This window comes from Leptonychotes weddellii, chromosome 5, assembly GCF_054177405.1.
Source record: "Leptonychotes weddellii isolate Sample4059 chromosome 5, ASM5417740v2, whole genome shotgun sequence".
NCBI lineage: Eukaryota > Metazoa > Chordata > Mammalia > Carnivora > Phocidae > Leptonychotes > Leptonychotes weddellii.
Window position 1 is genome coordinate 14,976,011 of NC_138373.1, and position 56,173 is coordinate 15,032,183.

General features: G+C 47.4%; 3 protein-coding genes and 1 non-coding gene across 6 annotated transcripts in view; all 4 read right to left on the minus strand.

Annotated features, from left to right (window-relative positions):
- Positions 1-1,918, minus strand: part of PHKG2 (phosphorylase kinase catalytic subunit gamma 2) — an 11,025-nt gene extending 9,107 nt beyond the window's left edge. The window contains exons 1-2 of one of the 2 annotated variants that reach the window (XM_081819702.1): positions 1,779-1,918; positions 1,265-1,377 (exon numbers count right to left, since the gene is read on the minus strand). In XM_081819702.1, the coding sequence (XP_081675828.1) occupies positions 1,265-1,359 (95 nt within the window). In that variant the 5' untranslated portion in view covers positions 1,360-1,377; positions 1,779-1,918. Of the gene's footprint in view, positions 1-1,264; positions 1,378-1,705 lie in introns of both variants that reach the window. The other variant, XM_081819701.1, reaches the window with a different exon arrangement.
- Positions 1,919-5,663: 3,745 nt separating this feature from the next.
- On the minus strand, positions 5,664-9,027 carry TMEM265 (transmembrane protein 265). 2 transcript variants are annotated; one of them, XM_081819705.1, is made up of 3 exons: positions 8,608-9,027; positions 7,397-7,567; positions 5,664-6,157 (listed from the first exon to the last, which is right to left on the minus strand). In XM_081819705.1, the coding sequence occupies exons 2-3, from the start codon at positions 7,562-7,564 to the stop codon at positions 5,996-5,998; spliced, it is 330 nt and encodes a 109-aa protein (XP_081675831.1). In that variant the 5' UTR covers positions 7,565-7,567; positions 8,608-9,027; the 3' UTR covers positions 5,664-5,995. The 2 variants fall into 2 exon arrangements, with proteins under 2 accessions (XP_081675831.1, XP_081675833.1); XM_081819707.1 differs by lacking the exon at positions 8,608-9,027 and having other exon boundaries at positions 7,397-8,601.
- Positions 9,028-9,183: 156 nt separating this feature from the next.
- Positions 9,184-40,410, minus strand: SRCAP (Snf2 related CREBBP activator protein). The gene is made up of 34 exons (XM_081819698.1): positions 40,310-40,410; positions 39,676-39,749; positions 38,813-39,075; positions 37,380-37,631; positions 35,302-35,487; positions 34,913-35,053; positions 33,505-33,727; positions 33,112-33,389; positions 32,380-32,470; positions 32,150-32,239; positions 31,460-31,648; positions 31,043-31,374; positions 30,762-30,939; positions 30,075-30,211; positions 29,666-29,835; positions 29,358-29,550; positions 27,534-27,670; positions 27,258-27,444; positions 25,610-25,779; positions 24,952-25,217; positions 24,457-24,741; positions 23,800-23,964; positions 23,341-23,526; positions 22,856-23,122; positions 21,001-22,508; positions 17,665-17,930; positions 17,343-17,545; positions 15,317-15,486; positions 14,971-15,167; positions 14,761-14,875; positions 14,202-14,321; positions 12,616-12,810; positions 12,378-12,461; positions 9,184-12,265 (listed from the first exon to the last, which is right to left on the minus strand). Exons 3-34 carry the CDS (start codon positions 38,864-38,866, stop codon positions 9,581-9,583), a joined length of 9,720 nt encoding a protein of 3,239 aa, XP_081675824.1. The 5' UTR covers positions 38,867-39,075; positions 39,676-39,749; positions 40,310-40,410; the 3' UTR covers positions 9,184-9,580.
- Positions 32,561-32,689, minus strand: LOC115938524 (small nucleolar RNA SNORA30/SNORA37 family). Its single transcript, XR_004073609.1, has one exon. It is a non-coding gene; the product is annotated as a small nucleolar RNA SNORA30/SNORA37 family (small nucleolar RNA).
- Positions 40,411-56,173: the final 15,763 nt, after the last annotated feature.

The following is a 56,173-nucleotide window of genomic DNA, read 5'->3' on the forward strand; positions in this document are numbered from 1 at the left end:
TTTTTTTTTTTAAAGATTTTATTTATTTATTTGAGAGAGAGAGAATGAGAGACAGAGAGCATGAGAGGGAGGAGGGTCAGAGGGAGAAGCAGACTCCCTGCCGAGCAGGGAGCCTGATGCGGGACTCGATCCCGGGACTCCAGGATCATGACCTGAGCCGAAGGCAGTCGCTTAACCAACTGAGCCACCCAGGCACCCTAAAATCGAAATTCTTTATCATGGCATAAGGCCCTACATACTCTAACCTCTATTTACCTCTCCAACTTAATTTCCTCCACCTTGTCCCATGCTTACTACGTTCTAGTCACCATGATCATCTGCCTATTACTTGAATAGGCCCTTTCTTGCCTGTGCCTTTGCATGTGCTGTTCCCTCTGCCCCAAATATATCTTGTTCATTCCCATCCTTCAAGTCTCAGTCCCGTTAATTACTCTCATTCCCTCACCCCAGCAGATGATGACCTTTATCTTGTTTTTGTGTTTTATCATCTGTCTCTCTCTTTTTTTTTTTTTTAAAGATTTTATTTATTTGAGAGAGAATGAGAGACAGAGAACATGAGAGGGAGGAGAGTCAGAGGGAGAAGCAGACTCCCTGCCGAGCAGGGAGCCCGATGTGGGACTCGATCCCGGGACTCCAGGATCATGACCTGAGCCGAAGGCAGTCGCTTAACCAACTGAGCCACCCAGGCGCCCCTTATCATCTGTCTCTACCACTGGAATACAAACTCTAGGAGAACAGAAAACATGTGGGGCGTGTATCCCCAGTGCCTTGCACATTGCACCCAGCACACTGTATGTGCTTAGGAAACCTTGGATGAATAAGTGTGCCTGCCTCTGTCTCTACAGGTGAGGCCTTCCTTCCATTCTCTGCATGCTGAACTCCTACTCATCCTTCAAGACCCAAATATCACCCCTTGTGGAAAGCTGTGGCTTTCTGAGCCCCATGCCACAACCTGATACTACTTGAATGCTCATGTGTCTCTTTCAGTCACTTCACCTCCAAGGCATAAACATCTCTTCTACCCTCCCTGTGTTTAGCTTTGTGTCTGGCAGACCATAGTTGCTTTAACTATGTTTGTTGAACACATAAATGAGTGAATTTGGAAGAAATGGGGATTGACCCAGAGAAAGAGTTTAGTCACCAAATGTTCCTCCACTAACCACTGTTCGTTCCCATTTAGAACTATCCAGCCCTCAGATGGAACACTGTATTCTGGCTAGGGCCCGACCTCTCTGGACCTCTGTTTCCCTGGCTTAAGCCTCACCTGCCAATGACGTCCTTAGGGTCGTACTTCTGGTAAAACTCCTTGGCCGCGGCCCAGTCGGGCAGCTCATCCTCCGGCCCCACGTCCAGCGTCATTCTGAAGGTGGTGGGGGCCTGTGTGGAGGAAACGGAGGGCAGTGAGGGCAGTGAGGCCCACAGGCTCTGGGAGGACGCACATTGCGGCTCGCGGAGGCGCAGCCATTGCGGCTGGGGCGCCAGGATCCTCGGGGATGGGGACGGGGTGGGGGAAGGATCAGGGCTGGGGAGACCCTATGAAAGGGCCTAGGGGGCGTGAAGGGTGTCAGGGCAGGGAGGGGGCGGGGGAGGGGAAGGGAAAAGGTGCGGAGGAAGAAGGGAAGGGGCACACTGGCCGGTGGCTGTTGCTGCGCAGGCGCACTTGGGCGGGCGCTGGGAGGGGGCGCGGGGTCTCGCGCAGGCTCACCCGCGGGGGAGGAGAGAGAAGCCAGGGTCGACGCGACGCCGCTGTGTCGCGGGGTTCGCCTCTAGTTCCTTACCTTACACCCGGGCGGCGCCGGCAACGACCCCAGGCCCCGCCCCCATCCTGTCCGCCAATGGCCAGCGCCGCGTGAAGACTGAGGTTCAAAAACCCTTCCGATTGGAAATTGGTAGTCCAATAGGAAGCGGAGAGTCCCGAGGCTGGCGCGGGCGTTGGAGCTCGGAGTTACCTAAGGCTGAGACGCTGGGGCGGGACTTCAGAAGCAGCCAATTAGCGCAAGCATCTGCAGATGACGGCAGGGGCGGAGCTTGTTGACTAGTGGGCTTGGAGGCCAGGAACGGGACCCGGAAGTTAGGTTTACCCAGAAGCGCGGCTTCTAGGTATCTAGGACGCGGGACTCGCTGCGCCTCCGGTTCCCTGACTTGGGCATGGTTCCCTCATTCCCCTCCTAGCATCACTGTCCAAATCCGCTCTTTTTAAAATTGGCAGCCTGGTCCAAAGTGCGTGCTTTGAGGGGCCGCCTTCAGCTCTTAAAACGCTCGGAGCGCGCAGCTTGGACCGCAACTTGCCTGCTGGTGTGGACTTAGACGAACCACGGCCGGTCAACCAGAAGTGGCTTCTTAGTCCTCTGGCTGCTCCGATTCTTGAATACCTCCAAAGCCCTCGTGCTCACCATCTAGGGTTATATATTTTCCCAGTCTTCCACCACCGCCTCCCGTAAGCCTTGGGGAGTATCACGCTCTAAGCCTGCCGAGTTGTGAGATATTGCCAGAGGCGACTTACTTCATAAGCCTTTTCAGTGCACAGCTCAACCCTGGCATTCACCTACTCATTCAAATAAATATTTGCCGAGCGTCTAAACGCTAAACTATCAGCAGGGGGGTGAGGGGAGTCCTTACCCTTGTGGAAGTTATGTTCCAGCAAAAGAGGCACAGAATGAATTCATTTAACCTTCTAACAACTCTCTTAGAAATGTCACTTTGGGATCACAATCATAAAAGAAAAACGAATCCAACAGAGTATTTTGACTTTATACCATCAATCTAAAGACAAAATAATTGCAAAGAAACCTTTAACTTTACTTAGTAGGCTTATCGTTTGGTAGTATAATGGGATAATTATTCAGAAATTGAGCAATATATATATATTTATATTTATATATATTTGCAAATGAATAAACATTTGATGTATTTGGCAGCCAAGGTTATTACTGTGGGACTATGGAATTTGAGGTGGGGAGAGAAAGAACCTTATGACTGATTGAAACTGGAGATATGATTTTAAACAGAGATTTAAAATAGATTAGATATTTTCTAGCTCTAACTTCTGAAAGGGCCTAGAAGCAGGAACATCTCAGGAGAATGAGCACAGCTAGTCTAGATGCTGATTTCAAAGTAACAGTCCCCAGTTCAAGGAACCAGGACTCCTTGGGAGAAATGGCCAGTTTCCCAGGCTGGAGCAGAGAAAGTCTAAGATGAGCCTGGAATAATTTGTGCCAGAAAGCAAGTGAAGAAGTGTGGGGACTTATCAGGACACAAGAACCAGGTTGATGCAATTTCCACAGGTCAAAATCAGGAACAAAAAGAATAATGAGACTGAGAGGGACATGAGGGAGCCTTCTGATGTGCTAGAAATGTTCTATTCACCTAGGTGGTGATTATACAGTTGGGATCATACGAAACATTCACCAACCCACACGCTTTAGATCTGTGCACTTCATGTAAATTACACCTCAACCAAATATTTTAAGAAGGATGACAGTAATGGATAAAACAAATTGAACTAAAAAACAATCTGAGACCATATTGACACTAAAAATTGTAAATAAGAATTTAGGAACGAAGGGCCTTCCGCTTACTCTCAAATGGCTCTGCAATACCAGTATGTATATTCTAGATGTAAAACCAATGTGGTGAAATGTCAAAAATTATAAACTTAGGTGAAGAGCACACATGAGTTCATTGTACCATTCTCTTATTGTTCAGTAGGTTTGAAATTTTTTCAAAATTGAGTTTAAAAATAGTGAGACCCAGGTCGTCTGCGTGACTCAGTTGGTTAAGTGCCTGCCTTCGGCTCAGGTCATGATCCCGGGGTCCTGGGATCGAGTCCCACATCGGGCTCACTGCTCAGCGGGGAATCTGCTTCTCCCTCTGCCTGCTGTTCCCCCTGCTTGTGCTCTCTTTCCCTTTCTCTCTCTGACAAATATTTTTTAAAAAGTGAGACCTAAAAAAAAAAATAGCAAGACCTCATTTAATCACTTTGGGGGAATGGGATCTAGTCTCCTCTAGTAACCTAAAGCTGCTGATTATTGAAATACTAGCTTTAAAAAAAGGTTTCTGTAAAAAAAATTTCTCTAAAATGTGTTTCCCTGATGCCCAGGCAGGCAGCACTTTACACCAATTAAATCGGAATCTGTAGGGCTGAAGCCCAGGCCTAAGTACTTTTTATTTTTTTATTTTATTTATTTTTTTTAAAGACTTCATTTGACAGAGAGAAAGGGAACACAAGCAGGGGAAGTGGGAGAGGGAGAAACAGGCTTCCCGCTGAGCAGGGAGCCTGATGTGGGGCTCGATCCCAGGACTCTGGGATCATGACCTGAGCCAAAGGCAGATGCTTAACAACTGAGCCATCCAGGCGCCCCCATAAGTACCTTTTAAAGCTCCCCAAGTGGTTCTATGGTGAAACTGAGCTTGAGAACCAATGCCCTAGGTGTGGCTTCTAACCAGTGTTGTAACTCTAACCTCTGAGACCAGCAATGGATACTCTTCACTTTTCCTTCCTGGGGCACTTTGGAACATGGAAGACAACCATCTTCCCCTTTAATCTTCTCTCTTCAGAGTGCAACAAATATCTCGAATTCCTTTAGGTGCTCTGCTGTCTCTGAATTATGGAGAAGTAACCCAAAAATTCAATTCCCAGAGCACATGTACTCCAAGAGCTATGTACAAGAATGTCCATAGCAGCAAGATTCATAATATCCCCAAAATGGAATCATCCCAAAAGTCCACCAACAGAAAAGGGATGAATTGTTAATATATTCATATAATGGAATACTACAGAGTAATGACAACTACAGCTACACCAAATATTGATGAATCTCACCAACAATGTTAAGTAAAAGAAACCTGACATAAAAAGAATACATAGGATTCCATTTATATAAATGTTCAAATGCAGGCAAAACTAAACTCCATTGTTAGAAGTCAGAATGCTAGGTATCTGTGTGAAGAAAGGAAGGAGCAGTGATTGGGAGAGGTCTAAAGGAGGCTTTGGAGTGCTGTCAATGTTCAATTTCTTCACTGAATGGTGGTTTTCAGATGTTAGCTTTGTTAAAAGCTATGTTCTCATTTTGGACATTTTCCTGTATATCTGATATACTTCACAATTTAAAGTATGTTTAAAATATTACCGGGAGGCCCAAGATAAAGGATATGAAAATTCATTATAATCCTACAGAGCTTCATATCCAGGGCAGAAATTCACTGCAGCTGCCATCCAACCCTTTCATTCCTCTCTCAACTCTGGAACCAAAGCGTCTGGGTTCAATGTCAGCTCTGCCTCTTACTAGCTGTATGACCTTGGACGCCTGCTTCCTCAACTATAAAATGAAAACAGTGGGACCTCCTACTGAGTGGCTGTGAGGGCTGAAGGAGTTAGGTAATAGAAAGCGCCTAAGACCGCAGCCTGGGACACAGGAAGCACTCCATGAAGAGTAGCTGCTGCGGCTCCTCTTCCTATCTGGCCGCAGGGTCTCTCTGCTGATGTGCAAGGGAGAAGCTGGGGTCTTTCCAAGAAGGGAAACTTACAGGAGAAGGAAAAAAGAAAAATCCTCTTGGAGCTCCTAAGTAAGGGAAAACGCAGACTTTTGCCATCAGTCAGATGTCCAGTCTGGCTCTTGCCACGGGCCCGGGGAAAGTAGGGGAACAACAATTAGACAGGAACATTTCACCACTAAAAAAGATTTTTATTACAAAACAAATTCTAATAAAATCAGGCCTGGTCTTCAACCCCATCTCTTGGTCGCGGCCCCTAGGATGTAGTAGGCTGGGGGAAATAGGGGATGGTGGGCACTGAAAGAACAGAGCAGGCTGGCCTCCCTTCAACAGTTTCAGCTGCTGCCTCCTTTTAGAAAGGCCTAGAAGAGTTCTTCCAAAGACCTTTGAGAGAGGCACCATCCTTCCAACCAGGAAGGACCACTGCCGGCCTCAGACCCTAGCAATGCCGCACTGCAGGATCCAGGAGGTCTCGCTGACTCTCAGCAGAGGCCACCCAGGGTCACTCAGCCTGGGCGATGGCGTAGGAAAGCAGCCACAGAAGCAGGGGGCCCAGAATGAGGACAGCAAGCCAGACGGCAAAGCTGGCCAGGATGAAGTTCCGGGCCCGGGCCCCCCAGTGCACTGCCTCCTCGAACCGGCCTGCCTTATGCCGCTCTTCCGCCTGTGGGGGCAGGTTTTTGGTTAGGTTCTCCCCCTGCTTCTGCCCCAAAGTGCCCACTGCCCCACACCAATCCTCCATCCCTGTCATGGCTCAAAACCTGACACCCAACCCCCCTGCCCTCCCTTTCCAATGTCTATTTCTCATGCCTCATCTGCAAAGTAAGGTTCCCACTCAGCACTGTGTACTTTTCCGAGTAGCCACTGTTAGCTCACAAAATCACATATGGGAAAGTACTTTTCAATTCTTTTATCCCCCATCCTTTTCTACTCATCCCACGTTCATTCAGAATTTGGAATCCTTGGCAAGAAACCGAGTGCTATCTTGGAATATTTCCCTCCCGTCCAGCCAAACAACACCCCCTTCTCATTAGCCCAATGGGCCTCATCGCTTTGATTATTAAGGATTCTTTTTAAGATTTTGACCTGACAAAACTAGAAATTCTCATGCTGATAAGAATACAGTTTCTGATTGTTAAAATACAACCAGGGTTGAGAAAATTCCAGCATGCTATTTAAGTTAGCCTGTGTGGCCTTTCCAAAGGTACATGTGCAATCCCGGTGTTTGGAAATGGTGGAGTCCTCTCAAAAACCCCACAGCTTCTTCCCGACTGCTACAGATTGCTCTAATCACTGCTCAACTGCCTCGAGTCCTGCCACTTCCAATCCATCCTCCAGGTAGGCCCTGAAACACAGACCTGACCATGTCACTCTCCTCTGCAAAAACTCTTGAAAGTACTCCCCACTACTTTCAAGGTGAAGTTTAAACTTCAAGCACAGCATTGGGAGGCCCTTAGGAATCTGGACCCTCTGGCTTCATCTGTCACCATTCCTCACTGGTCCAGTCGTGCGGAACTAATAGTCCAGGCCTTTGTACACACTGCTCCCTTTACCTGGAATACCCTTTCAACCTTTAGTCACTAATCCTTTAAGGTTACTTTCCCGTCACCTACTCTACATACACACGTATGTAATCACACATACACATCCTCCCTAGCTTCCAGAATACCTTGTGTTTCCTCCATCACAATACTGATGAGCTACATTCCATTAATTACCCATTTTCACAGTTCTCTCTTTCATCAGACTGTGGGCCCTTTGAGGGCAGGAACCATGTCATTCTTATTTCTGACACCAGGCCCAGAGCCAAGCTGACAGGTACTTAGTAGCTGTGCGATCTATGTAGACAGATCATTGCCTAACTACACCCGCCCCCTGCTCCCATAGGCATTGCATTCCTCACCTTGATGGCAAACACAAGGGCCACGACTCCCAGGCAAGAGCAGCCACAGATAATGCTAGTAGCTGCCAAGTAGCGGAGGCGGAGCCAGCAGCAGCGGATGGGGGATGGAGAATGAGCAGCTCCCATGTTGCTCACCAAGGTGTCCACTGCCTTCTCCTCGTCCTCCATCACCTGTGGGCGATAGTCAAGGTAATTGTAAGCCCAACAACTGAGCCGTTGGCCTGGCTGGGTCAGACTCCACCCCTCTCTCTGATGTGTCCTCGTGACCTGGCCCAACTCTCAGGAATGCTGCCTTAACTGGGGAATTCCCCTCCTGACTCAGAGACCAAAGAGCGGAAATGTGCGGCCGGAATCCTTTTTTCTCAGCCTAAGATTCTGAGTCTTTAAAGGCAAGCCGGCACCAACACAGCATTATCTGTATTACTTAACTGTTTTGACAAGTAGGGAAAAACAAAACGACAGGTGCACACTGACAAGCAGGAGAAACACAATCTCAAAAGCTGCTAGGAATCAAGACTACACAAATCAGTGATTTTAAACTGTATTTCAAAGGGCCTTAAAATTCTCTGAAGTCCCTCAGAAGCTGCCCTTGAAGATTAAGGAGGGGTCACAAAATGGCACCCTAAGCCCTGGTACCCCACTTCAAGCAGAGCAGCCACTTCATGTGAAAACAGTGGATGAAAACACAGGGATGGGGGAAAAGAGGGAGAAAGGACCCATCTAAGCTCTCTTCATAGTTGAGGAAGCTGAACATCAGAAAAACCTTACCTCCCCAAATTGGGCCTCCTTCGCTATGCTGACTCCCTGCCACCTCTTCTCTCCATTTTAACCCAGGCCACACAATATATTCAGATTAACACTATGACCTCATAACCCACACAGAAACCTGCTTAATCATTCCTCATCTCTCTAACTTCTCAAGTCCTCTGAGCCATGGCATCAAACCACCTTTCCACCCTCATCTCCAACCATCCCCCTACATCGTACACAAAACGGAGCCATTTACAGTTCTCTGAACACAAGCAATAAAGGATAGAGTGAAAGGAGGCAAGATAAACAGAGCCCAAAGAATCTCTGCCACAAGGCTGCAGGAGAGTATGAGGAAAGAACTGATGAGGTAAACATAGATACAGTCATTAGGGGGAGAATGCAAGGAGAGGGTCCAGGGAGTTGAGACCAAAGAAAATGTAAAAACGAACAGGGGCTCTTACCTGGCTATAGGCCTCGAGGGACTGTGAGTTTCGGCTCCTGCCTCAGGTTTGATTTGGCTTGGGTGGAGATGGAGCTGACTCAGGTCTCCAAGCCAAGCCCAGGGGTGGGGTTGGGTGGCCAAAAAGGCCCCAGGAGCTCAGAAGGGGGTGTGGCTGACTCAAACTAGTTTGGCAAGATGGAGGAAAGCAAAGGGGTGGAGGGGAAGGAACAACTGGAGGTAGGATGCCTGCCTTCTGGAAAAGGAGTGAAAGCACCTGAGCAATGGGGGTAAAAGCAGGGAAAAGTCTGAGGCATCAGAGAGCTCTGAGGGAAAGCCCAGGAACTAAGGGAATAGGAGGAAAGAAAAAGTTATGAGTTGGAGTGACTTAAAACTGAAATTTTAAGGAAAGGCACCCTACCAGATCAGATTTGCCAAATCTTCCTCCTCTTGGGTGATTTCTGCCTCAAAGACACATAATTCTGGGTTAGAGATCAGGTACTAGGGTTTTGGCAAGAACAAGAGAGGAAAATGGTGCCCAAGTTCCCACCCAACCCTCCACCAGACCAGAAAATCAGAAGCCTCCTTACGCGGATGCTCATACAGAAACTAAGTTTATTATTTTTTCTTCTTAAAAAAAAAAGAAAAAAAAAAAAAAACTCATGGTAGAGAGAAGCCCCTCCCCCTTCCCCTAAGGGTGGGGGGCTGTGAAAGATAGCTGGGGAATCAAGTACAAGGGGGTGGGGACAGAGACTATCTTACCACCCTTAACACTGCCCAGCCATGTGGGGTGGAAGGGAAGGGGGTATGTGAAGAGCCCCATTTCCATGACAACCAGTTGCCTACCCCCTACTTTGGTGGAAAGAAGGGAGAAGGCCCCTATGTCTCCCTGGAGGCTTTCCCCCTCAAGACTTCAAGTAGTGGTTAACAGAGTCAGGCCTGGTTGTGGAGGAAGAGGGGCCATGGCAGAAAGCCTAGGTGGAGGAGCAGCCCACTCACGTCTTGGCCTTGCGGCCTCTGTGACTAATAGTAGGGCCAGCCAGGTGGGGAGGGGCACTGCTGCGCAGGATGCGCTGGTCCCCTTGGTTGGTGGCCCCACCAAGTCGGCGGGGGCCAGGCCGGCGACGTGGGGTCCCATCCCCTTCCTCCTCCTCACCTGAGGCTTCAGCCTCAGACTCCTCCACTGAACCCTCAGGTCCCAGGGGACTTGGGGGCTGTAGGCGGCCCCGCTTTGCCAGCCCAGGACCGCCAACTGGGGCCCCTGCCCGTTTGCGAGGCACCTTCTCAGTCTCTAGTGGGGGGACTAGAGACCCTGGACGCAGCCGGGTCGAGCGCAGTTTTGGAGCTAACGAGACCACGGGAGGTGTCAATTCTAACCCGCCTGGCCCGCTATCTGCTAAATCCAGGTCATCCTGAATTACAGCCACCACCATGGACCCTTCACTCTTTCGTCCCCGCATTCCCTCCGCTTCCAGCCGCAAGCGGGCCAGGCGGGTGAGGGGGCGGCTTCCGTCCTCATCAGAGGAACTACCCTCGCTCTCCCCCTGGCCCTGGGGTTGCCGCCGCCTCCCCAATCCACAGCTCTCAAGGACAGAAGAGCTGTCACGGTCCAAGACAGGCAGCTGGCTGGGCCGAGGTGATGGTGGATTCTTGGGAGGTCGGCCCCGCTTCCGCTTGGGTGGGGATGTTGACATGGTGAGATTGGTGACAGTGTTGGCGACAGTAGCAGTGGGACAGGCTAGGAGTGGTGGGAGTGGTGGCAGGGGAGGTGGTAGCGGGAGTGGCTGTGTCCGGCTCTCTAAGTTGCCATCCCCTGGAGAGGAAATGGTCCCAGGAATGGGCAAATCTCGTGCCTTAGGGGGCCGCCCACGCCTTCTTTTCTCCACAGGTGAGAGGATGATGGGCTCGGGTCTGTGAATTGGCTGGGGTCCAAGAGGCTGGGGCCCAGGACTAAGCTGGGGTCCCAGGACAGGCTCCGCAACAATAAGGGTCTCAGCCCCAGGGACTGGGTCAGCCCCATTGGTTTTTCCCTTAGAGGTGGATGAAGGTACCTCATCCACCCCTCGCCCAGCATCTGCTGGAGACCTGTTCTTCTTGGGGGGCCTCCCCCTCCGACGTTTCACAGCTGGAGGAGTGATGGCAAGCAGTGCCCCTTCTCCATTCTCTGGGCTGCCCCCACCAGTCACCCCCAGCTCAATGCGACGGTGAGCTATGAAGGGCTGCTGAGTTGGGGTGGGCAGTGTGGACGGGGGAGCAGCTTCACAGGGCCCACTGGTGGGAGGTGAGGATTCTGGCCCCGACATGCTGCGGGCAGATGGGCTTCCCGGGCTGGCACCAGTCTCAGAGACTCCAGGCAATAGGGTGCTGGCAGTTCCCCGCTGCTGTCGCCGTCGCCTCACCAATTCCTTCTCTTCAACCACAGTCACCAGCCGTCCTGGCAGCTTGCGGAGCACTTTGGGGCCTGGAGGCTGCCCTGGCCGACCAGCCCCCTGACCCCTAATTTCTACATCAGCACTGGTGCGACGCCGAGGGGGCCGGGCAGGTGAAGGACTCTCAGGCGAGGAGGTGGCGGAGGATGAGATTGATGGGGCTGCGACCTCTGCTGAAACAAGTTCCTGTGTCTTCTCTGGGCTGGAGATTGGGGTCTGGGCCTCCACCAGCTCTTCTGAGCTCTTGTCAGCTTCCAATGGCTCCGGAAGTAGCTCATCAGATGCTGAAGGTGGGAGATCCAGCCCATTGCTCTCACTCAGACACGAGGGCACCTCCTCACCATCAGGCAGCACTGTGAGGATGGTCCCCTCAGCAGGCTCTGGCACTTCCTGCTCTTGACCGTTGGGGACGCTGTCAGCCTCCAGGGTTGGGCTAGGTGCAGAAGAGGCGAGAGAAAGGTTCTTCTCTGATATAGGCAGGATCTCAACAGCAAGTGGCAACAGATCCTTAGGGGGCACAAGAGTAAGCGGGGAAGTCTCGGAACTGGCCATATCAGCCAGCTCCGGGGACTCGGTAGATGCCAATGCTTGTGCACACAGCTCTGTCTCAGGCCCCAAGCCAAAGGGGAGGTTGGTGACTGGGGGGGAGATGGGCACAGAAGGTAGACCAAGCAGGAGAGGGGAGGAAGGAGTTGAGAGAGAGGTTTGGGTGGGAGGTGGGGTATGAGCTGGTGGAGGGGTACAGGCAGGAGGAGGGGTACAGGCAGAAGAACAAGAGGGAGGAATCTGTGAAGGAGGAAGTGGGGGAGAAGGCAAGATATGAACAGGAAGCATGGTTACTGGATTTGGGGCTGAAATGGGGATCGGGGCAGGGATTGGAACAGGGATTGGGGCAGGAATTACGGCAGGAGCTGAAGCTGGAGTGGGTCGAGGCCTAGGTGCTGGCCGGGGAACTCTCTCCCTGGCAGGGCTGCAGCGTGGGGGTGTGGAAGTGCTACGGGTATGATGGGTGGATGTGACAGGAGTGTGGTTTGCCCCTTGAGTCTCAGCCCGGGCTCCACGAAGACGCTCACTGACGCGAGTCCCTGGCCTTTCAGGGGCCTTGGCCTTCTTACTGCGCCGGTGACTGCCTCCACCAGTCCCACAGGAAACCTCATCCCCAGCCCCTGGCCCCTCCTCCTCCTCTTGGGGTAGGCGGAACACCTCCTCCTTGGCTTGGTCCAGGTCCTTGCGGGCAGCTTCCACTTGTTCCTACCAACAAGAGAGCCCAAACAGTGGGTGGTCAGAGGGAAGCAAGCAGGGTGGGAAGTGGGTAGAAAGCAGCCACTTTTCACTTCTGTCCCCACTCCCTAGAAATACTCACTTCTGCCTGCTTGAGCTCCTCTCGGCTCACCTCCTCCAGTGAAGCTTCCAAGAATTTCATGGCATAGCGCTCAATGGGAGTCAGCTGTGGGAAGGAGCAGTGGTGATGAACGTAGTAGGGACTTGGTAACCAGGGCCCATCACCCTTATTTTCACCAGAGAAGATAAAGGAGGACCACAAGGTCCAGAGGAAGAAATTGTGAAGGGTGAAGTTGAGAACTACTGGGTACAACACTGACCTGTTCTACAAGGGCAGCGATTTCCTGCTCAGCTCGGGACATCTCTTCATCCTCAGCCCCAGGCCGGCTGGCCTCCTCTCCCTCACCAGCAGGAAACCCATCATTCTCATTGAATTCTGCAAGTTCAGCCACCTGTTCGGCCTTGGCCTGGGTGGCCGCACGGATATCCTCTTCATCCTCTGCCCGACACAGTGCCTGCAAAGATATGAGGAAGAATAACCAGGAGATTTAAAGAACTCCACATCCTGTGGTTTGATTCTGACAAAAATTTGAGGCCCCTTTTATATTGAACCAGGTATATAACTGAACTCAACTCTCTTCTGAGCCCTCAAAGTTATCAAAGCAATGCAGTATTCCACATAGGATGAACTATATTTCACTCGGAAGCCCACCAGTGTGAAAGTAACTATTTTTTTCTTGTTTTTTTTTTTTTTTTGAAGATTTTTATTTATTCATTTGACAGAGAGAGACACAGCGAGAGAGGGAACACAAGCAGGGGGAGGGGGAGAGGGAGAAGCAAGTCTCCCACAGAGCAGGGAGCCTGACGCGGGGCTCGATCCCAGGACCCTGGCATCATGACCTGAGTCGAAGGCAGACGCTTAATGACTGAGCCACCCAGGCACCCCGAAAGTAACTGTTTTAGAAACCTCTAGTTCTGCTTCCTTTTCCATTCAAGTCAGTCTTAGATCTCCTCAAAAGAGCAGTCCCAGAAAGCCTTAAATATAAAAAATCCCTAATTCTTTTTTTGCACTGAGATACCTCTTGACAACAGACTAACCACCTCTGATTTCCCCCTGTGATTAATATCCAGAAAGCTCACACCAAAGTCACCAAGGGATGCAACCTAGAGTGTGCTCAACAATGAGGGGACGGCACCTGGTAGGGAAAAACACCTCCACGGTACTGTACCCTATAGTTCCCAACATCTACTTATTTTTCCCCCCAAGATTTTATTTATGTATTTGCCTAACATCTACTTCTGAAAAAATACAAATGCCCAGCCTTTGCCCCTCAAAGTCACAATTTAGTAGATTCTCAGATCAGGTCCCAGTAATCAGTCCTTTAAAAAAAGCTCTCCAGGGGCACCTGGCTGGCTCAGTCAGTAGAGCATGCGACTCTTAATCTCAAGATTGTGAGTTCGTCAAGCCCCACATTGGGTGTGGAGCCTACTTAAAAAAATAAAAAGCCAAAAGGTTCCCCAACTGATTCTATGCACCCATCAGTGTTTGGAAAACAAGAGGTTACACCACATAAAAAGCACTTCTTACATCCACTATTCCATTTCATCCTGTTACTTCCTTCCCATTAGCAGTTCAGAAAAGTGAAAAGTAAGATTCCAGGCTCAGAAGATTAAGCAGACTTGCTTAACAAACACAGTAAGAAGTGCTGTTAGAATTCAAACCTGTAACTGAGAATTCCAAATCCTGTCTTTCTTCTATGAAATCTTATGAACGAATAAGCAATCTATTCACAACTATTAAAGGCCAACAGTCATCTGAGAAGCAGCAGAAACATTCTTTCCCCCTGGAAAACCCACACCGTAACTATTAGCTCTACTCTATAGAGATTGCCTGCTCTTTTTTCACCTGCTCCAGGATATGGGTCTGCTTGCTGGCCACAGTCTCTTCTTCCTCTTCAGGGGCAGAGGGTACGGATGAGCCAGATGGCTCTTCCAGGGGCATATCAAACAGCTCTCGGATGGTCTGCTTTGGAGAGAACGGGAAGAAGTGTCAGAGCCCATGGAATGCTGGGCCCCAGTCTACTAGGAGATAATAGCTCTTAGAAATAATCAGAAATTAAAAAAAAAAAAAAGAAATAATCAGAAATTGCCACTAGTTGAATAGGCAGATCTGTGGAGACCAAAGCATCTTCTTTATTTTTTTAAAAGATATATTTATCTTAGAAAGAGAGAGCACACACATTTGAGGGGAGGGGCACAGGAAGAGAATCTTTCAAGCAGACTCCTTGCTGAGCGTGGAGCCCAATGTGGGGCTCAATCCCACAAAATCACAGCCTGAGCCGAAACCAAGAGTGGACGCTTGACTGACTGAGTCACCCAGGTGCCCCAGCATCCACTTTAATAAGCAGGAGCAACTCCTGTGGGCATAGCAGTTCTCTCCTGCATAGACTGGGAAATCTCAGTACCTGTTTAAAATAGGCTGTGGTGAAGTTGCCTCCCTCAATGGCCATGTCTCCCAACATTCTCTTCTGATTTGCCTTTTTTAGAATGTTCTCCTCCACTGTCCGTTCACTGATAAGTCTAGGGAGTGATGAAGGCCATGTGTAAACAGCCAAATACATTAATAAAACCCTATCAGTAAAGAGGATGCAAGGTGAGGGGACACTAGGCAATACCTGTAGATGTGGACATCTCGGGTCTGGCCAATTCGGTGACAGCGATCCTGGGCCTGAGCATCCATGGTGGGATTCCAGTCGCTGTCATAAAAAACAACAGTGTCTGCTCCTGTCAGGTTCACACCCACACCCCCACTCCGAGTTGAAAGGATGAAGCAGAATATGCGTTTGTCTGCATTGAATCGTTCCATCAAAGCCTAGAGAGAAAGAAAAAAGACAGTATTAGGAAATGTATCCTCTGAAACAGACCGAAGGCTTAGTGGTGCCCCTTCTGGAACCCTAAGGTCTGGAAAATGGAGATAACAGCTGAGGTGGGCCTTGAAGGGCTGCAGATGCCCGTGGTTACCTGTCTCTGTTCAACTCTAGTAGACCCATCCAGACGCAAGTAGAGGTGGCCATGGTAGGTGAGAAACTGTTCCAATACATCCAGCATCCGGGTCATCTGGGTGAATATGAGCACCCGGTGGCCCTCCGCCTTGAGCTGTCGCAACAGCACTGCCAATGTCTGCAACTTTCCTGAAGAAAAATGAAGGGTACAGGGAGCTTGTTATATGCTAGAATAGGAAGAACACTTAGCACTGAAAGACTGTGGTTGAAAAATAATAAAACCTTTAGGTGAGGGTTTCAATTAGCCTAGGAGATCAAAAATATTTAACTTTAGGGGCGCCTGGGTGGCTCAGTGTCTGACTCTTGGTTTCGGCTCAGGTCATGATCTCAGGGTCATGAGATTGAGCCCTGTGTTGGGCTCTGTGCTCAGCGCAGAGTCTGCTTCAGATTCTCTCTCCCTCCCCATCCCACCCCCATAAATGTGCTCTATTTCTAAAATAAATTATTTTTAAAGAAATATTTAACTTTATTTTATTCCCTTACGGGATCCCCTTCTTCAATCTGCTCCTGTCTTGGATCTATCTTCTGTGTCTAACCAGGGGTAGGATAACATACAGACCCCTTGGAAAAAAGGGAACCCTCAATGGTGTATGAGCAGGAAGAAAATCCTTAAGAACTACACTGAGTTATGCCACCTAAAACACAAAACAGATTCACAGGACAGACATCAACAACATCCACTGGATGTCATGACTTACATACAAGGATTGAAGACCCCTGAGATCAGAACCACAGAGAGAGGATCTTATGAAGTTATCTAGTTCAACCTCCCAACAAACACAGAAATACCTTCTATAATGTTTCTGGTAAATCAGTTTCAACGCTTTTAACAAAGACTTTCAATTCATCTACTCTAAATGGTTTGAAATGTTACACAACTGTTTTTTTATGAAAATATTTTTTGAGTATATGTATTAATAAAAATTTTGCTGTCTTATATTCTAAGGCCATTTAAAAAATCTCCAAATATGTTACTACAGAAATCTCTCTGCTGGGTTGTGGCAGAAACAATTCACTACTGTCCAAAAGATATTCTTGATTAATAGAACCTGATTTACATTGTAGACACCCTGGCAGAGATCCCTTGATTCCAGGGATGATAAGCCCCAACCCAACCCCAAAAGATAAATCATGATTGGTCTAAAAAAGCCGTAGTTCCTCTTTGCCATTTCCCTTTGTCAGTGATTATTCTAGGGATGGGCATATGGCCCAAATTAAGGCAGTGAGCTGTGAAGCACAGTCAATAGGGAGAACTTTCTCCCCATTCCCCAAAAAGAGAAACTTGCCGAGAATATTTTATCTCAAGCCCTGCTTCCTGCTCAGAGCATTGCAGTGCTCCCTGGAGTTGTGTGGCAGCCATGATAAGACCATCAAGAAATAAACATGAGAATAAAAAGATAAAAGCTAAGGATGCAGAAAGACCAGAAGGTCCTGGGTCCATGAAAACATCAGTAAGCTGAACCAGTCATATACCACTATTCTCAGAATTTCTCATTAAGGAAACAATAAATGCTTGCGGTTGAAGCCACTATTGGTCAATTTTCCATTACTCCGCAGCCAAATGCATTCTAACCAACAAGATTCTAACCAAAGACAGGAAGATCCTTGTGTTTTCCCAAAACAAAACTTACTATTTACTGTGCAGTCTTGTACCACCTTGCACCTTTCCCCACGAATCTGAAAATTCTCTGCTGTGCTATCTTATTTGCCACTGTATCCCAAATGATCAGCAAAATACAACAGATACAAAATAATTACTGAATGAATGAGTTAGCACACATTTTCAACTGTCATCAAAGTCAAATTCATGAATGCCAAGAATCCATAAGGCCTACACTTCTCCATCTTGCCTATAAGCATAGCCTGAAAAACTGTCTAATGTTTAACGAAATTCACAAAAATCTATATATAGCATCCCTTTGATATAGTGCTACTAACAGAGGAAAAAAAAAAGTCAAGGGATCCCCACTGATCAATGAACTTACCACAATCATACTGGATGAGCCTCAAGTCAGGGAACTGGGTGCGCATATTACACACAATACGGTGCAAAGGACGAGCCCGGGGCCAGAGCTCACAGGCCAACTGCTCCTGGAAGGCTGCCTGACGTGGGGCCAGCCAAGGAGGTGGGTGGCAGGCATGCAGGGAAGGGGGAGGTGCCTCCACAGGAGGCATGACAAAGATGAACCTGTGAAGGAAGAAGGCAAGCAGTATAAAAGATGGAATTCTGAAAGGCCCCAAAAGTGCACCTTCACCAGCCCTAACCACTACATCCACTCAGAGGCCCCAAGACCCGCTTCTGCCAACCTCTCAATGATTTCTGACAGCTGGTCTAGTCGTTGCTGGGGAAACAGTACAGCCTGGCGGGCAGCCTCGGTATAAGTCCAAAAGGTGGGGTGGCTGGGGCCAGGAGAACGAGGGCCGATGGGGCTGGCAACAGGTTGGGGCAGGGTACAGAAATCCAGGACTTCAGTCCCATACACAGGTGCCAGGGCCCCATGAGCCTCACTAAGTTGGAAAATCCGTTCCAGGCGTTCAGACCGCTGCCGCTTCCGCTTTTCCTCCAGAGAGTCCTGGGGATGAAAGAAAAACAAAAACAAAAACACAGAAAAAGTAATCAGTGTCCTCATAGAAAACCTGACCATTCATCCCAGAATTAAACATAACCTATAGAAACCACAAGATTCAAAACTACATTACACTTTTAGTGGTTTTCAAGTTGTCAATAATGAGAATTACTCCTTTCAAATGTTGTATGAAATAACTTCTCTGCAAAAAAAACTGATCTTCCTTTGTATGCTACCAAAACAGAATGCCTGAATATTCAAATTTAAGATCTGTGTATCTAATAAATCTATAAAATAAATGATTTCTGGGAATTTTCTTAACACTTACTCCACAACATTCAAGTTAATTTGCCTTCTTGAAGTGGATCCAAAACAATTATTAAAAACCCTCCTCCAACCACTGAGCAGGACAGAGTGGCTAATCAAATCCATGGCAGGTTTCTGCCAAGGGCCAAACTAGGATGGGAAAAGCTAATCAGACATCTAGATTTCATCACCCTGAGAGAGAAAAGGGGCAGATAGGGAATCTGTAGGACTTTGACCCAGTCTTTTCCCATCACTAGCACTTCAGGTTTCACAGGCTATAAAACTACCTCTTTTTTTGCAGCACTTACCAGATTGGTACTTTTACATCTGTATGAGTCTTTAACTAATGTCTTCTATCCACGAAACTAACCATAACACGAACCGGATCTGATCTTGCTCACTATAACCACCCACTATGTAGCTCAGTTATCTGGCACCAAGTAGGCTCTCAATAAATAGCTGCTATTAGAATGAACAAACGAAGGAAATGGACCCTAGGAGATGGTCCTGAAAAAAAGCAATGTCCCAAATCTACCTTCCTGACTGCTCCCTTAAACTTGACCTCTTAAGCTCCTGGTGATCAAGGTAAAAAAGGAAAGCATCCTAGCAGAACAGGCCAGCTCTCAAAAGTAGTAGCAAAGGAGAAAATATTTGCAAATCATGTATCTGAAAAGGTATTTGTATCCACAATATATAAAGAACTCTTTCAAAGCAGGAAAATAACCCAATTAAAAAGGGTAGGGGTGCCTGGCTGGCTCAGTTGGTAGAGCATGGTCTTGATCTTGATCTCAGGGTTGTGAATTCAAGCCCCAGGGTGGGCGTAGAATTTACTTAAAATAAAAAAAATTCTGAAAATAAATTTAAAAAAATAAATTAAAAACACAAAGGATCTGAATATCTAACATTTCTTCAAAGAAGATACACAAACGGTCAACCACTGAAAAGATGCTCAACATCACTGGCCATTAGGAAAACACAAATCAAAACCACAAGATACCACTTCACACCCACTAGGATAGCTATAATCAGAAAGACAATAGCAAGTGTTGGCAAAGATGTGGAGAACCTAGAACCCTGATGTGCTGCTGGTGGGAATATAAAACGGTATAGCCACTTTGGAAAACAGTCTGATAGTTCTTCAAACAGTTAAACATAGCTACTTTCTGACTGAGTAATTCTGCTCCTAGGCATACATCCAATGTAACTGGAAACATATGAAGACACAAAATCTTACAAGTGAATGTTCATAGCAGCATTATTCATAACAGCCAAAAAGGAGAAATATTCCAAACGTGTCCATCTACTGATGAACAGATACATAAAATGTATATCCACACAATGGAATGTTAATCAACAATAAAAAAAATTCCAACATATGCTACAATGTGGATGAACCTCAAAACATGAAAAAAATGAAAATGAAATGAAGAGAGCCAGTCACAAAAGACCAAATACTGTATGACTCCATGGGCAAATCTAAAGAGACAAAGATTAGTGCTTGCCTAAAGTTAGAAGAGATGGAAGGGTTGGAATATGATGGCTAAGGGTGTGTGGGGTTTCTTTTCAGGACCATGAAAATGTTTTAAAGAAACTTACAGTGATGGTTGCAACCTATGTGAATATACTAAAAGCCACTAAATCATACATTTTACATGGGTAAGCTGTATGGTATGTGATCTTTATGTCAAACTGTTTCAAGAAAAAAAGTGTTAAGATGCTTCTACATACTTGCAAAGCAACCAAAATTTAGCACAGACCATGGAGTTGCCACTCTTGGGCTAGGATCTAGTTCTCTTCTACTTTCAACAAGCCAGACCAACCTGGTAGCATTAGAAAAAGACCAAAGGTGGAGTTAATGGCACTGCTGGAGTGGGCGCCTGGGGCTGAGGCAAAAAATAAGCAGCAGCTCTGAGCAAGAAGCAGCTCCCTTTATGTTAAAGGGAGAAAAAGACAGAGGTCCTGGAACAAGTCACTCAATCTTTCTTCCTATTACCTCCCGGATTATTTAATTTCAGCTCTAAGTTTAACTTAACCAAACATATATGCAGCCTTACATGTAAAATAAAAAAAATGGCTACCACAAAGTTCATGGAAGGACAAGAAACATAGTTCTTTTTATTGCCCGCTTAATCACCGTGGAGGTAAAAAAAAAAAAAAAAAAAAAGCCTACAAGAGATAACCATTAGTCAGCGGCTCGTGATCTTTAGGGAACTGTATTCTATGTTGTCACCCCCCCTCAGAAGTTCAAATACTTGACAACTGTGATGGTTTTAGCAACTGAGAAAAGTCTTCCTATCTCTGAGGAATACCTCTTGTGTGGAAGAGGAGAAAGCAATGGAGTCAACGCATTTGAGTTCTCACAAGTTGTGTCACCTTTATAACATCATTTAGCGGACTAGTTTCTTCATCCGTAAAATGAGGCAATTAGATGCCAACACTGACTCGAGAATAATCAAATACCAAAAAGACCAACAGTAACAAGGCAGCCTTGAACATATCAGTAATTCTTCATAGTTTAAAAGCACGTTAGATCCTCAATTACTCCTCTGAGAAAGGCAGAATATAGATTACTATTCCCATTATACAGATAAGAGAACAGGGCCAGGGAAGAGAAGGGACTTGTCCAACTGCACACTCAAGTATCAGGTCCACAAAACTAGGCTTTGTAATTTACCAAGATAAAAATAACATCGTTCTGTTCCATCCACTCTACCAACACTCCAAAGAAACCCAACTTTCTGTTCTCTCTCTCTGAGGGAGGAAAACTTACCAGATAGAAAGGGGAACGAGGTGGTGGTGGGGGCTGGCGTCGAGGCCGGGGACCACTGAACGAGGTAGCAGTGGATGGAGGACTGGGGGGACCGGGGCGTAATGTCAGCGTCTCAGGCTCATCCTTGGAAACAGGCAGCCGGGATACCATGGTGACAGGCAAGGGAGCAGCGCCAGATGCCGAAACCATAAGGGAGGATGTCTGGGAAGCGGAAGCCTGTGTTGAGACCGGGGCCAGTGCCAGAGTCTGGGCTGCAGCTGGACCCAAGGTGGACACCGGAACTGGGGCAGGGCTCAAGGTCAACGTTTGCACTGAAGCTGGGGTCAGGAGTGAAGCAGATGACGATACTGGAGCCAAAGTCAGCGTGTGAGCTGGGGCTGGGCCCATCGGAGAAGCTGGAGTCAAAGAGGATGCTGGAGCCAGAGACAGCGTCTGCGATGGACCCAGTGGTGGTCCCGGCGCCAAAGACAATGTCTGGGCTGGAGCTGGTACTAGGGATGACGCTGGAGTCAATGACAATGTCTGAGCTGGAAAAGGCCCCTGAGGGTTCCCCGTTCCCAAAGAGAGGGTCTGAGATGGAGATGAACCACCAAGAGTGGATGCTAAAGCTGGGGCTAAGGCCAGTGTCTGCGCAGAAGCCGGGCTTGGGAGAGGTGATGGAACCGGGGCTGGTACCATGGTCTGAGTTGATGATGGAGCCAAAAGAGAAGTTGGGGCTGGCACCAGTGAAGAAGCTGAAGCTAAAGAGGTTCCTGGAGTAGATGAAGAAGCCAGAACTGGAACTGGAGTCTGCGATGGAGCCAGGAGGGGAGCAGGACCTGGCGATGGAGCCAGGACTGGAAGAGGAGCCAGAGAAGGAGCTGGAGAAGGAGCCAGAATTGCTGTCTGTGGAGCCACCATGGGAGCCAAAGAAGTGGCTAGAGCCTGAGATGCAGAAGGTGCTGGAGCCAGAAGGGAAGCCTGAGCTGGAGCTGGATTTGGTGCTGCCGGAAAAGGACTGGCCAGAGCAGAAGCTGGTACCAGGACAGGTGAACATGTTGGGGCCACAGCTGAGTTCAAGCCTGGAACATGTGAAGAGGCTGGAGCCAACAACAGAGGGTGACCAGGTGCCTGAGATGAAGACAGGGGTGGAGCTGTGGCCAAACCTAGAGTCAAAGCTGACGGTGACGGGGAAGCCCCAGCTGGTGCCAAAGAGGGAGGTCCAGGAGCCGCTGAGACAACAGGAGCCAGTGCTGGAGTCACATTGGTCAACAGAGCTGGGCCAGAAGCCGAAACAGGCAAGGGGGCTGAGATGGGGATGGTGAGTGGAGCTGAGGCTGGGGCAGGAGGCGTGGTGGAGACAGAGATGGGAAGTGAAGATGACACTGGAACGGAGACTGTAGAGGACACAGGACTAGCAAGGGGGGAGGAATTGGGAACTGGCACTGGAGAAGAGGCTGGCCCAGGGAGTGAGGGCTGCACAGGGAGAGGAGAAGAGATGGTCAGGGGAGCAGCTCCGGGTGCTGAAGCTGTGGAGACAGAGGATGAGTTAGCCCCAGAATTCTTTTCTTGCTCTATTACCCTGTCCCACCCTTCCCCTTCCCCCCACGCTTCATCCCTTTCCCAGAAAACCTTCACTCCCACCCCATGACGTCAAAGATTCAAGGACTCTGACAACTTAACATTTCCTTTCCCTCCAAGATTCTAAGAAGTATACTCTAAAATAAGGCAAGACCTCAGCACCCTAGTTCTGGGGCCCACTACAAACCGAGTCAGTATGCTGATAAACTAGAAATCTATTGTGACTAAGAAATCCTCCGGACCACCCTATGTCCATTCCTGGCAAAAACATCTGCTCTTAGCCACCTGGACTCACCACTGACTTCGGGCGAAGAACTGTGGACCAGCTTGAGAAGGGGCCTCACCAGAGTGGACGTGGGGATGGGGGACCGGGCAGTACCCAGAGGAGGTGTGGGTAGCCGGCCAGGGGTTAATGTGGGGCGTGGAGTCAACACAGCTGGAAGCCCAGAACTCGGAGGCCGGGGTGCTGGGGCCAACGGAGGAACAGGAGTCAGTCCATCCCGAGGGGCCTGTCTCACTACAATCTTCACCACGCCTGTATTATTCACCATGGTTGGTGGCACTGCAAGAGGAAGCTACATTGAGGAAAAGGTAGAAAAGAGACAAGAGACCCAAAGGATGGAAACAGTCCAGGGGCAGGAGAGGGCAGCAGACAGATATTGAAGATACTGGCAAGGGAAAACAACACTGAGGGAAGGCCGGACAGACAGTAGCCCAGGGCATGCCTAAAGGGACCAAGGCCAGCAAGGGCTAAGTAAGTAGGAAGGCCAGGAGCCTCACCCTGGTTAGCAGCAAGCGGAAGGCTGAGGCCAGTGGGGGCAAGGGTGGTGCTGGGGGTCGAAGAAGGCAGCACAGAGACAGGGGTGGGGCCAGGGGTCGGGGCCACGGCCTGGATGAGAGCCACATGGGCAGGCTGGCTGATGAGGTGGTGCTGCCCCCCTGCTGACACCAGGTGCACCACATTCCCTGGGTTAAGGGAAGAGAGAGAGAAAGAGAAGCAGCTATCAGCCGGAGGAGGACAGAGGCAAGGGCAAGAGGAAAAGGAAAGAACAGAGAGGGAATAACTTCTCTAGAATGACCTTATCCCTATCTTTTCCAAAAGACCCCCTCCAAAGATTCCCTTTGGCCCCACCCACCAAAAGCTAGGGAAAGAAACATAAAGACTGGGTCTGAAAAGAGCAACAAAAACAGACAAGGAAGAGGAGAAAAAAGGCAGGACAGGGGGTGGGTTTTACCTACTTTGCAGCGGGCGGGGCTGCCCCACAGCAAGCTGGCGCACCTGCGCACCAGTCAAAGTCAGCTTGTTGCCCTGGATCTGGAAGGTGAGAGGTTTGCTTCCCCCTGCGCTGGCCACTGGACGTTGTGCCAGTGAGGCCAACTGCCCGATGCTGACCACTTCGCCTGCTAGGAACAAAGAAGGGGCTGAATGTACACAGGGATGACTCTAAGGCCCCTTCGCCCCACGAAGCACAGGTCTCCAGTTCCTCCAACCCTCCCCCCCTCAATTTACCATATTCTAACAAACTCAGCCTCTGAGCCTTTGATGTGCTACTTCCAATCCCACTTGTTTGCCTAGCAATCTCCTTTATATCTTCTAATGGCCTGCCACCGTACTGAGCTAATCACCACCCCCAACTCCATGCTGCCCTTTGCCCCAAATAACTTCCTACTACTAGGTTTACCACTGTTTACTCATCTCTGGGTCATCTTCCCCACTAGCCCGAGAACTCACTGACAGCTCTCGATTATGAATTTCCAGCATATGCCAAAATACGTCACATACATTAACTACCCAGAATTTTATGCTTTCACATTGCCGAGCTTTTCTCCAGCCCTGTAGCATATAAACCTTCCTCCCATCTCAAAGCCTTCCTTCACAGACACCTGAGAACTTACAGGGCAGGCGAGCCTGCATATCAGGAGACAAGATGAGGCGCTGTGGTGCAGGAGTAGAAGCTGGCACTGCCGTGGTGGGAGCAGTGGCTGTGGTGGTAGAGGTGGTGGTGGCAGCAGAAGGGAAAGTGTAGCCTGGTGGCACTGTCAGGGGCTTCAACAGGCTGGAGGAGCCTGGAGGCGGGGCAGGGCTCAGGCGAACAGGAGCAGGTGGGGCCGGTTTCAGGGACAGGGTTGGCGTAGGAGGCCGTGAAGTCCCACTAAGGACCCCCAGGGGGGATGGCAACACTGTAGACACAAAGCAAGCATCTGTCAGATATACCCTGACTAGAGCCTTAGCCTGCTCCCAGAAATCTCCATACACCCTCCCAACCCATCAAACACCACACCTCTGTCTCCACCTTAGCTCCCTCAACACTCTGATTTCATTACTTCTTCCCCAATCTGAACAATCTGCCTGAGGTAACCCCCAAGCAAGCTGGTCCCCTTGTAACTCACCCTGGGGCAGAGGCCCACTGTTTGGCTGCAGTGGGGGCAACAGAACAGGGCCAGGAGGCCGGGACGCTGGAACCAGCGGGGGCCCAACAGGCGAGGCCGACACCATCAGTGGTGCTGGCAGCACTGGGGGGGTTGGGCCAGGGGTGGGCTGGGTGGAGAGCTCAGGGCCTGGAGGGGGTCGGACCGGGACAGGGCCCATGGGGGTCCGTGGGTTGTTCACCACCACTACTGTACGACCTTCCTGCTTGGGCACTGGCTGCAGCATCCTATAAGGACAAAAACAAAAGGGTGGGTAGGGAGGAAAGGAGAATAAGGAATAGGAAAAGAAAGGAATAAGGAAGATGAAGCAGAAACATAAGACAAAGATTAACAAAAACGAAGGGGGTAAAGGAAAAGGACCCAAAGGAGAAAGAGGAAAAGAAATCCAAGATAACCGAAAAGCACCAAGCAGAAAAAGGGGAAAACAAATCAGTGACAAACACAAGGGGCCCTCCCAGGACCCTCTTCTCTCCCCCAATTCCACCAGTACTTTGCATCCATCCCATATAAACATTCTAGCCTAGCCTCCAACTCTCTCCTTTCCACCCCAATTTCTGCTCCCAGCCAGCTGTAGCCACCTTTTCTAGGAACCCATCCCTTTACCCCTCAGCCCAGGTACCTGTTGACCTTCATCTTGACTGGTTTGGGCCGGGGTGGGGGGTCAGGAGCAGTAGCCACCTCTAGCAGTACCCGGCGGGACAGGCGGTGCCGGGGTAGAAATGTGTCAGCCTCATATCTAGACACACGACCCTCCAGGCCAATAAGATCAAACCGACCCATGTCTATCCGCTGGTACAAGAAGGAACACAAAAGCATGGTGTCAAAGGGACCAATATAGCAATGATTTCTTGGCTAGGACACCAATAGCACAGGCAACAAAAGGAAAAAACTGATCATTGGACTGCATGAAAAGATACTACCAACAAAGTGAAAAGACAAGTCACAGAATGGGACAAAATATTTGCAAACCATGTATCTGATAAGAGGTTAATATCCAGAACATATGAAGAACTCCTACAACTCAACAACAAAACTACCCAATTAAAAAATCAGGCAAATATATCAAATAGATATTTCTCCCAAGGAAATATACGATAAGCCCATGAAAAGATGCTCTACATCACTAATCATTAGGGAAATGCAAATCACAATCACAAGGTACCGCCATCTCACACCTGTTAAGACGGCTATTATAATAAAACAGAAAATACCAGATGCTAGCAATGATGTGGAGAAATCAGAACCCTTGTGCACTGCTTGTGGCAATGTGAAATGGAGCAGCCACTATGGAAAATACTACGGCGGTTCCTCAAAAAATTAAAAATAAAACTACCATATGATCCAGCAATTCTGTGTCCGGGTATGTACCCATAAGAATTGAAAGCAGGGACTCAAACTGGTATTTGTACATCCATGTTTGTTGTAGCATTATTTATAATAGCCAGAAGGTGAAAATAACCCAAAGTGTCCGTTGATGGGTACACAGATGAACAAAATGCAGTATATACACATGTATAAGTGTAGATATATATGGATATATAGACACAGATATAAAGCAGCAACACTCAAACTTAACAAGGAAGGAAATTCTGGCACATGCTACAAGATGAACCTGGAAAACAATCTGCTGAGTGAAACAGGCCAGTCACAAAAGGACAAATACCATATGATCCTATTTATAATGAGTACCCAGAATACTCAGACAAAGATTAGAATGGTGGCTGCCAAGGGCTGGGGGAAAGGGGAGAATGAGGAGTTATCATTTAGTGTGCATGGCGTTTCAATTTGGAAAGATGAAAAAAGTTTTGAAGATGGATGGTGGCGGTGGTCACACAACAATGTGAATGTACCCATGCCACTAAAACATATGCTTAAAAACAGTTAAAATGGTAAAGTTTGTGTATTTTACCACAACAAAACCAAAAGTTTTGGGGGGAAAAGTGGTCAAAAAGAGAGAAGGAACAGGAAAACAAAATAATATTTAAGTATCACTAACATGCCAGGCACTTTCAAAAATATTAACACAATTTTCACAAACATACCGCAGATCATATGGCCTTTATAATCCCTACTTTCAAGGGCAAGCAAACTTAGGATTAGAGATCAATTAATAATTACCTTGCCCTAAGGCACACAGCTAGAAAACGATGAAACTAGGGGAACAGTGCTCAGCTTACAAGTAGGGAAGGATGCAAAAGGTCGGACTCCCGCCTAAAGAAAAGGATGCAGGGTTGGGGGTAGGGCCAATAACCTTGGGAACAACTTACCTGGAGGGGGTGGACATCAGTGGCCCTTAGCACCAGAGAGGCGGTGCTGAAGCAAATTCCTGGGGTGATGAAGGGGGAGGTAACAGGTCGAGGGTCAAATAGGTTTGGATGATTGCAGACTTTTCGCAGCTGCATCAAGATGTTGATGACACTCATGAAATGGCCTGTGGCTAGTGTCTCCTTAGTTCTGGGAGAGAGGAAAAATAAATGGGGCATCCTGACAATCACATCTGTTCCAATATAGGGCCCCAAGACCCACCCTCAGTCCTCCCTTACGTGGTCTGTGCCATGAAGTCATCATAGAGACAGCGCTGACGCTTGGAGAGCCGGCAGCGGATAACGTGCTCATATTTTTTAGGCATCTGCTTCTCAACATCCACCTTAACTCGGCGCAGCAAAAAAGGCCGCAAAACCTAAAAGTAAATAAGCAGGACGCTGACAGGAGAACGAGGGCACTGAGCCCCAGCCTAGCCCTTCTAGCTGGGTCTTGGCCTGATGTCCAGCAGAACCCTGGCTCAGCCCTTCAGTAAACACTCATGAAGCCATGAAGCATGCCAGGAATCAATCACACAAAGAGGAATCAAATGTAAGCCCTCCTCTCAGAACTTTACTGTCTGTTGAAAGAGACATATAAAGATGATAATACCACTCCTTAAGAAACGCTTAAAAAAAAAAAAAAAAAAAGACACTGAGGGCAGAGTAACTATCCAGAAAAGAGGACTCAAATTACATTCCAAGGAGGAACTGTAAATTTATAATATTATGAAAGTAAATCCAGGAGAAGCTGAGAACAAAAACCGTGGCAGTGACAGCAGCATAGAAAACAAAAGGCAAGTCTGAAATCCAAAGAGGTAAAATCTGATAGGACACGGTCTTTATGACATGGAAGAAATGGAAAATAGAAATATAATGAAGGAAAGAGACTCAGCTAAAGACGACTCTCGTTTCTAGTTTGATGTACCAAGGTAACGGTGTGATTGAACAAAATGGAGCAGAAATAAAAGACTTGAGATGTTTGGCTTAAATAGAGTGTATTCAAGAGAAACTCTGATTTAAAAATATCAAGTCAGAAATTTAAAATACAGGCTGACTGGTTAAGAGTAAAATAGGGTGGGAGGATGGGTTAGCCTGGTGATGGGTATTGAGGAGGGCACGTTCTGCATGGAGCACTGGGTGTTATGCACAAACAATGAATCATGGAACACTATATCTAAAACTAATGATGTAATGTATGGGGATTAACATAACAATAAAAAAAGAGTAAAATATAAATCAGAGCGTCTTTAAAACCTTAAGACATATAAACTGAGACAAAAGAGTTGTCTCATCAGAATGCTGAGACATGTTACTTAGAAACTGGACAAAGCAGTTGAGGGTCTGACTTTTGATTTCAGCTCAGGTCATGATCTCAGAGTCGTGGGATGGAGCCCCGCATTATTCTCTGCACTCACTGTGGAGTCTGCTTGTCCCTCTCCCTCTGCTCCTCCCCCTCCCCTTCTCTAAAATAAATAAAATCTTAAAAAAAAAAAGCCGGACAAAGGAAGAGGAGCCAGAGAAAACAAAAGAAAAAAAAAAAAGAGAGAGAGAACCCAACGAAAGTTGAGGAAAGCCTGGTAAGAAGAAATCTAAGCAAGGACTGATCAGCAGTATCATTCTACTCAGAGAATAAAGACAGAAATGTCACTATTAGAAAAAAACAAGTAAGGGGCGCCTGGGTGGCTCAGTCGTTGAGCATCTGCCTTCGGCTCAGGTCATGATCCCAGGGTCCTGGGATCGAGCCCCGCATCGGGCTCCCTGCTCAGCGGGAAGCCTGCTTCTCCCTCTCCCACTCCCCCTGCTTGTGTTCCCTCTCTCGCTGTGTCTCTGTCTGTCAAATAAATAAATAAAATCTTTAAAAAAAAAAAAAAGAAAAAAAACAAGTAAAATGATGACTAAGATGAAGTCACTCAATTTGGCAATGGGTCAGTCACTAGAACACACTGCCACCTGACAACTGAGTGAATTCAGCCCAACACTGACATCCCTCTCCCTAAAGCTTTTTTAGGTACTGCCCTTAGTTTGCCACTACCAATCCCCCTGCCAAACTGTTATAGGCCCTACCTTGTGGAGGCGTTTGACTAGACCTTCATTGTACTCTTGGCTGCCCTCAATCATGCCAGTTAGGGGGTTAGAGAACCATTCTTTAAACTCGCGATGAGACTGGAAGACATGGGGCATCAAAAAGTGCATCAAGGACCACAGCTCCATGAGACTGTTCTGCAATGGCGTTCCTGTGAGGAGCAGGCGTCTCTGGCTGCAGAGAAACAGAGGGAATTAGAGGGAGGATGATCAGCGAGGTCCCAACCTTCTGAGTATCCCACTCTTTAGGTCAAGTCAACCCTCCTCCAGATCCCCATTTCCATCTCCACCTGTTGAAGTTGAGCAGTGACTGCCAGCGCTGTGACTTGAAGTTCTTGATGTTCTGAGCCTCATCCAGAATGAGATAGCGCCAGTTCTTGCGCCGGAAGGCCTGGTGGTCCTGCAGCACCAGCTTGTAAGACGTAATACACACATGGAAGGCATTGGGCTTGGTCCAGCCCTAAAGTATCAGAAGAAAGCAGCAGACGATGGGGTGAAAAAAAAAGAAAGGATAAAAAAAAGACATGCTAAGGTCCTCGAAGGACATAAATCAGGTATGGAGAAAAGAGAAAGTCCCAGGAGCAGAAGGCAGCAACAGAGAGGGGAGGAAAAGGAACTCCTCTGAGGAAAGGGCCTAAGAGTAAAAGAGGCATCAGTGGGGGGCGGGCGGAGGAGTGATCGATCACATGGAGCGCGAACCTGCCGCTTGAGCTTCCTCTCTTTCTGGGCTCCATAGTAAGTGAGGATTTTAAAGCTGGGGCACCACCGTTTCAGCTCCATCTCCCAGTTCAGCATCACACTGGTGGGGACAATGATCAAATGGGGACCCCAGTTACCTGTTTAGAAAAAGACAGAAAAATGTACAGCATGGTGACTATAATAATACTGGATTGCATATTTGAAAATCATTAAAAGAGATGTTACAAATTCTCATCACAAGAGAAAAAAAGTTTTTGTAACTGGGTGGTAGTGGACGTTAATTAATTAGACTTGCTGAGCTCATCATTTCACAATGTGTACTAGTATCAGAACATTATGCTGGATACCCAAAACTCACATAATGTTAGGCGTCAATTATGCCTCAACTTAAAAAAACAAAATAGAAAGATTTTAAGCAGAATTAAAAAGAGAGATGGTAAGGAAATACAAACTTTGGGGCTCTGTTCTAGTTCCTCAGGTATAACCCTGACCACTCTACCCCAATGGCCCCCCCCAAGAATCCTAGCACCTACGTTGGCATCTCCATAGTTCCTGACCAGAGTCAATGTAGCTACCAAGATAGCACAAAACAGTGAGTGTTTCACCATCCTGAAGCTAGTCACCATTAAACAGGTTTTGCAGGGAGCTGGCCAAGGAGACCCAAGAGGGACGGCCCTGCCTCGTTACCTTTTTCACAGGCCAAGTGGGCAAGAAGGGAGATGGTCTGGATTGTCTTGCCTAGCCCCATCTCGTCAGCAAGAATACCATTAAGCTTCTTCTCATACATAGTAACCAGCCAGTCCAGCCCAATGTGTTGGTACTCCCGGAGCTGGCCCCGCAGGAGCAGGGGGATGGGAGTCTTCACCTGGTAGGGAGGAAGAGAGGTATCACAGGAGAAATGAGGCACTAGTCACTGAGCAACAAAAAAGTCAAGACATGAGAAAGCAGAAGTTGGTGTCTGGGGTTACCTGCGTGGTGGCCAAGGTATAACCCTTGGGCTGAAGACTTTCAGCTGCCGCAGCAATGTCACTAATTTCCTTCTTAGGGCCTAGAGTAGTGGCAGGTCCTGGGGTGGGAGGTCCACTGCCTCCATCTGCCTCACTCTGCTCTTCATCCCGGGCAAGCAAGTACTCCACCCCAAAGTCATCGTCTTCCTCCTCCTCCTCCTCCTCTGCTTGGCTCTGTGATCGAGACTCCTCAGACTCATCAGACTCCGATTCCTCTGATTCTGAACTGCCGCTTGTTTCTTCCTCCTCTGAACGCTCATCTTCCTCTTCCTCGCTCTGCTCCTCAGCAGATTCTAAAGCACAAGACCAAGGCTTAGCGCTCACCATACCTACTCCCCCAGTGTCTCCCCTCCGGTGTGCCCAGGACCACACATTCACCTGACTGACTGCTACTATCCTCTTGAGGAGCCTCTTCGGCTTCCAGGGCCCCCTCTGGTTCACAGTCAGAGCTGTTAGCCTCAACCTCATCTTCGTCTTCCTCTTCACTACTCCCAGAGCCTGGGGCAGAGGCATCAGAAGCATAGGCTCCCGCGTACTGCTGCAAGAGCTCCTCCATAGATAGCTCACCTGGAGAAGGAACAGCGGATAAGCTTCCGGGTGCTTCAAGGGAAAGGGGGTAAAGGAGAAGGAGAGGTCTGAGTGGTGCCAGCTCATTTTATCCAGGTTTCTACAGACACTACTGGGCTTATGTCTGAAGGGAGACAGAAGAGTTTGCTTTCAGCACCAGGCACTACAGCCAAGCCCACAGCCTGGGCTAGAACTGTGGATGATGCTGCCTTCCACTGGGAAGGGTAATATCAAACTAAACCTCTCTTTAAGGTACAAGTCAAACATGGCCAACATCCTTCTTACGTTAGCTCCACTAAGCTGTTGTATCACTTTGTTCAAACTTCCATCGTAACCAGTCATCACATTCTATTTATAATTATTTGTTTACATTTGTCTTTGTCATTAGACCTGGAGTTCCTCCAACGGGGATAAAAAGTGTCTTATTCATCTCTTTATCCCTGGCATTCTGCACAGAAGAGACACCAAGCGGATGCTCAGTAAACGTCTGGTGAATGTCACCTTCTCGAGCCAACTCGCTCAGCTCCATGGCATGATCCACCTCCCCTTCCAACTGCTCCTCAGCTGCTATAGTATCCTCTTCATCCTCCGCTAGGAAAGAGAATGAAGCAAAATCAATGGGAACAGAATCAGAGGACCCAGTCCAAGTTGAGGAGAGGAGAAAGCATGAAATGTTAGGTCCAGGTAATTTAAAAGGAAAGGGGCAATAGGATAAAGAGAACAAGCCTGACCTTCATCCTCATTGGCAGTGAACTCTTCATCATCCTCATCTGGATGCCAAGGCTGTTTGTTTCGCTGTGTGACAGAGGGTGGGGGCTTCACCTGTATGGCAAAGGATGAAAAGGGAGAAGACCTAAGGTTACAGCAGCAAGAGAAAGGTACGATGTTGAATACGATGTCACAGAACAGTCTCTCTGTCCCACTGAGTGACAGCTGCCACTGGCACAGTCCCAGGGCAAGGATGCAACCAAGGGTTTTCTTTCAGCACCAGCTACCAAATCCTGGCCCCACTGCCTGGAGGAGGATCTGTGAAAGTGCTAGATAAGAAACACAGGCCCCCCAGCACCATCCCCACACACTCAGACATATGAGAAAGAGACAGCTTAGTCCAGAAAACACTTCAAGATTATCATCCCAGCTCCAAACCAACAAACCAATAGGGAGTATTAGGACCATTTCACAAAAATGGCAAGAACCAGATTTAAGTATTTTTTTCAAGGCCACATAGCAATTAAAGAGTAGAGTACAATACGCTCTTCCAGTACCGCATCAGAAACTACCCACCTCAGAATGCAACTTTCCCCAAACTCAGATTCTTCCCTATCCATCCCTAAATGAGAGCCAACTGCCCTTAACCAGGGAGAACTCCTCAACACCACAACCAACCTTATAAATCAGAAATCAGTCCTTGAACCTCTACCTCTGCACCCACTGAGTCCTCCCTCTACCCATTCTCCCTATACCTGTAACACCTGAGAGGGCTCTTCTTCACCACCTTCTTCAGGCCCATCTCGGGTGTCACTGTCACGAGATGAGGGGGTTCTCGAGGGGCTGGAAGGCCCTCCTAGCAGCTGAGGGGGGAGGGAACGGAGCAGCTCTTCCAATGGCAATTCTCCCTCACGTCGAAGCAGTTCAATCTCACGCCTCTGGGTCTCTGCATCGTTGCCTTCCTGTTGTTCTTCAACCTCAATCGTCTCCTCATCATCCTCTTCCTCCTCCTCTTGGGGTTGGAAGTCCCCATCTATAGCAGGAGAACAAGGTCACAAAGTCCACGGGGCCCTGCAAGCCACAGGGTGGGTTTTCAGCTCTGGAAAGGGTACATGAGGAAGAGTAACAGAGCCAAAGAGGACACACACCTTCATCGTCCAGCCGGGAAACCGGGGGTGGAGGACTAGAGGCAGCTGAGGAAGAGCCAAGGCAGGGGGAAGAGCCAGCTTTGCTGGATGCTAGCGGCTGGTTGAGGCTCTGAGATAAAAGGTCTGAGTACTTTTCAGTTTGCCCCACAATGAAGTCCAGGTGCAGGTCCAGAGCTTTTTTACGCTTTTCCTCAAGCCGGGACTGTTGCTTGAATTGCACCACCTGCCATAGCATGAAATAGATGGGTCACTAAGATAATATTTTACTTATTTTTTTAGGTTTATTTATCTGAGAAAGAGAATGGGAGAGAGAGAGCATGAGAGCGGAGAGGGTCAGAGGGAGAAGCAGACTCCCCGCTGAGTGGGAAGCCCGATGCGGGACTCGATCCTGGGACTCCAGAATCATGACCTGAGCCGAAGGCAGTTGCTTAACCAACTGAGCCACCCAGGCACCCTAAGATAATCTTTTATTCACGTACTCTTTTACCCAACATTTAGAGAAACTTCCTCTGTGCTAGCCTCTTGACTGGCTTTTTTTTTTTTAAGATTTTATTTATTTATTTGACACAGAAAAAGAGTTAGCGAGAGCAGGAACACAAATGGGGGAATAGGAGAGGGAGAAGCAGGCTTCCTGCCAAGCAGGGAGCCGGATGTGGGGCTTGAACCCAGGACCCTGGGATCATGACCTGAGCCGAAGGCAGACGCTTAACGACTGAGCCACCCAGGCGCCCCTTCACTGGCTTTTCAAGAGAGAAAAAACTAAATGACCTTAAAAGTGCTTCTGAGGAAAGCACAAAGGGAGGACAGGTAAGAGAAAAGCCAGTTTAATTTCAGACAGCAGGGAAAGATTTACAAATGTATCTGGGGCTGAATCTTAAAGACTAAGTAGGTGTTCCCTAAGTGGGCATGTGGAAAAAGGCATTCCTGGCAGCAGAAAGAACATGGGTAAGTTACCAGGGATGTGCAAAAAAAATATTTGAAGTAGAAAAAAAAGGAACTGACAGGAGACAAGACTGAAAATACAGACAGAAACCAGGTGGTACTTGAGAAATAAAACTTAATATATGAGAACAATTTGATTACTAAGAACTTCGATGGTATTTAAACAAGTAAATGGCACTGAAAGGTTTTAGGAAAAGCATGCTGAATGCCCTGCAGAGGACGGATGGCCTAGAGGAATCAAGAAGTCCTATTAACAATCCCCAAAGGCAGGACCGTATTTTTCCACTGTATTTCTTTCTTCTTCACAGCACTCAATGCTAGAGAGATCCAATGCACAACAGAAGTGTCACTAAAGTTGCCTGAAATTAGAATATTCATTCTCTCAAGATGTTTTGATCATTCCTGCTACCATGCTATCCACTAAGCAAACCTAAGGCATTTCCCTTTCCCAATTCCTGCCACCTACCTTCTCCACATTGCTCCAGAACTGCCTGACATCCTTGGCCATGGTAGAGGCGATTCGGCGTAGCTTGGCCTGCTCTTCTCTCCGAGCCCGTTCCTCTTTCTGCCGTTGCTCCTCGTGGTGCCGGATGACCATGCGCACCACCTGTGGGAATAAGGAACCAGAGTGAAAACACTCCAAGGCCAGTCTCCTACTCCCTCCTCAAATCAAGAGCAAAGAGAATAATCAAGTCCAAGAAATCTGAGAAGTCAGAGCTTGCCTCCTGAGACTATGGGCATTAATAAGCACCCTATACTGTTTGTTTTGTTTGGTTCCCTTCAAACCAACTCACTTATGAAGGAAAAGGAAACCTGGAAAAGAAATATGGAAGGTAGGTCCAGTTGCTGACATACCTTACGGGCCACACCCCGTTTCCAACGTCGCTCCTGAGCAAAGTCAGCAGAGAGCCACTGCATCTCCTCACAAAGATAGTCCCAGTGGCCTTTGGGGCGGGGAGGCTCGGGCACTTTAGGCAGCCTCTTCAGTGACCAAAAACCCTCCTTCCGCAGCTCAGCAATCCGAGTCTCAATCTCAGCCTCCTAACGAGGAAGAGCTAGGTCAATCAAGTTTCTGCACATATATGCTACCTCATGAACACAGCTGAATTCCTGGGCACTGATTATATATAGGCACTGTCTGGACTGAGTGTTTTATGTGTCTTAAGTCCACATACCAATCCTGCGAGTAAGTAGGTATTATAACCTTTTCAAGTGAGGAAAAAAAAAAGATCAGGGAGATTAAGTGATTTACTTGAGATCACACAACCAGGAAGTAATAAGAGCTGGGAATTAAAAATAGGTCTAATGACTCCAGACACCAGATTTCATGTTCTTTCCATTATTTCACTCAATCTCCATGCCCCGTGAACATAGCAAGGACTGAGGAAAACATATTCCAAGGGAAGCCTCCAGAGAAGCAGGGAGTGTACCCTTCCTTATATACCGGATACAAAGGATCTTCATCACTGTCGAATTCTGCTTGAGAAAAAGTATGTTCATGCTTAGAAATATAAAGCCCAACGTATACAATCTGATTTGTTTTTACAAAGAAATGTATATTTTATAAAAACGTACATTTTGGTAAAAATACTGGGAAGTTATACATAAAAAGATTAAACAATAGTATGACAAAAGATAACACGTTTTTATAAAGGTTGAATTTCATAAGCAGGAAAGTAAAAGCATTTGAAATCAACAAAAGTGACTTAAAAACTCAAGACAACTGGGGTGCCTAGTGGCTCAGTCAGTTGAGCACTGGACTCTTGATTTCTGCTCAGATCATGATCTCAAGGTTGTGGGATCCAGCCCCCGTCAGACTCCCCACTCGGCTTTTCTCCCTATCCCTGTCCCTCTGCCCGCCCCCGCCATTTTCTCTCTAAAATAAATAAATCTTTTTTTTTTTTTTTAAGATTTTAATTATTTGAGATAGAGAGAGCTAGCGTGCATAAGTGGGGGGAGAGGGGCAGAGGGAGAGGGAGAAGCAGACTCCCCGTTGAGCAGGGAGCCTGATGCAGGGCTCGATCCCAGGACCCTGGGATCATGACCCAAGCTGAAGGCAGATGCTTAACTGACTGAGCCACTCAGATGCTCCTAAAATAATCTTTAAAAACAAACAAACTCAAGAAAACTGCCTTCATTATTCTTGTTCTCTCCTGACAAAAACTAAATCAGAGGAAATAACAGCCATAGATGACACAGGGAACTAAATAACCTGACGGTGAAGAAAAAAAATCAAGACAAGGGTATTAGACCAATGGCTCTCAAATTTAAGCATGCATCAGAATCATCAGGAGTGGGGTGCCTGGGTGGCTTAGTCAGTTAAGCATCTGCCTTCGGCTCAGGTCATGATCCCAGAATCCTGGGATCGAGCCCCACATCAGGCTCCCTGCTCAGCGGGGAGTCTGCTTCTCCCTCTCCCTCTGCTGCTCTCCTTGATCATTCTCTCTCTCAAATAAACAAAATCTAAAAAAAAAAAAAAAAAATCATCTGGAGTACTTTTTAAGACAGATTGCTGAGCCCCACCCTCGAGCTTTAAATGGATAGGTGGAAGAGGGGTACGAAAAAACTTGCATTTCTAACAAACTTCCCAGGTGATGCCAATGCTGCTGGTCCAGGGACCACACTTAACCACTGGGTAAGGCAACAGAGGCTAGAGGATAGAAATGAGAAGTAGAAACCAGTAAATATTAAGTTTACCGGTTTACAAAGCACTTTCATGTCTATTTTCTCCTTTAACTTAGACCTCACAACAGTCTATAGACTACTACACCACGTCTACCTTATAGAAAAGGAGGCTCAGAGATCAAGCAACTTGCTCAAGACATGTTAAGGCACAGCCTATACTCTAAATCCACAAGGAAAGAAATGTAAAATGCTCATGGGACTTAGAAGTTGAGGAAAGAAGAATCCTCACAGGCCTTCCCAATACGTACATGCTTGGCCTGCTCTGCAATCTCAGCATGGCTCTTCTCCCACTTTGGGCCCTTGTTAGCCAGGTCAGCAGCCTGGGGTAAGCTGAGCCCCTCCAGGGGCACTGTGGCACTATCTGGGGGCCCTGGAGGTCCATCCAGAGAGGAATCTTGAGCTATATGCTGGGGGGAGATGCCGCCTGCCCCACTAGAGGCTGGGGAACTGGATGAGGCAGGGGACACAGGATTGCTGCCTGTCATGCCGTCCGACACCATCTAGAAAAACGGAAAATGATAGATAAAATGAATGCTTAGCACCATGAGAAGTTCTCATCATATTATTTCATTCTATCTTACAAGGAAAAAAAACTCCGGAGTAAATGATCAACCTTGTTTTTATAAACACAAATTTTTGGGTAATGTTTTGATGAGGTGTTCAAGGTAAGAGACCCAAGTTTAGAGATGCTTGGCATGCAAGAAGAGTTGTAACCTGACATTTACACAGTTCCCAAATTCAAGAATAATACCATAGCATGTGATTTCAAATGCTAACGATCCTTTCAGAAACTCAAGAATTCCACTCACATAAACAACTCCCTATTCTTCCTTCTTTTACACAGCAAGTATGGCAGATTCACCTATTAGAGTAAATTTGAGTTATCACCAAATTCAGAAAGCAACAATGACTACCACCAAGATCACTTAAACCTCTTTATGTTCTTCATCAATCTTGGTAGTTTCTTTTACTAGGAAGGCAGGAAGGGGTGTGGGGTTGGTCACTGCTCTCAAATACTCACCTATTACTTTACAAAGTACTGAACAAACAATAATAAATAGAGAACAAAGTCTCACTTGAATGTGGACAGTGAAGAAACTCATAAAAACCACTCAGCACACTATCCTCACAGGTGTGCCACTGAAATTCCTACCTCAGTTAAATGACAAAAGACTGTATGTCACAAAATTCCCCAGCTGCTCAGGAAAATTGTAAGTATCAAATCCATACCAGTCAAAAGCCTACTCTTTGCAAACCTATGTATAGGTATACTCTCAAAAGCCACATTTTTTCTACTCTTACACTTCCTTAGTATAAGAAAAGTATCAACACTACACACCATCCATAATGCTTATGTTGCTCCAATTCCTAAAGGAACTGAGCTATTCTCAAACCTCACAGTTTAGGAGCATGTTGTCCCAACCTCCATTTCCAACCTGGCCTAACTGAACCTTTTTCAGGTAACAAGAAGTTTCGACACTCTTAATGATCAGTATTATATTAATGTCAAAAAGAATGTGAGTATCTAATAGGACTGATGCTCAACCTGAGCACCAAAAATTTTCTAAACACAGACAGCTAGAATCATGGATATGTGGCTAAAACTTGCCACATTTCTTCTGCCTCAGACCCAACAGTCCACAAAGCAGAAACAGAGAAGGAACCCTCCCCACTTTCAAACCTGTGCCTGCAGGATTGGGAGCTGAGGGTGAGCAGGGGAGGGGCTGCTCTGCATGGTCCCACTCCCAGGCTCCTCTTTGGACGCCTGAAGAATGACTGGGTCGTTATCACCACTGCTGCTGGCCGAGGGGCTGGCGTCCGGCTGCAGGGCATGCTGGGAGCTGGCCTCATTCTGGGCCACCGGCCACCGGGACCCGCCTTCCAGGGCCCGGGGCCCACTAGGGCGTCCCAGCCTCCGCTCAGGTCCACCGGCCTCTGGAGCACCTAAAATAGGGTAAAAAGAGTAAAAATGGAATTTAAAAAGATTAATGAATCTTTAAAAAAAAAAAAAACAAGAACAATGTTAAAGAATAAAGATAATGAACAATGATTATAGCCTACATTTCCTAAGCTTCCACTATGTGCCATACTTTACTAAGCACCGACTTGATATGTTCTATAATCCTCACACCTACCCTGCAAGTCAGGTACTTTTCACACCTTAATAAATGTTTATTCAGTTTTTTCTATATAGTAAGGATAGAGACAGAAAATATCCCTAACCTAAATGAAGCATGCATTCTAATACTTTCTCTATTTTATAAGTTAGAAAGTCAGCACACACAGAGACCTAAATGCCTTGCATAAGGTCACACAGTAAGGAACTGACAGACTGAAACTCAGGTAGTCTGATGCCAAATCCATGGAGAACATGTTACTCTCCTTGGGAGAACCAGGGTGATCAGACCTTTCTCTATCCACATGTCTAGTTTTGTTCTTGCACCATTATCAAACCAAAAATACTGACTTATAATTTCCCTCATTGTTTATCTCAAACATCTCTCCCATTAGCATTAGTACACAAAACAGTATCTGAACCCTCACCTGTGTGAGCTGAGACCACACCCCCTGTGAAAGTCTGTACTTCCACGGTGCCGCCGTACTGAGGGAAATCACGCCTGAAACAAACAGAAGGGCAGGAAAACAGCAGTGAGGAACCAATCCACATTTACCAACACCTATCAAAGCCTTCTTTACAACAACTTTTGAGGCTTTTAAGTATACCCAAATCAAAGGTTGAAAAGAAGAGAGTTACAGTAATAAGAAAAGCTCGCATTTCAGAAAAATAAAAGCAAATCATGTTTTTCAAAAACAAAATTCCCTAGAGACCTGAGATTCTGGCTGGAGGAGAAGCACTGAAGTAAAGCAAAAAAAAAAAAAGTTTAAAAAGCTGAAGTGTAAAAGGCTCCAACCACTGAATGGAGAGCAAATAAAGCAAAAAGAGCTGTCACATCCAGAAGCTCAAAGATGTTGGCTCTCCTTTGCAGTGAGGGCTGCACAAAATCACAGGAGAATCCACCCTTCCTCTCTGGGCAGGGCCCTGTAACTCCTATACCTGAGCCATGAGACACTTCCCCAAACCCAAGAACTGCAGCAGGAGACATTAGAAGAGAAGTCCAAAGTGAGAAAGACCGCTCAGCAAAGAACCATGCCCCGGAAACAGGTGGGGTAAACCCACCAAAGGCCCGGAAGTGTTTCCCCAGTGTTTAAGGAAATTCCTTCACCACGGTGCAGCCTTTGATTCACTCCTTCCTCCACAACAGATTCACAGGACCCGAGCTAACCAGAATCCAAGACGCCTGAACTCTTGACTCCCCCGCTTCACCGCTCTCTCCCAACTCCTTCCAACAGACTGACCCGGCGTGACCCCTGACCTCTGCCCCAAGTTGCCACTAACCCTAAACTAGCCCCGCCCCCTCCTAAACTCCCACCCCACCCAACGTGCGCGACAGACTGGGGGAGGGGCCCGCGCGTGCGCGCCTGGAAGTGGAGAGAGCCGGCTGCGCGCACCGCCCGGGGGCTCCCGCCAGAGCCCAAACCCACGCACACAAGGGTCGCAGGCTGGGAAGTCTCTCATCCCTACCCGTCAGGGAGCCCCCCACCACCAGACCGCGAAGGGCTGACATAAGGGAGGGTTCGTGCCGCCAGGTCCTGGTTACTGACTGGATATGGTGGGCGCGCGCCCCGACTCCTCGTCCCACGCCCCCCTTCCTCTTCCCGCGCGCCCCTTGGGGGGGGGGGAATGGGGTTGGTGGGCGGGCAGGAGCGCACCTGGGTCCGTCCTCTCAGGGCTCGCTCGCTCGCTCAGGCACGCGTGCGCAGACGGGCGGGAGGGGAGAGGAGATGCGCCCGGGCCCTGTGCTGGCCAGCCTGGCCCCCCTCAGCCTGTCTCTATGGGCTCGCGCCGACAGCCTCGCGCACCGGCCCCGGGGCCCCGGCCGAAGGTGCGCGCGCAGCACCCCGGGAAGGTGGGAGGAGAGGCGGTGGCGGAAAGATGCGCGCGCAGTCACCCGTCAGGGGAGGGGGAACTGTGGAGCGTCCGCCATCTTGTCTCCCTCTCCTTACCTGCGTCCTCGGGGGCGTGCGCACCACCCCCCCTCCCGCCGAGGAGGGGGGAGGGCCCCCTCTTGGCTGCCGCCTTCGCGGCCTTTAAATTCCCCTGGGGCCCGTGGCTACTGCCACCGCCTTGCTTCCACTGCCTCCTCTCACGGCACAAGAGATGCGGGCGGTGGGTGGGAAAAATGGAAGACGCTACTCTCAGCGAACCGCCGCCGCCGCTTCCGAGGCCCCACCAAAATGGCCGCCGCCGTCTCGGCCGCCACCACCACCACCAGCACCACCACCACAGCTCACTATCGCTACCGCCGGCGCGGCCCGTCCTCTCGCGAGAGACAGTAACTGGAGGTTGGGGGAACGGGGAGGCTCGCGTGCTAGCGTAGGGCGCTGCCTGAAGCGCAAAGCAGACTGGGTGATGTAGTCCTCTCGGAGACTCCGTGCTTGCCCGGCGGCAGAGCGTCTTTATCCTCCACCAGCGAAAGTGCTCCTGGAGCTGCTTTGCGACTACCAAATCGGACTAGTCCACCGTTTTTTAATACATCACCCGGAAAGCTAAAGCAATTTGTCAGGTCCTTTCAGCAAGTTAGCAGTAGAGCCTGGGCCTCTGGATTCCCCACGGCAGTCCACTTACATAGAGAGCTGCTTCGTTTTACACAAGGGAGTTATTCCCGATAGCTCCCAAGCACCTATATGCCATTTGTTGGCCAACTTTCTAGGTTAAGAACTCCTTTGAGATGCCTCACCCCAGAAAAGAATAACAACAGTTACCTTCTACTGAGATCACTTTGTGCACTAATTCTTTTAATCCCAACAAGCTCCATTTTACAAATGAATTGAAGCTCATAGATTAACCAGTGACAGAGCCCAAAGGCAGGATTCATAGCCAAGCAGTCTAAATCACAAGGATACACAGGCAAAATTTACCAACTAAAGTCAGGTTAGGAAGCCCTGATAAAGTTCTCATTCAGGTCCTCTTCATCCACTCAGTTTAGTTCTTACCTGGTTTACTCAAAGAGTTGATCCTTCTCTCGGTGTCACTGATTTGAAGATCTGTTTTTCTTAGAGCAAAGATCAGGGTTGAAAACTCAAAAACGTGTACCCGTGAAACTAACATAACATTGTATGTTCCTTATACTTTATTAAGAAAATAAATGTAAATAAAGAAAGAAAACTCAAATACCTAGGAAGGTAATATAAATAAAATGAAGAGGGTCAGGTGAGAAACATGAGGGACTGGAGACTATAGGCTCTGTCCCGCAAGAACAGCCACTGTTCAAACCACTGTTCCAGTGGTCACCCTGCCAGCCAAAAGGGTCAAATTCAGCCACAGGTTGCCAGTTTGCTACCTCTGGCCTATGCTGGGGCCTCAAGGCATACAAAAGCACCCAGGACAGATTGTTTGATTGAAAAAGTGGTTGAATGCCTATCCATTTAGGGCCAGTTCAGTCTTTTTTTTTTTTTTTTTTATACCAAGCTTACATATTTCTGAGACCCCAGCATAGAACCACACTGAGCGGGGCACCTGGGTGGCTCAGATGGTTAAGGGTCTGCCTTCGGCTCAGGTCATGATCCCAGGGTCCTGGGATCCAGCCCCGCGTTGGGCTCCTGGCTCAGCGGGGAGTCTGCTTCTCCCTCTTCCTCTGCTTCTCCCACTGCTCATGCTCTCTCTCTATATATATATCTCTGTGTCTCAAATGAATAAATAAAATCTTAAAAAAAAAAAAAAAGAACCACACTGGGCTTCCAAGAGATCTCACATCTCTTGGCCTTCCCATAAACCTTTTCATCCTTTTTCAGTTATTCTTCCTTCAAAATTCAGCTCAAGGGTGACAACCCCCAGGTGATCTCTCTCCTTTGACCACACCTAGGCTGGTTTTCACACTGTTGGCTCCCATAGCCTCCGGGGTTTCATAAAGCACTGATTGCATTATATCTGGATTCGTGGTCTGTCCCCTCCACCCCAAAAAGTAGTATTAACCCCTTGAGGATAGGAACATGGTTTATACATGAAAATCCACTAAGCCAGTCTCAGAAAGATTATTCAGGAAATTTATTAGTGTGAACTACTTGTATTATAATACTTGGTTAAAAACAAAAATAACTGGTATGGGATTCATGAGCTCAAACTGAAAATAAACCCCAAAACTCTCTTCTATTTCCATGACTATCACCCTTGAGCCAGTCACCATTATCTCTTGCTTGGATTACCCCTGACTGGGTTTCCCACATCCACTCCTGTTTCTCTACTCCATTCTCCACATAGCAACCAGAGTGACCTTTACATATAAATCAGATCATGTTGCTCTCACACCTATGACCCCCCCAAATGGCATCTTAATTCACTTAAATAAAAACCCAAATTATGTATCATGACTTAAAGTCTCCACAGGACAGACATGTTGAGCTGAAGAAGCCAGGCACAAGAGAATATATATAATCCCATTTATATAAAGTGCAAGAGCAGGTGATAAAAATAAAAATAACCATTGAGAGACAGATTTTACCTGGGAAGAGCCACAGGGCTCTACTAGAAATGTACCCACTGATTTACATGGCATCTGGCTGCTTCCCTACTACAGTACTAGAGCTGAGTAGTTGCAACACAGGCCCTAGGCCCACAAAGCCTAAACTATTTTCTGTCTGGTGCTTTACCAAAAAATGTTTGCTGACCGATGTTCTCTATCTTGATCTGGATGAGGTCATTTCCATGGGTATATACAGATGTAAACATTCATTGAGCTGTGTACTTAAAATTTGTGTACTTTGTGTACCTCAAAGCATGTATTTTATACTTAAATTTTAAAAATAAATATCCTACAGGCTATGACCCCTGTCTACTTTTTTTTAAAACTTCATTTACCCCTTGTTCACTGTACTGAAGCCACCACGCCCTTCTTCAAACCATCCATCAAGTTCTTTTCTGCTTCCAGAGCCTTCATTTTTGTTGTTTCCTCTGAAAGTTTTTCCTTAGCTCTCCCTTTTCGTGAAGGTCTCAGTTCAAATGTTGCCTCCTCGGGGAAGTTCCCTGGTATTAAATAGCCCTTTCACTGCCAGTCACTCCCTATTCCATGCTTTCTTCACAACACTTATTTGAAATCACTAATTTATTTGTATGCTTGTTTATCGTCTGTTCCCTTCCCCTCTAAAAGATAAGCTGCCTGAGAGCAGGGACATTGACACAGGGTTTACAGTATTCTAGGTAGTTACTGAACAATGAAAAACATTTCAAACAATCCTGTGAAAAGGAGATTGTTCCATTTGACAAATTAAATTTCAGTTGAATCAAAAGTGAGTGATGAAGACTGAATATTGTCAAGATGTCCATTCTTCCCAACTTGATTTATAGATTCTGTGCAATCCCAATAAAAATCGCAGCAAGTTATTTTGTGAATATCAATAAGCTGATTCTAAAGTTTATACTGAGAAGCAGAAGAGCCAGAATAGCCAAAACATTGAAGGAGAACAAAGTTGGAAGACTGATACTACCTGACTTCAAGACTTACTGTAAAGCTGCAGTAATCAAGACAGCGTGATACTGGCAAAAGAATAGACAAATAGATCAATGGAACAAATAGATCAATAGAGAGCCCAGAAGTAGACCCATATTGATATGGTCAACTGATCTTGACAAAGGAGCAAATGTAATACAATGGAGCAAAAATACTCTTTTCAACAAGTGGAACTAGAACAACTGGACATGCACAAGCAAAAATATTAACCTAGACACAGACCTTACACCCATCACAAAAGTTAACTCAAAATGGGGCACAGACCTAAATGTACAGAGCAAAACTGTGAAACACCTAGAAGATAACATAGGAGAAAACCTAGATGACCTTGACAGTGGTGTTGATGCCTTTTTAGAAACAATACCAAAAGGATGGTCCATATAAGAAATAATTGGTAATCTGGATCTCATTAAAATTAAACATTTCTGGGGAGCCTGGGTGGCTCAGTTGTTAAGTGTCTGCCTACGGCTCAGGTCATGATCCCAGGTTCCTGGGATCGAGCCCCGAATTGGGCTCCCTGCTCTGCGGAAAGCCTGTTTCTCCCTCTCCCATGCCCCTGGCTTGTGTTCCCTCTCTCACTGTGTCTCTCTCTGTCAAATAAATAAATAAAATCTTAAAAAAAATTAAAAACTTCTCTGTGAAAGACACTGTGAAGAGAATGAGAAGACAAGCCACAGAATGGGAGAGAATATTTACAAAAGACATCTGATAAAGGACTGTTATTCAAAATATTCAAAGAACTGTTAAAACTCAATAAGAAAACAACCTGATTAAAAAATGGGCCAAAGACCCTAGCAAACACCTCACCAAAGAAGACATACAGATGGCACATGAACGTATGAAAAGACGTTCCACGTCATGTGTCATCAGGGAAATGCCAATTAAAACAACAGTGAGATACCACTACACATCTATTAGAATGACCAAAATTTAGAATACTGACAACACCAAATGCCAACAAGGATGTGGAACAATGGGAACTCTCATTCATTGCTGGTGGGAATGGTACAGCCACTTTGGAAGATGGTTTGGTGGTTTCTTACAAAAGTAAACATACTCTTAACCATACAATCCAGCGATCACACTCCTTTTTTTTTTTTAAAGATTTTATTTATTTATTTATTGGAGAGAGAGCGAGAGAGAAACAGCATGAGAGAGGAGAGGGTCAGAGGGAGAAGCAGGCTCCCCGCTGAGCCGGGAACCCGATGTGGGACTCGATCCCAGGACCCTGGGATCATGACCTGAGCCGAAGGCAGTCGCTTAACCAACTGAGCCACCCAGGCGCCCCGATCACACTCCTTTTAATTCCCAAAGGAGTTAAAAAAAAAACTTATATCCACACAAAAATCTGCAAATAGATGTTTATAGCAGTTTTATTCATAATTGCCAGAACTTGGGAGCAGCCAAGGTGGCCTTCAGTAGGTGAATGGATAAACTGTGATACATCCAGACAGTGAAATACTATTCAGCACTAAAAAGAATGAGCTATTGAGCCACAGAGAAACATGGAGGAGGGGCACCTGGTTGGCTCAGTCAGTTAAGCATCCAACTCTTGAGTTTGGCTCAGGTCATGACCTCAGGGTTCTGAGATCAAGCCCCGCACTGGGCTCTGTGCTGGATGTGGAGCCTGCTTAAGATTCTCTCTCCCCCTCTCACTCTGCCCCTTCTACCCCCGATTCCCTCTCTAAAAAAAGAGAGAGAGAGAGAAACATGGAGGAAACTTAAATGCATATTATCAAGTGAAAGAAGCCAATCTGAAAAGGCTACAAACTGTATCATTCCAACTCTATGACATTCTGGAAAAGGCAAAACTATGGAGACTAAGAAGATCAGTTGTTGCCAGGGGTCAGTGGGGGAGTGATGAATAGGAGGAGAGGACAGAGGATTTTTAGGGCAGAAAATTCTCTCTATGATACTCTAATGGTGGATACATGTTGTCATACATTTTTTTAAACCCATAAAATGTACAATACCAACAGTTAACTAAGGTGTAAATCATGGACTTCGCGTGATTAGACTGTGTCAATGTAGGTTCATCAATTGTAACAAATGTCCCACTATCGTGAAGGATGTTGATCATAGAGAGACTCTGCATGTGTGGGGACCAGATGTGTATAATAAATCTCTGTACCTTCCCCTCAATGCTGTGAATGTAATATTGCCCTAAAAAATAGCCTTAGTGGGGTGCCTGGGTGGCTCAGTCGTTAAGCGTCTGCCTTCGGCTCAGGTCATGATCCCAGGGTCCTGGGATCGAGCCCCGCATCGGGCTCCCTGCTCCGCGGGAAGCCCGATTCTCCCTCTCCCACTCCCCCTGCTTATGTTCCCTCTCTCTCTGTGTCTCTCTCTCTGTCAAATAAATAAATAAAATCTTTAAAAAAAATAGCCTTAGTTTCTAAAATGTGAATGATGCCCATCTTTTTAGACCCTCTTCCCATCACCTTCAGAAGACAGGAAGCCAGGCCAGAGTCCAAATGGGTTGGACCTAGCCTTGTCCTACTAATTCCTTGCTATGTCATCTTAAGAAGTACCTCACTTCAGGGCGCCTGGGTGGCTCAGTCATTAAGCGTCTGCGTTCGGCTCAGGTCATGATCCCAGGGTCCTGGGATCAAGCCCCACATCAGGCTCCCTGCTCAGCAGGAAGCCTGCTTCTCCCTCTCCCACTCCCCCTGCTTGGGTTACCTCTCTTGCTGTCTCTCTCTTTGTCAAAAAATAAATAAAATCTTAAGAAAAAAAGAAGTACCTCACTTCTCTGAACCTCACTTTTCTCACATGTATAAGGGAGACAGAGTTGCTGATGTAAAATTGCTTTGAAAGCTCTAAAGAACTGCCTAAATAGAGGGGTGTACTTTGGACCCATATTTCAGAGTCTCAAACTCATGACTCTTCAGGTCAATTTTAGTTTTCAGATATGCTTTACAGAGTGTTTTAATGTTCTGAGTGTAATTAATACTTTAGACAGAAGAATGAAGTCTCCTACTTGCCATAGGCCCCACCATTCCTAATTGTCTTGCACTGGGTAACTTTGTGCATTTGTCATATTTGTCTGGCTCCTGGGGGTAGTTGAATCTGTGACTTCTTGTTCCTACATTTGGGTGGTAGTGGGTGTTCTCTCCTGACCAGCATTTCCTCTGCCCACTGAGTGTCTGGCCCTGTACTGGGTAAAATGAGAGAGACAGCAGAGAAGATGACAGTCTCTACTCTCAAGAATTTAGTCTCATTGGGGGTGATCTGTGAGCTTGTGAAAATCAGGGCAGTGTTTTGATGTCACAAGAGAAGGTGGTCAAGGGTCAGATCCGATCCACTGGGCATCAGGGAGGACTTCCTAGATAAGATGTCATTTGAGCCTGACCTTGAAAAATTTAGGCGTGAAGGGTGGGCAATTCAGGAAGATGACCCAGCCACAAAAGGTTGAGGGTTGCGGGGATAGTGAATAGATCAGCTTATCTTCTTTATGAGGGAGCAGATTGAGATAGATAAGTCACCTGGAACCAGGTGGCCAAAGGTTCAGCATTCCAGGCTGGATAGTGGGATTAGTTTGGAGGTGACAGGGAGCTCCTGAGAGTTGTTGAGGAGGGATGGGCATGGTCCAGGCTCCACTAGAGGCTGGAATTAGAGAAGCCCGAGCAGTTGTAATGAGGACTATTGGCCAGGAGGTGGCAGTGGAGTTAGAGGGAGAGACATTGCAGAGGAAGCGTTAGCAGAACTTGGCAGTTGATTGCTAGTGATAATGATCCTCTAAACAGCCATTCTTCTTGCCTTCTGTGAAGCCTTTCCCAGTCTCCTCCTACCTCCTACCTCCCTGGATGCCCCTTCTCAGTCTCCCTCACAGGCCACTTCTCCTGGACCCGTCCATCAATTGTAGGCATTCCTCAAGATTCTTCCCGCAATTGCCTTCTCTCATCCAACACATCCACAAGGGCAGAGGCAGATACCCTGAAGCTAAGGAAGTTTAAGCTTCTGGACCCCTTCTTTACAGGGACCCTCCGTTGCTAGAAGTATCTGGGGGTTATAGAACGGTCTAGATGAAGTGGAGAAACCCCGTCTGCAACCAGAAAGCATTTGCATATAAACATTTCTGGTAATTTGCTGAAAGGGATCTCAGAAGAAAAAGGCATTTTGTCATGATTTCATTGTGCATTCCAATTACCATCTCTAGAGCCAAGCATTTTCCCCCAGCTCAGAGCTTGTGTTCCAATCAGTCTAACTCCTGGATTCCTCCAGACCTCCCAGTTGCTCTGAGTAGATGGCACCACCATCCCCCCAGCTGCTTAAACTAGAAACGAAGCCATCACCCTCCCTTTCCTTCATGCCCCACATCCGGCCACCAAGCCTTGTCCATTACATCTTAAAGATTTCTGTATTCTTGGGGCACCTGGGTGGTTCATTTGGTTAAGCATCTGTCTTCGGGCGCCCGGGTGGCTCAGTTGGTTAAGCGACTGCCTTCGGCTCAGGTCATGATCCTGGAGTCCCTGGATCGAGTCCCGCATCGGGCTCCCTGCTCGGCGGGGAGTCTGCTTCTCCCTCTCCCACTCCCCGTTTGTGTTCCCTCTCTCGCTGTGTCTTTCTCTGTCAAATAAATAAATAAAATCTTTAAAAAAAAAAAAAAAGCATCTGCCTTCAGCTTGGGTCATGATCCCAGATCCCTCTGCCTGTCGCTCCCCCTGCTCATGCTCTCTCAAATAAACAAAGATTTGAGAGAGAGAGAGAGTACAAGCGGGGGGAGTGTGAGAAGGAGAGGGAGAAGCAGACTCCCCTCTGAGCAGAGAGCCCAACAGGGCTCCATCCCAGGATCCTGGGATCATGACCCAAGCTGAAGGCAGATGCTTAACCGACTGAGCCACCCAGGCGCCCCAATATTTCTATATTCTATTTCTCTCCAGCCCCACACTTGATCCTTAGCCCTTGATGACTCAAAATCAGTGACAGTACCAAGAACTGGCTTGTTGGGACTGCTGGGACTTTATTTACCGACTGAGCCAGCCAGGCGCCCTGGGACTGCTGGGACTTTAGTCCCCCTTCCTCACCCCACTATCTCCATTGCCTCCCCACTCCATTCTTTGATATGGACAATTGCTCTTTTCTCAGTCTTGTGTAAAGTGCTATGCAAATGAAGCTTCAAGCTGTCAAGTCCTCTAGCCTCCTGCTCTCTACCAACCAGCCAGCTGCTCCTGACCCTCCTAGCAAATCAAAGTTCTAGAGCCCTGGCCAACCTCCTAACAGGTCTTCCTGCGGCCAGTCTCTCTCCCCCTCCCCGAAGTCCCAGCTCTTTCGCAGGTTCCATTCCAATGGGTGTGACATGAGAACAAGCATAAGACAGTATGATAGAGGGGGCGCCTGGGTGGCTCAGTCGGTTAAGCGTCTGCCTTCGGCTCAGGTCATGATCCCAGGGTCCTGGGATCAAGCCCCGCATCAGGCTTCCTGCTCGGTGGGAAGCCTGCTTCTCCCTCTCCCACTCCCCCTGCTTGTGTTCTCTCTCTCGCTCTGTCTCTCTCTGTCAAATAAATAAAATCTTACAAAAAAAATTCTCTCAAAAACTGTAATAGTGACAAACACTAAACACCAGCCTATGTTTTCACATGGATTAACTCATTTAATTCTCACAATAACCCAATTAGGGCGCCTGGGTGGCTCAGTTGTTAAGCGTCTGCCTTCGGCTCAGGTCATGATCCCAGGGTCCGGGGATCGAGCCCCACATCGGGCTCCCTGCTCCGCAGGAAGCGTGCTTCTCCCTCTCCCACTCCCCCTGCTTGTATCTGCTCTCTTGCTCTCTCTCTTTGTCAAATAAATAAATAAAATATTTTTAAAAATAACCCAATTAAAGTAGATTGTCATCCCCGTTTTACAGACGGTAGAAAGGATGGTTAAGTAACTTGCCCCAAGTGACACAGCTGGAAAGCAACCAGCAGAGCAGGGGCTTAAACCCAGAAAGACTGACTCACCGCCGTGCCCTTAACTGCCGTGCAGGACAGCCTGTCAGATCCAGGTCTGAGAAGTGCCAGGCATTATCCTAGGCACTAGGGAGATAATACTGGAAAAACAAACCAGTAAAACACTTTAAGTTCCAGCTTTTATCAAGCTTACATTCCTGGTGAGGGAAGACAAAGAACAAACACATTAAGCAAGTCAAAGTATAAAATAATGACGGGTAATGTGTGTTAGGGAAAAATAAAGCAGGGTTGGGGCAGGGGAGGTGCTGTTTTAGACGAGGTGGCCTGACAAGGCCTTTCTGGTGTGGTGACATTTGAGCAGAGAATGCTTGGGGGAGAGAGCATTCTAAGCAGAGGTAAATAAGTACAAAGACTCTGAGGCTGGCCCAGCTTATCCTAACAGGAAACAACCAGGAGGCCCAGGGGGCTGCAGGGGACTGGGGAACGGTTGGCAATGGGGTCTGAGAGAAGGGCCAGGCCTGCAGCTGGCAGGCCTCTGAAGGCCAAGCTCAGGAGTTTAGATGGGATTCTAAGTGTAGCAGGAGGGCTACGAGCAGAGGCTGGTGTCGAGAAGGGCCATAGGGGTGAGACCCGGAGGCGACTGCTGCAGTCTAGGTGAGAGGAGTAGAACGGGAACCTGAGGGTAGTGTTGCCAGATTTAGCAAATAGCTCTTCCGGGGGTGGGGGGGACCTCTGAGAGGAGCCTCCGGAAGGCAGCCGTCAAGGGGCTGAGGTCCCAGGAGGCTAGGAGAGGGTGGCAAGCTGCTAGAACCCCTCTCTCCTCTCTAGGACGCTTGGGAACTTTTGAGAACACAGCCAACACGGCGCAGGAACTTTACAGGTGGAATCCAGCACATCTTTTTTTTTTTTTTAAAGATTTTATTTATTTATTTGACAGAGAGATAGAGAGAGAGCACAAGTAGGCAGAGAGAGAGGGAGAAGCAGACTCTCCACTGAGCAGGGAGCCCGATGCGGGGCTCGATCCCAGGACCCTGGGATCATGACCTGAGCCGAAGGCAGCCGCTCAACCGACTGAGCCACCCAGGCACCCTGGAATCCAGCACATCTTAAGCAAGCACATCCCCAATCAAAAACATCCCCAACCCTCAAAGAAGGAAACTAAAATCATGACGCTCAGTTCTGGGAAGGGTGTGGGAAGACAGGCACTCACATGCTGCTGCGGGGGGGAGTGTAGATGTACACAGTCTTTTTTATTTGGATTTCTAATAAGACTTTATTTATTTATTTGAGAGAGAGCACAAGTGAGTGTGGCAGAGGGAGAGGGAGAAGCAGACTCCCTGCTGAGCAGGGAGCCTGATGCAGGGCTCGATCCCAAGACCCTGGGATCATGACCTGAGCCAAATGCTTAACCGATTGAGCCACCCAGGTGCCCCTTTGATTTGGATTTTTATTTTATTTTTTTTATTATTTTTTTTAAAAGATTTTATTTATTTATCTGAGACAGAGAGAATGAGAGAGACAGAGAGCACATGAGAGGGGGGAGGGTCAGAGGGAGAAGCAGGCTCCCTGCCAAGCAGGGAGCCCGATGCGGGACTCGATCCAGGGACTCCAGGATCATGACCTGAGCCGAAGGCAGTCGCTTAACCAACTGAGCCACCCAGGCGCCCTGATTTGGATTTTTAAATGATTGTTTCTTAAAAAGAAAAAAAAATTGTAAATTTATTTTTTTTTAAATATTTTATTTATTTATTTGACAGAGAGAGACACAGCGAGAGAGGGAACACAAGCAGGGGGAGTGGGAGAGGGAGAAGCAGGCTTCCCGCCGAGCAGGGAGCCCGATGCGGCGCTCGATCCCAAAAAGTTGTAAATTTAAACTATATCCTTTGTCCCCGACATTTCACTTTTAGAAACTTATGATAAGGAATGGATCAGAAAAATGAGCAAACGTGCATGTGTGAAGATGTTGATCACAGCATTATTTATAAAAGCAAAACAAGGGGTGCCTGGGTGGCTCAGTCGGTTGAGCGGCTGCCTTCTGCTCAGGTCATGATCCCAAGGTCCTGGGATCGAGACCCGCGTCCGGCTCCCTGCTCAGCGGGGATCCTGCTTCTTGCTCTCCTTCTCCCTCTCCTTCTGCCTGCCGCTCTGCCTATCTGTGCTCTCTCTCTATGTCTCTGTCAAATAAATAAATAAAATCTTAAAAAAAGAAAAAAGCAAAACAGGGGCGCCTGGGTGGCTCAGTCGTTAAGGGTCTGCCTTCGGCTCAGGTCATGATCCCAGGGTCCTGGGATCGAGCCCCACATCAGGCTCTCTGCTCAGCAGGAAGCCTACTTCTCCCTCTCCCACTCCCCCTGCTTGTGTTCCTGCTCTCACTCTCTCTCTCTGTCAAATAAATAAATAAAATCTTTAAAAAAAAAAAAAAGCAAAACAATTTGGACATGCCATGGAAGTTTTAACAACAGGAAAATGGACAAAGAAGCAGCAGCTGGGAAACAAGGAAACTCAAATGGCCAATAAATATATTGAAAAGATGGTCACCCCCTTGAATAATCAGGGGAAATGTGAAGGTGAAAACAACCATTTCACAGAGCAAAAAGGACTTCATTTGTATCTGTAAAGCTGCATTTATTTTGGGTGCCTGGGTGGCTCAGTTGGTTAAGCGACTGCCTTCGGCTCAGGTCATGATCCTGGAGTCCCGGGATCAAGTCCCACATCGGGCTCCCTGCTCGGCGGGGAGTCTGCTTCTCCCTCTGACCCTCCCCCCTCTCATGTACTCGCTCTCTCTCATTCTCTCTCTCTCAAATAAATAAAATCTTTTTTTAAAAAAAAAGCTGCCTTTATTTTGACAGTTCTGCATCCTAACAAAGCATCTTAGCATTCAGATCATAGTCTCTAAAAGGAACTAGGTAGGGCTGGTTGCCGAAAAGACCGAGTCTGTGACTAGGGCTGAAAGGTACAAGGTGAGCCTGCAATATCTTGTTGAGCCAGGAAGCAAGAAATTTTTCAAAGATTAATGAAATCTTGTTGGAAAGACACAAGAACCTTCACTCAGGGCCAACTCTAAGACTACTGAAACCTCAAAATATCGAGCTGTCAATATTGGCCTTGGTCCATTGAAGTTTTCACAAAAGAGTGAACATAAAGTACTGTATGTAAACAAGGTGTAGGATAAAATACATTCTGTTTTGTTGTCTTGTTAACTTAAAAAAAGGAGACAAAAAAAGAGAACATGTATTTGTTAATTCTAGGAAAGAAGTACACAGGTGTTTTTTATACTTTCCTTATTTTTTGAAAACCTAAAAAGTTTTATTTTTAAAAAAGATTTTATTTATTTATTTGTCAGAGAGCACGAGCACAAGCAGGGGGAGTGGCAGGCAGAGGGAGAAGCAGGGTCCCTGGTGAGCAAGGAGCCCGATGAGGGGCTCGATCCCAGGATGCTGGGATCATGACCTGAGCCAAAGGCAGACACTCAACCGACTGAGCCACCCAGGCGTCCCAAAAACAATTTAAAAATAATATTTCTAGGGTAGAGGTAACATAAATGTTTGCTTTATAATTACTCTTTTAAAAATACATGTACTTAGGGGCACCTGGATGGCTAAGATGTTTAAGCATCTGCCTCCAGCTCAGGTCACGATCTCAGGGCCCTGGGATAGAGCCCCAAATTGGGCTCCCTGCTCAGCAGAGAGTCTACTTCTCCCTCTGCCCCTCCCCCTGCTTGTGCTCTCTCTCTCTCTCAAATGAATAAATAAAATCTTTTAAAAAATATATGTACTCGGGGCGCCTGGGTGGCTCAGTCGTTAAGCGTCTGCCTTCGGCTCAGGTCATGATTCCAGGTCCTGGGATCGAGCCCCGCATCGGGCTCCGTGCTCGGCGGGAAGCCTGCTTCTCCCTCTCTCACTCCCCCTGCTGTGTTCCCTCTCTCGCTGTGTCTCTCTCTGTCAAATAATAATAAAAAAAAATATATATATATATGTACTTATACATTCTTCTAATGTGCGTTATACTTTACAATTGAAAAGTTAAAAAAAAAGGGGGGGCAACAGCAAAGGATCGCGTGATTAAGTTAGGGGATAGTTGCTATAACGGCAAAATGTGCAGTCATTACAGTGATGTACTGACATGGAACATATTGAAAACAGCAGGGCACAGAGTAGTGTGTTCTGGATGATTCCAGTTTATCAATTGGAAGGATGACTATGTTTCTCTAGGTGGAGAAGGAAAGAAGAAAGAATGTGTACTCGTATGCTGACTGGGATTATCTCTGAGTGCTAGGATTTAGGGATGATCTCAAGTTTTTGTATGCTTGTCTGAATTTTCAAAAATTGTGATCACACGCATGTATCATTATTATGAAAACAACGCACTACAAAACTCCCAAACCCCCTCAATCCAATCTCCCACCTGTCAATACTCTGAACAGTTTAGTGGTTCTCCTCATAGGCCATCTTTCAGACCTTCACACATTCACATTTTCTTTTTTTAAAAACAAAAACGACATCATACTGTATGTATTGTTCTACAACTTGCATTTCTTTTTTTTAAAGATTTTCTTTATTGGGGCGCCTGGGTGGCTCAGATGGTTAAGCGTCTGCCTTCAGCTCGGGTCATGATCCCAGGGTCCTGGGATAGAGCCCCACATCGGGCTCCTGGCTCAGCGGGGAGCCTGCTTCTCCCTCTCCCTCTGCCTCTCTCCCTGCTCATGCTCTCTCTCTGTATCTCTGTGTCTCAAATGAAGAAATAAAATCTTAAGATTTTATTTCTTCATTTGAGACACAGAGAGCGAGAGAGAGAGACAGAGAGCAAGCACAAGCAGGGAGAATGGCAGGCAGGGGAGAAGCAGGCTCCCTGCTGAGCAGGGAGCCCAATGTGGGACTTGATCCCTGGACCCCAGGATCATGACCTGAGCCAAAGGCAACCGCTTAATGACTGAGCCACCCAGGTACCCCAACAACTTGCATTTCTTATTTAGTCACACAGCTATAGAGATATTTTCTCTGTGAATCACATTTGTCTAATCAGGAAAAAAGTAGTTATTTCCGGTTTTGGAAACAACAGATACTATACATATATATTATTGATATGGTAAAATGTGGAAAAAACTGACAAGGTAGATGATTCCATTTTGGGTTTTTAAAAATATTTTATTTATTTATTTATTTGAGAGAGAGAGAAACAGAGATAGTGACAGAGACAGCGAGAGAGGGAACACAAGCAGGGGGAGTGGGAGAGGGAGAAGCAGGCTCCCCGTGCAGCAGGGAGCCCGATGCGGGGCTCGATCCCAGGCCCCTGGGATCATGACCTGAGCCAACGGCAGACCCTCTCTCTGACAAATAAATAAATAAATAAATAAATCTAAATAAGCAAACAAAAAAAGCAGACAAAACAAATTTTTTTTTTTTATTTGCGAGAGCGAGAATGAGAGAGAGCACGAGAGGGGGGAGGGTCAGAGGGAGAAGCAGGCTCCTCGCGGAGCAGGGAGCCCGATGCGGGACTCGATCCCGGGACTCCAGGATCATGACCCGAGCCGAAGGCAGTCGCTTAACCAACTGAGCCACCCAGGCGCCCTAAATAGCTACCATCTTTAAA

What these genes read in the sequence shown, in the direction of transcription:
- TMEM265 (XM_081819705.1), bottom strand. Translation starts at nt 7,564, where the DNA reads ATGGAGGACGAGGAGAAGGCAGTGGACACCTTGGTGAGCAACATGGGA. An exon ending in CCCTTGTGTTTGCCATCAAG is followed by an intron (nt 6,158 to 7,396) that starts GTGAGGAATGCA and finishes CTGCCCCCACAG; the next exon opens with GCGGAAGAGCGGCATAAGGC.
- SRCAP (XM_081819698.1), bottom strand. Translation starts at nt 38,866, where the DNA reads ATGCAGAGCAGCCCCTCCCCTGCTCACCCTCAGCTCCCAATCCTGCAG. An exon ending in TTCCCGGCTGGACGATGAAG is followed by an intron (nt 33,390 to 33,504) that starts GTGTGTGTCCTC and finishes CTCCTGCTATAG; the next exon opens with ATGGGGACTTCCAACCCCAA. An exon ending in CGAGATGTCCACATCTACAG is followed by an intron (nt 14,876 to 14,970) that starts GTATTGCCTAGT and finishes ATCACTCCCTAG; the next exon opens with ACTTATCAGTGAACGGACAG.